At 42.5% G+C, this 72089-nt stretch overlaps 1 protein-coding gene across 1 annotated transcript; it reads right to left on the bottom strand.

Annotated features, from left to right (window-relative positions):
- Positions 1–42670: 42670 nt before the first annotated feature.
- On the bottom strand, positions 42671–71650 carry snx2 (sorting nexin 2). Its single transcript, XM_084177338.1, has 15 exons — positions 71458–71650; positions 69344–69464; positions 61097–61251; positions 60750–60816; positions 57566–57609; positions 53418–53559; positions 53123–53201; positions 51960–52035; positions 51345–51458; positions 50743–50836; positions 49603–49808; positions 49062–49205; positions 45447–45527; positions 44811–44882; positions 42671–43126 (listed from the first exon to the last, which is right to left on the bottom strand). Exons 1-15 carry the CDS (start codon positions 71563–71565, stop codon positions 43076–43078), a joined length of 1554 nt encoding a protein of 517 aa, XP_084033464.1. The 5' UTR covers positions 71566–71650; the 3' UTR covers positions 42671–43075.
- Between the last annotated feature and the right edge of the window lie 439 nt (positions 71651–72089).

Below are 72089 nucleotides of genomic sequence, written 5' to 3'. Positions count from 1 at the left end.
GTACACTATCTAGAACCTAAAAGGGTTAATCGGCTGTCCCCATAGGAAAACCCTCTGAAGAACCCTTTTTGGTTTCAGGTAGAACCTTTTTTGGTTCCAGGTAGAACCCTTTTGGGTTCCATGTGGAGGGTTCTACATGGAACCCAAAGGGGTTCTACCTGGAACCAAAAAAGGTTCTACCTGAAACTAAGGTTCTACCTAACCCTTTTGGAGTCCTTTTTTCTAAGCGTGTACTAGACAAAAATATCCAGGGCACCATGACAGATCGTTCTAAGAACGTCCTATAAACATCCTTGGGGACGTCCCCGGAAACAAACTGGGACCAAGACAAAAACCTTCACGCGACCATGACACAACGTCCGGAGAACATCCTAAAATCGTCCTTGGGGATGTCCCGGGAACTAGACAAAACATCCACAGAACAATGACACAACGTCCTGACGACTTTAGGCGACTATTTTCGGGATGTTCTGGGGACGTCCTAATGACTAATTTCTGTTTGCATGGAATTCATCTATGTTATCAGAAACAGTCCATCCTATCATATCATATCATTCGTTATTTGCAATGCAATAATAGTAAAGGAAAGTACCAGCAAGGGTATTTCCTATAATAAAATGTTATTGTTAGAATTTATGTATTTGTACGGGTTGTTATTTTGTTCATATGGACCTCAGTCTCAAGTGGTGTTAGTATTTGTTCTAGTGTTTGTTTGCATTGGTATTTTTCCAAACTCAAGCTAATTACTGGTGAGCTTACTAGTTCATCAATTAATACAATAGGAATGAGTCTTTCTGCCTTGTAGAAATACTGCAGTATATCAATGAGTCGCTAGGGAAAAAAATCCATTCATGGGCTAAATATGGTATGAATTAATAACTTCTGGGGGGCCAGTAGAACACGCAGACATTTGAAATGAATGGTCAAGTGCAAGTGTTGGGGCTGACAGGTGATTTGCGTAAGTTGACAGCACTGTGAACTAATGAGAACACAGTGTGATTTGTTTTCTTCACTCCCATGTCTCCACACTGCCAGGGCTAGAGGAAGAAAACAGCCATGGACACAAAGGTCAGAGCAAGAGGATAAATCTCATGAGAACACCATGGAACACACAGACACACAACACACACACACACACACACGCACACACAGACACACACACACAGACACACACACTAAAAACACACACACAGAAAGTCTATATTCTCCATCTCCCTCCATCTTTCCACTCCAGCTGAAATGAAAAGCTACCTTCCCTGATCGCATGGTAGCTTCATATACAATTACTTATACTGTATACAATGGCCTCATCAAAACAGTGCATCTCCATCGAAACCTGTTCTAATGTATTTTTCTGTACTTCATTCCAGGTAGTCATATACATGATGTGTGCAGTGTATCTGTAGTCATTCTGAACCATATCTCAGTGGTTGGGCATGTAATGAGAGGTCTGACCATGCAGCGTGTCCACAAGAGTGGAAAATAGTCCAATTCGGTAACTGGGTAAGAGCAGTCCAGAGCTGGTTAGGAATATATGAGAGGATCAATGGGAGATGGGCTAAAAGTTGGCTCTCTGTCCATTGCAGGGCTGGGAGAGGCTGTGAAGGGATGACAGGCTTCATTAGCAACAACACTGGGCAGCATGCAGGGCTCCCACAGGACCCTCAGTGCAGGATGATGGGACAGTATGCTAGAAAGGTCAAGAACAGACAAATCAGCATCGCAGAACAAAAGCCTGATAGAACCACAGAACCATACAGACCAGTGCAACTTTCTGCCCGCAAATAAATGGCCTATCAATTATACAGATCTACTTGGTATCTTTTAATCAAGATAGTTAGAAATACAATTCTCGCATGACTCAAACGATGCACCCCCCTGCTCTAATAAAACCAAATAGTGATATCTGATTATATTGTTAAGTTATGTGTGGATGTCACATACCACAGAATTAAAGAGGCAACTGGTTTTGTAGGCCATACTGTAAAGCAGAGGAATTTACAGTATGAATGTGTCTGAAATAAAATTATGCAGGGTCCATATAATCACTATTATATTCCACAGTCGTCATCCTCGTAAAGCTTATACAAGGCAATACAACAATACTCGTATGCTATACACATTAGTTTTCACTAACATGTCCGTTCTGTATAACAGTGACATAGAGTTCCTGTAAAAGGCCCTTTTGGCTAGGCTTCATTTCACTGCGTTGTCAAGCATTGAATAAACTCATTGAGAGTGGGCTATTGAAAAGCTCTTTTTATGTCCCTCTACTGATTTCTGACAGTGAAATCATTTACAGATCTCTTCTCAGTGTCGGCCATATTGACAGTGTCTCACTCTGTTATACACTGACAATTATCACCAACCGCTCCTAGTCCACCAGGCTACAATTATACTCTGTATTATCATATTGACACTTCTGACAGCCTTTCGACAGCACTATCAGATAGTATGAAGAGTTACTGTGTGCAGAGATATTAGCATCAGTACACTTTGAGCAATTTCTGGTGATTCCAGAGCTATCATTTTGTCCACTTTTATATCCACTTAAAACATGCTATTGAGAGCATGGTAACAAGGGGCTCTACCACTCCCATTGTTTTGCAATGCTAAGTAAACAAACCTAAATAATGGGTCACTAACTCTCCTGGTCCATACATGGACTACTTTCTATATATTTATAAGATGATCCAAATTTGTTGAATAACAGATATTGATTTGAAAACATACTTTGTGGTTAAAAAGTGTTTAGAACCCTGTGAGTATAAGCATTTCTGATTAAAACCCTTTTTTAGCCCCGCTTCCATTAGCTTTCAGTTCACCCTGAGAATGTGGCCGAACATACACATACAATCATTAAGTTTCCATCTCTTGAAATTGTGACTAGGACACCAGGTGGATGGCATTGACAGCCTCTCAGGCTCTTTCAGCACCTTACCACCATGTTCACCAATTGTCTGGATTTTTCTCTTTCCACAGTTAAAATTTGGTCACAAATTTACAAAAGGGACTTGTTCTCTCTTGACCCAAGCGAGGTACCATCACTCGGTGGAAAACATTGTGAAAATATCAAAGGGAAGCGGCCTCGACAGGAGAGAGGTATAAACAGCTTAATGATTTCCCCTGAGTTTCCGCCAAGGAGCAGTGTCACAGAAAGTAGCATAAATGGTGACATATCCTCACTTAGGATCCCGGGGAAATCGAACACTGACACTCCCTTTTCAACTTGGGCTTCCTCATCAGCCAATTACCGCAGTAACGGAAGAGCGCACTCACATCTTGGGACGAGAGAGCCACTAACCTTCTGAGATTATGACTGTGTACAATGCCAAACAGGCCACACTGCACAGACTTCAGGGCCACCATGCCCTGAGGAGCTATTTAGAAATGAATAGAGGATTCTTCACAGCAGCTTCAGATCACACCTCCATGTAATAGGGCTTTTTTTGCCAGCTGCCAGACAGAACAAATACCCACAGCCTTTTTCCCCCACTCTCCAATGGATGGGAATACATGAACAAACAAAAATATGTATTTGAAAAATTCTTCCTGAACTAAAAACTTAAAAATCTCTTGGCAAAAACGGAGTTTATAGAGGAAGATGGATGAAAAAAGTTAGGTGGACGATCACTTCAATGTTTAATCATTAAGACGAAAGGTTGGCGCGGGAGCCATTGTGTTAAATTTATGCATCGCGCCACATTTATCATAAGCTGGATTCAAGGCTCAGAACGCAGAAAAGAAAAGCTGCTTAATAAATCAGGAGATACTGAGCTGTAAGTGCTTTCCACCTGAAAGCATTGAGAGAGGAGAGGTTCTCTTCTTCACAACACCACTTCACTGATAACCTGTGGGTACAGTGCATGTGTAAACTATCTCAGTGCATAACAGATCACTGATAACCGTGCACAAATAAAACAACAGCAAAGCATTCACAACCTCTGACGTTGTCACACCCTGGCTCTGGGACTCTATATGTTGAGCCAGGGTGTGTTCATTCGATGTGTTCTGTTTCTTTGTTTGGGTGTTCTAGGTTGTCTGTTTCTATGTTTGCCTGTGTGACTCCCAATCAGAGGCAACGAGTGTCAGCTGTCGGCTGGTTGTCTCTGATTGGGAGCCATATTTAAACTGTATGTTTTCCCTTGGGTGTTGTGGGTTTTTGTTCCTTGTCGGTCTTTGTCACCGTGGACTTCACGAGTCGTTTATTGTTTTTGTTTAGTGTGCTTATTATCACTGACGGTAATAAAGTCAATCATGTTCGCTCAACACGCTGCGTCTTGGTCTACTTCTCGTCAAGACGATCGTGACAGAAAAACCCACCATACCAGGACCAAGCAGCGTGTCCAGGAACACACGCAGGAGGTGACTCTTGTGGATGTCCTCCTCGGTTGGGGGCAGATTACTGAGGAGGAGGCCGTCCGGTACCGGAAGGCGATAAAGGGGGAGACCCAGGCAGGAGAGGAGCAGCGGCGCCAAACGGGTCAACGTCGGACAGGCGAGAGGCAACCCCAATAAATGTTTAGGGGGGGGCACACGGCATGGGCGACTGGGCAGCAGGAGGCTGCCACAGGGCGAAATGGGAGACGAGGAGAGAAGGCCACCGGGTTACGGGAGCCATTGGCGAGAGGAGGGAAGGAAGTTGTAGAGGCACGGCGAGAGGTACTGAGGTGTATTGCCAGTCCGGTCCGGCCCGTTCCTGATCCCCGTTTAAGGCCAGTGGTGTGTGTTCCCAGTACGGTCCGGCCTGTTCCTGCTCCACGCACCAAGCCTACGGTGTGCGTCGCCAGCCCAGCCCGGCCTGTCCCTGCTCCACGCACCAAGCCTACGGTGTGCGTCGACAGCCCAGCCCGGCCTGTCCCTGCTCCACGCACCAAACCTACGGTGTGCGTCAACAGCCCAGCCCGGCCTGTCCCTGCTCCACGCACCAAACCTACGGTGTGCGTCGCCAGCCTAGCCCGGCCTGTTCCTGCTCCACGCACCAAGCCTACGGTGTGCGTCGCCAGCCCTGCCCGGCCTGTTCCTGCTCCACGCACCAAGCCTACGGTGTGCGTCGCCAGCCCTGCCCGGCCTGTTCCTGCTCCACGCACCAAGCCTACGGTGTGCGTCGACAGCCCAGCCCGGCCTGTTCCTGCTCCACGCACCAAGCCTACGGTGTGCGTCGCCAGCCCTGCCCGGCCTGTTCCTGCTCCACGCACCAAACCTACGGTGTGCGTCGCCAGCCCAGCCCGGCCTGTTCCTGCTCCACGCACCAAGCCTACGGTGTGCGTCGCCAGCCCTGCCCGGCCTGTCCCTGCTCCATGCACCAAGCCTACGGTGTGCGTCGCCAGCCCTGTCCGGCCTGTCCCTGCTCCACGCACCAAGCCTACGGTGTGCGTCGTCAGCCCAGCCCGGCCTGTCCCTGCTCCACGCACCAAGCCTACGGGGTGCGTCGCCAGCCCGGCCCGGCCTGTCCCTGCTCCACGCACCAAGTCTACGGTGCGCGTCGCCAGCCCGGTCCGGCCTGTTCCTGCCACTCGCACCAAGTCTACGGTGCGCGTCGCCAGCCCGGCCCGGCTCGTTCCTGCCACTCGCACCAAGCCAGGGGTGCGAGTCGTCAGTCCGGCACAACCCGTGCCTGGGTCATCGGTGCCAGATCAGGTACCGCTTTATTGCTCCCCAACGGAGCTGAAGCTAGCCGCTCCTGCTACGTCCAGGTCAGCTCCAGCCAGCGGAGCCAGACTGGACCAGGGGCGCTATGGGGGGTTCATTGGAGGGTGGTGGTCAAGGCCGGAGGCAGAACCGCCGCCGAGGAGGTATGCCCGCCCAGCCCTCCCCTGTTTTTTGCTTTAGTTGAGGCGCGGTCGCAGTCCGCGCCTTTAGGGGGGGGGTACTGTCACACCCTGGCTCTGGGACTCTATATGTTGAGCCAGGGTGTGTTCATTCGATGTGTTCTGTTTCTTTGTTTGGGTGTTCTAGGTTGTCTGTTTCTATGTTTGCCTGTGTGACTCCCAATCAGAGGCAACGAGTGTCAGCTGTCGGCTGGTTGTCTCTGATTGGGAGCCATATTTAAACTGTATGTTTTCCCTTGGGTGTTGTGGGTTTTTGTTCCTTGTCGGTCTTTGTCACCGTGGACTTCACGAGTCGTTTATTGTTTTTGTTTAGTGTGCTTATTATCACTGACGGTAATAAAGTCAATCATGTTCGCTCAACACGCTGCGTATTTGTCTACTTCTCGTCAAGACGATCGTGACAGACGTATCCACAACAATTATATTATTAAAGGTAAATCAATTATGAACAGCTTCTGCATAATCTCATATGGAGCACATAGGGCATTTTTTTTCTGACCAAATTAACTCCTGCTATATTTTATTTTGGTCCTAACCAGAGATGTATCAGGTTCTAAAAAGGTTTTACTACAACAACATTCGTTGAGCATACTGAAACAACCAGTTTATAACAGCCAACTACTAGAACTGAGAATATTCCCTGACCAGAATGGTGCTGCTGCAGTTTTCCGGCAGTATTTGTCTCACTAATGTTTCTGCTCTGCAGTCGAACACTGTGTGGCCTGGGATTGGAGTAAGGAGCCCTCCACTCCCTCTGAAACTAATTAACTGGGAAGGCAAGGAGGGGAGTGGAGGGAGAAGCGAAGGGCCGGGAGAGGAGTGACGATGAGACACAGAGGGCTGCGGGTGAGCTCTCTCTCAGCCCTGGAAGCCCACTCAGCCAAGAGACAATGGATACTCCACTGCATCCAACTTATCTGAGCATCAAGGCCTCATTACAGCTACATCATTAGAGGATGATTTCCATTCACTCACTGCTTTTGCCCCCAGATTGCCAATGGAAGCTGGTCAATATTCAGATTTCATTGAAACAATACAAACTGTATGTTTATAGTTCAGTATATATTTGATATTACATGAGTGAAGGAGATTAAAGGGTAATATAGTCATTTCTTTTCTCTGCTTTAAATCACTTTGGAATATGTCCATATTTCATCGACTGGATTAAAATACTATACAGCTATCATAAAAATCTGTAATAACTCATGGATTACATATGCAAATTATTCTTGCCGCAAGGAGGAAGTAGACAAAGATGTTCATTATCTCTGCTGTTATTTGCTCTTTAAAAAACATGAGCTTAAATTACACAAGAGTGGTTAGTTCCAGCACAAACTCCAGTGGATTATGCGCTGTCCAGGCATTATTAGAATGATGAATGGTGAAGTTACAGGATGGCTTATCATTTTATTTGCAACCGTCCACTAGGGGCAACGCTAGTGCCTGTTACCATCTAGTAGGCTCGTGACGAGCTAGGGCGTTGGGGATGGGGGTGAGGATGGGCTAAAACTGTGAAGGTTCAGGCTAAGGTTTGGGTTAGGGTTAAAACAAAAAATAAAGTGCTCAGCTCCGGGATTGAACCTGCAATGTTCGGAGCCGTAACTCGCATAGCCCCTAACCTAGGGATGGGCTAAACCTGGGGAGGGGCTCACGTAGCCCCTAACCATAAACTGTGAGTTATGGCTCTGAACATCGTGGGTTCAACCACTCTGAATTAATGCCTAAACGTGTCCCTAGTGCCTAAACTTAACCCAAACCTTAACAATTACTCTGAATTAATGTTACAGGAGTGGGTCGCAGTTCCGGAGCGACCCACTAGGTGTCATCCTCCGACAACCTTAGGCACCTCCTCACTCACAGTCAGGACTAATCATCTTCCTATTGGTGTCACCTGTGTCTATCTGATTCACCTGTGTATTTATGCCCTCACTTCCCTGTGTTCCCTTGCTCAGTTTTCTCTGCTAGTTTCACTATGCCAAGCAGTACTAATCAGTGTCTGATCGCGGGACGTATGGACAGGTAGGTGAGAAGTGTTCTCCCTGTTTATTTATTATTTCAGTCACAGTTAGTATTTCGTATTTTTGGCTGTCTGCCTGTTTTTTGGAGTCTTATTTGCTCCACCTTTCTTTTTCGTGTAAAGTCCGTTATTTTGTATCCTGGCTTCGGGACCATCAGTAAAGTTCCTTGTTTCACCATCTCTGCCTACTGCCTACTGTCTAACCTGCACCACACCTGGGTCACACCTCACACCAACCCTTAAGGAAAACTGAGCCACTATGGAACCAGCAGAGGCAGCACAGTATCATAGCGCATTGGCAACGCAGGGAGCCATGCTGAACCTGCACGACCGCAGCCTGCAGCAGATCACCGAGAATCTCCACCAGCTGACGATCGCCGTGCAGAGCCGGGTGGACACCCGACCAGCACCGGCAGCTGGCGGAGCGGAAGCCGCGGCAGCGGCGTCTCCAGTCTCGCCTGCGACATCGCGGGAACCCCGCCTACCACCTCCGGAGAGGAACGACAGACATCCAGAGGGCTGCAGGGAATTCCTCACCCAGTGTTCCTTGATATTCAGCCTACAACCCTCCTCCTTCCCAACGGAGCAGGACCGGGTGGCATACATTATCACTCTGTTGACGGGTCGGGCCCTTTCCTGGGCTTTCATTGTGGACTCTCTGGAGTGTCCCCTCGTCCTCGGGCACCCCTGGCTGGTCGCCCACAAACCCCGGATAGACTGGAACACGGGGCGACACATCCTGGAGGGACGGGCTTCTTCTTTGTGGAGAAAAAGGATGGTGGGCAGCGGCCGTGCATTGATTACCGGGCACTCAATGATATCGCGGTTAAGAACCGCTACCCACTACCCCTGATGACGACGGCATTCGAGTCATTGCAGGGAGACCGGGTCTTCACCAAGCTGGACCTACGTAATGCCTACCACCTAGTGGGCATTACGAGTACCAAGTCATGCCGTTTGGTCTAGCCAACGCGCCTGCGGTGTTCCAGGCGTTGGTCAATGACGTGCTCCGGGACCTCCTCGAGTACAGTGTCTTCGTGTATTTGGATGGTATCCTCATATTTTCGATGGACATGAGTGAACACCAGCAGTATGTTCGGCAGGTCCTCCAACGCCTTCTCCATCAACAGCTCTACGTCAAGGCGGAGAAGTGTGTGTTCCACACTGAGACAGTCTCCTTCCTGGGGTTCATCGTCACCCAGGGGAACCTACAGATGTACCCAGCCAAGGTCAGCGCGGTACTGGATTGGCCTCAGCCCTCTTCCCTCAAGCAACTACAACGGTTTTTAGGGTTCGCTAATTTTTATAGCCGATTCATTCGAAATTTTAGCTCCCTAGCCGCTCCCCTGACAGCCCTCACCCAGCCAAGCGCATGCTCCTTCACCTGGACCCCGGAAGCGGGGAACGCATTTGATGCGCTGAAGCAGCGCTTTACATCGGCCCCGGTCCTCGGGCATCCTGATCCGTCCCTGCCATTCATTGTGGAGGTGGATGCTTCAGACGTTGCGGTGGGAGCAATCCTGTCCCAGCGGTTCCTCACGGACGGTAAGACTCACCCCTGCACGTTTTTCTCCCGTCAGCTGTCCCCGGCGGAGCGGAATTACGACGTGGGGAACCATGAGCTGGTAGCGGTCAAGCTCGCCCTGGGGGAGTGGAGACATTGGCTAGAGGTGTCCCCCCCATCCATTTGTCGTATGGACTGACCACAAGAACTTAACCTACATTCAGGGGGCCAAGAGGCTCAACTTGCGCCAGGCCAGGTGGGCGTTGTTCTTCACCAGGTTCCAGTTCCCCATCTCATACCATGGACGTGGTGGAGAGGGATGGCCCCATTGTCCCCAACGCCCTGATTGCTGCCCCAGTTTCGTGGGGAATCGATAGGCTGGTCAGAGCAGCGCTACGGCGGGAGCCCGATCCGGGTGGATGTCCATCGGGGAGGACATTCGTACCCAAGGCTGCGCGCTCGCGACTGCTTCAGTGGGTGCACGCGTCCAACCTCACCAGCCATCCGGGGGTGCCAGGACATTGGAGTTCCTGCATAGGAGGTTCTGGTGGCCATCTGCTGAGGGGGATATGCGCACCTTCGTGGCTGCTTGCCCGGTGTGCGCGCGCATGAAGAGCTCACGTCCCCAAGCGCCCAAGCGCCCCTGGTCCCACATCTCGCTGGATTTAATTTCCACCCTACCCCCCTCTGATGGAAACACAGTCATCCTGGTCATGTGGACCGGTTCTCGAAGGCTGCCCAGTTCATTCCCTTTCCCAAACTGCCACCGGCCCGGGAGACAGCTAAGTTGGTGGTGCAGCACGTTTTCGGGGTCCATGGCCTTCCCCAATATGTGGTGTCAGATCGGGGCCCTCAGTTCGCCTCCAGGTTCTGGAAGGCGTTCGCCACCTGCCTTGGCGCCTCCGTCAGCTTGTCTTCCGGCTTACATCCCCAGTCGAACGGGCAGACGGAGCACATCAACCAGGACCTGGAGGGGGCGCTGAGGTGCTACACCTCCAGCAACCCAGCTACGTGGAGTCAGCGACTGGCGTGGGCGGAGTATGCCCACAACACCCTTCTCTGCTCATCCACCGGCCTGTCCCCCTTCCAGTGCCAATACAGGTACCAACCCCCCCTATTCCCCGAGCAAGAGGAGGAGGCGGTGGTCCCGTCAGTCCCACATCAGTCGCTGTCGCCGCACCTGGAGGCAGGTACTGACGGCGCTTAAGCGGGCCTCGGTCAGGTCTCAACATCAGGCCAACTGCAGGCGTTGCCCTGCCCCGGTCTTTCACCCGGGACAGAGGGTGTGGCTCGCCATGCGGGATCTTCCTCTTCGCGTGGAGTCCAGGAAGCTGTCACCCTGTTCGTCGGGCCATTCAGAGTGGTCCGGCGAGTCAACCCAGAGGCCTACCACCTGCAACGTCCCCCCACCATGCGGGTGCATCCCACGTTGCATGTGTCCCTCCTCAAGCGCGTCGCCACCTATCCCCTGGCTCCCACTCCTCATCCTGTTCCCCCGCTGCACCTCGTCGGAGGGCAGCCGGCTTTTAGTGTGGACCGGATCCTGGACTGCCGGCGGGTGGGGAGGGGTCTCCAATTTCTGGTGGACTGGGAGGGTTATGGGCCGGAGGAGCGGTCCTTGGTGCCCAGGAGGGACATTCTGGACCCAGGGCTGATAACAACATTCCGTCGCCTCCCCCTGGGAGGCAGTTCCAGAGAGACCCACTAGGTGTCATCCTCCAACAGCCTTAGGCACCTCCTCACTCACAGTCGGGACTAATCATCTTCCTATTGGTGTCATTTACATTTTACATTTACGTCATTTAGCAGACGATCTTATCCACAGCGACTTACAAATTGGTGCATTCACCTTATAGCCAGTGGGATAACCACTTTACAATGTTTTTTTTTTTTTTTGGGGGGGGGGGGGGGTGGGGTGGGGTAAGGGGGGGGGGGGTAGAAGGATTACTTTATCCTATCCCAGGTATTCCTTAAAGAGGTGGGGTGTCAAGTGTCTCTGGAAGGTGGTGAGTGACTCCGCTGTCCTGGCGTCGTGAGGGAGCTTGTTCCACCATTGGGGTGCCAGAGCAACGAACAGTTTTGACTGGGCTGAGCGGGAACTGTGCTTCCGCAGAGGTAGGGGGGCCAGCAGGCCAGAGGTGGATGAACGCAAAGACCTCGTTTGGGTGTAGGGACTGATCAGAGCCTGAAGGTACGGAGGTGCCGTTCCCCTCACAGCTCCGTAGGCAAGCACCATGGTCTTGTAGCAGATGCGAGCTTCAACTGGAAGCCAGTGGAGTGTGCGGAGGAGCGGGGTGACGTGAGAGAACTTGGGAAGGTTGAACACCAGACGGGCTGCGGCATTCTGGATGAGTTGTAGGGGTTTAATGGCACAGGCAGGGAGCCCAGCCAACAGCGAGTTGCAGTAATCCAGACGGGAGATGACAAGTGCCTGGATTAGGACCTGTGCCGCTTCCTGTGTAAGGCAGGGTCGTACTCTCCGAATGTTGTAGAGCATGAACCTACAGGATCGGGTCACCGCCTTGATGTTAGCGGAGGACGACAGGGTGTTGTCCAGGGTCACATTAACATTTACATTTACGTCATTTAGCAGACGCTCTTATCCAGAGCGACTTACAAGTTGGTGCATTCACCCTATAGCCAGTGGGATAACCACTTTACAATTTTTTTGTTTTGTTTTGTTTTTCTTTATTATTTTTTTAGGGGGCGGGGGGGTAGAAGGATTACTTTATCATATCCCAGGTATTCCTTAAAGAGGTGGGGTTTCAAATGTCTCCGGAAGGTGGTGAGTGACTCCGCTGTCCTGGCATCGTGAGGGAGCTTGTTCCACCATTGGGGTGCCAGAGCAGCGAACAGTTTTGACTGGGCTGAGCGGGAACTATGCTTCCGCAGAGGAAGGGGAGCCAGCAGGCCAGAGGTGGATGAACGCAATGCCCTCGTTTGGGTGTAGGGACTGATCAGAGCCTGAAGGTACAGAGGTGCCGTTCCCCTCACAGCTCCATAGGCAAGCACCATGGTCTTGTAACAGATGCGAGCTTCAACTGGAAGCCAGTGGAGTGTGCGGAGGACCGGGGTGACGTGAGAGAACTTGGGAAGGTTGAACACCAGACGAGCTGCGGCATTCTGGATGAGTTGTAGGGGTTTAATGGCACAGGCAGTGAGCCCAGCCAACAGCGAGTTGCAGTAATCCAGACGGGAGATGACAAGTGCCTGGATTAGGACCTGTGCCGCTTCCTGTGTAAGGCAGGGTCGTACTCTCCGAATGTTGTAGAGCATGAACCTGCAGGATCGGGTCACCGCCTTGATGTTAGCGGAGAATGACAGGGTGTTGTCCAGGGTCACGCCAAGGCTCTTCGCACTCTGGGAGGAGGACACAACGGAGTTGTCAACCGTGATGGCGAGATCATGGAACGGGCAGTCCTTCCCCGGGAGGAAGAGCAGCTCCGTCTTGCCAAGGTTCAGCTTGAGGTGGTGATCCGTCATCCATTCTGATATGTCTGCCAGACATTCAGAGATGCGATTCGCCACCTGGTTATCAGAAGGGGGAAAGGAGAAGATTAGTTGTGTGTCGTCTGCGTAGCAATGATAGGAGAGGCCATGTGAGGATATGACAGAGCCAAGTGACTTGGTGTATAGCGAGAATAGGAGAGGGCCTAGAACTGAGCCCTGGGGGACACCAGTGGTGAGAGCACGTGGTGCGGAGACAGCTTCTCACCACGCCACTTGGTAGGAGCGACCGGTCAGGTAGGACCCAATCCAAGAGTGAGCCGCGCGGGAGATGCCCAGCTCGGAGAGGGTGGAGAGGAGCATCTGATGGTTCACAGTATCAAAGGCAGCAGACAGGTCTAGAAGGACAAGAGCAGAGGAGAGAGAGAGTTAGCTTTAGCAGTGCGGCGAGCCTCCGTGACACAGAGAAGAGCAGTCTCAGTTGAATGACCAGTCTTGAAACCTGACTGTATTGGATCAAGAAGGTCATTCTGAGAGTTGGCTAAAGATGGCACGCTCAAGAGTTTTGGAGAGAAAAGAAAGAAGGGATACTGGTCTGTAGTTGTTGACATCAGAGGGATCGAGTGTTGGTTTTTTGAGAAGGGGTGCAACTCTCGCTCTCTTGAAGACGGAAGGGACATAGCCAGCGGTCAAGGATGAGTTGATGAGCGAGGTGAGGTAAGGGAGAAGGTCACCGGAGATGGTCTGGAGAAGAGAGGAGGGGATAGGGTCAAGCGGGCAGGTTGTTGGGCGGCCGGCCGTCACAAGTCGCAAGATTTTATCTGGAGAGAGAGGGGAGAAAGAAGTCAAAGCATAGGGTAGGGCAGGTGTCACCTGTGTCTATCTGATTCACCTGTGTATTTATGCCCTCACTTCCCTGTGTTCCCTTGCTCAGTTTTCTCTGCTAGTTTCACTATGCCAAGCAGTACTAATTAGTGTCTGATGGCGGGACGTATGGACAGGTACGTGAGAAGTGTTCTCCCTGTTTATTTATTATTTCAGTCATAGTTAGTATTTTGTATTTTTGGCTGTCTGCCTGTTTTTTGGAGTCTTATTTTCTCCACCTTTCTTTTTCGTGTAAAGTCCGTTATTTTGTATCCTGATTTCGGGACCATCAGTACAGTTCCTTGTTTTACCATCTCTGCCTACTGCCTACTGTCTAACCTGCACCGCACCTGGGTCACACCTCACACCAACCCTTACAATGAATGCCTAAACTTAACCGTCAAGGTTAGTAAACAGACCGCAACAAACTCTGTAATGAAAACGGCAACACACTCTGTAATCTCTGTTGCCTGCAGTTATGACAACTCTCTCTGTTTGCCTTAGAGGTTGCGTTGCGTAGTTCCATGGGGATATTATCGTGGTAATGTTTGAATTTCCGCTGTGGGTTGTGTGTGATGGCCCTCTGGTGCCCAATGTCAATGGTGAAGGCGGAAGGCAGGCCAAAGTAATAGTGATTTCACACACCTGTCTCTTCCTGGCCATGTATATCATTTTTCTAATGAAAACCTAGTGAGAAATAGTGAACTTCCCCCTGTTGTTTCCCTTTGTTTAGCTGGCTGTAGCCTATGGGAGGAGATCAGTGGGGATGGAGGGGCCAAGTATTGGTGCCCGCCTGGCCCGGCCTGTCCCCCACTCGCCTGCAGGCCTCAGATCAATAACAGCTGAATGCCATCTGCTTGGGGCAGCAGAATGCCACCAGAGGTCCACTCCATGCATCTTCCCCTATTGAAAGGTTATTTTTATGCGAGTAAACAATTCATCCCCTGGCCGCATGCTTGATGCTCGTTTACCACGCCCGATCAATACATTATGCAAAACCGGGGGGAAAAAATTTAATCCTAAGAGCAAACCTGATGCCCAGGTGATGGCAAATCGATTCCCCCGACCACTAAACTCTGACATACGGTCAGGGTGTTTTATAGCCGGAGATGCAAATGATGCTCAACTCTCCTCCAAGTGTTGAAAATGTTTTGTCATTCCGAACATGCCTTAAACCTGCAAACAATGTAGACCAACGCAGAGAAGATGAAGATGTATTGCATTTCATAGAGATACGCTACAGACAAAGAGCAGAGTGGTTAATGTATAAGTATTACAAAAACAAAAATGGTCCTCTTTGGAATTAACTTCTCTATATCGCCTTTGCTTTAGCAGTTGCATGGGCCAGTGGCACTAGCCATTCTGCTGTCTGTCAAGCTGTGCTTTAATCCCTGCAGGGTTACAGGGGAGGGGGTTTAGTAAAGAAACAAGCGAGTGAGCGGCATGACGAGATGATGCGTGTGTTTGGGGGCATCATCGCTGTGATCTTGCCTGTCTGACACACAACACGGGCGTCGGGGGAGACAGATATTTCCAGCACACGCTCTGCTGGCCACACTGAACCTGTTACAGCTCCACAGGGGATTGTTCGCCTCTTATTAGATTTTCTACAGCACAGCCATTAGTGATAAATGTACTGGTGTATTCACTGTCAAGTTAATCAATGCTGCCAAAGTTTTGTTGACCTAACAGCAATCTATAAAGCAAGCCGGCTCTTTTTTCTCCCCCACTATGACAACTCTGTCCACCATGGGGTCTAAACAAGGCTGATTCCCCTTCAAAGGGGGTAGTGCAGTTTGAAGTACTGTCTACAAATTGAAATACTGTCTTTAAAAGTACCCAATTGCTGTGACGCCTCGCCTGTCCAAAAAATTGTTTAAAAACCAGAGTCACTCAAATAGATCCAGTTTGATGGTTAAAACACTGGCAAATCGATAACTTCACAGATGATAGAACGTTGTCAAGTAAGAGAAAAAAAAACATGCAATTGTCTTGACAACCAACTCCTTATTTCCAGCGGCGATAGCTGGTAAAAAGGAAAGGCGTTAGGTCAGGGGGTAGGCAGAATGGAGTATAGAGTAGAAATAAGACCAGTCTCCATTGTAACCCACTGGGCACAAACTGGTTGACTCAATGTTGTTTCAACGTAATTTATCAACGTATTGTGACGTGGAATTTACATGAAAAATACATTGGATTTGTAGACTGTTGTTTTGAGGGTGAAATTTAAACCACAGGATTATGTCATCATGGTAACCTAATTTCAACATAGACAAACCTTGTATAAAATATGTTGAATTTGTACCTTTAAAACAACGTCAGATTTTCAACTGTATATCAGAAGACAAAAAATAATAATTGGCTGGGCAGCACCTCTTACTGAAGAATTGATCTATCTAGAGCTACCCTTTGGTTTCCCATCCAAGGTTTTAACCAAGCTCAGCCATGGTATTTGTCTCTGACTATTACCAATGTTCTATCGTGAGAATGATTGTTGAAAGATCTCTACTTGAAAACTAAATAGATTAACTGTTTCTATAGAAGTCATTCCAAAGGGTAGGGTTAACAGAGCAAATTAAATGTGACTATACTTTATTAAACATCAATGATGCTATTAAGGCCTATATACCAACTGGGCAAAAACTGGTTAAATCAATGTTGTTTCCACGTCATTTCAACAAAACAAATCAATCTGATGACGTTGAATCAACATGGAAAACTGATTGGATTTGAAGAAAGTCATCAAAGTAAGGGAATTTCGTCTTTTTTTCACCTGACTTTTAACGTAAATCCAATGATATGGTGACATTTCTGTTGATTTCAGATTGAATTCACGTTAGTTGACAACTCAACCAAATGTGAATCAAAACTAGACATTGAACTGACGTCTGTGCTCAGTGGGTAGCATTTGCTAAGTAATCAACAGCAATTGTTTGAATTCCACCCAGAATTCAACTAAAAATAGACAATACAATAGGCCTAGGGTTTCCAGCTCTGATTGATTTCAAATTGAATGATATTTAGTGATATTGAAATGTGTTTGTTTGTCAAAGCAACCAAATATCAACATTTGAAGGAGATTAATCTTCTGCTTGGATAGTTCATGTATGCCACTGACTTAGCATGGCTTTAATTCCAGTTTGTCTACAAATTAATAATTGATATGTTGGATTCAGGTCTCCGTCTCAAACAAAAATATAAGTTAAAGAATAGGAATAAATCAAATCAAACTTTATTTAAAGTGCATTTAAAGTTTGATTTGATTTAGTCCTATTCTTTAACTGACATATATAATATACAGTACCAGTCAAAAGTTTGGACACACCTACTCCTTCAAGGGTTTTTCTTTATTTGTACTATTTTCTACATTGTAGAATAATAGTGAAGACATCAGAACTATGAAATAACACATATGGAATCATGTAGTAACCAAAAAAGTGTTCAACAAATCAAAATATATTTTATATTTGAGATTCTTCAAATAGCCACCCTTTGCCTTAATGACAGCTTTGCACACTCTTGGCATTCTCTCAACCAGCTTCATGAGGTAGTCACCTGGAATGCATTTCAATTAACAGGTGTGCCTTGTTAAAAGTTAATTTGTGGAATATCTTTCCTTCTTAATGCGTTTGAGCCAATCAGTTGTGTTGTGACAAGGTATACAGAACATAGCCCTATTTGGTAAAAGACCAAGTCAATATTATGGCAAGAACAGCTCAAATAAGCAAAGAGAAGCAACAGTCCATCATTACTTTAAGACATGAAGGTCAGTCAATACGGACAATTCCAAGAACTTTGAAAGTTTCTTCAAGGGCAGTCACAAAAACCATTAAGCGCTATGATGAAACTGGCTCTCATGAGGACCACCACAGGAAAGGAAGACCCAGAGTTACCTCTGCTGCAGAGGATAAGTTCATTCGAGTTACCAGCCTCAGAAATTGCAGCCCAAATAAATGCTTCACAGAGTTCAAGTAACAGACACATCTCAACATCAGCTGTTCAGAGGAGACTGCGTGAATCAGGCCTTCATGGTCGAATTGCTGCAAAGAAACCACTACTAAAGGACACAAATAATAAGAAGAGACTTGCTTGGGCCAAGAAACACGAGCAATGGACATTAGACCGGTGGAAATCTGTCCTCTTTTTTGGTTCCAACCGCTGTGTCTTTGTGAGACACAGAGTAGGTGAACGGATGATCTCTGCATGTGTGGTTCCCACAATGAAGCATGGAGGAGGAGGTGTGATGGTGTGGGGGTGCTTTGCTGGTGACACTGTCTGTGATTTATTTAGAATTCAAGGCACACTTAACCAGCTTGGCTACACACAGCATTTTGCCGCGATACGCCATCCCATCTGGTTTGCACTTAGTGGGACTGTAATTTGTTTTTCAACAGGACAATGACCCAACACACCTCCAGGCTGTTTGACCAAGAAGGAGAGTGATGGAGTGCAGCATCAGATGACCTGGCCTACACAATCACCCGACCTCAACCCAATTGAGATGGTTTAGGATGAGTTGGACCACAGAGTGAAGGAAAAGTAGCCAACAAATGCTCAGAATATTTGGGAACTCCTTCAAGACTGAGGGAAAAGTGTTCCAGGTGAAGCTGTTTGAGAAAATGCCAAGAGTGTGCAAAGCTGTCATCAACGCAAATGGTGGCTAATTTTAAGAATCTAAAATAAAAGACCAAGTCCATATTATGACAAGAAATAGCTCAAGTAAGCAAAGAGAAATGACAGTCCATCATTACTTTAGGACATGAAGGTCAGTCAATACAGAAAATGTCAAGAACTTTGAACGTTTCTTTAAGTGCAGTTGCAAAAACCGTCAAGCGCTATGATGAAACTGAATCTCATGAGAACCACCACAGGAATGGAAGACCCAGAGTTACAGTGAGGGAAAAAAGTATTTGATCCCCTGCTGATTTTGTACGTTTGTCCACTGACAAAGAAATGATCAGTCTATAATTTTAATGGTAGGTTTATTTTAACAGTGAGAGACAGAATAACAACAAAAAAATCCAGAAAAACGCATGTCAAAAATTTTATAAATTGATTTGCATTTTAATGAGGGAAATAAGTATTTGACCCCCTCTCAATCAGAAAGATTTCTGGCTCCCAGGTGTCTTTTATAGAGGTAACGAGCTGAGATTAGGAGCACACTCTTAAAGGGAGTGCTCCTAATCTCAGTTTGTTACCTGTATAAAAGACACCTGTCCACAGAAGCAATCAATCAATCATATTCCAAACTCTCCACCATGGCCAAGACCAAAGAGCTCTCCAAGGATGTCAGGGACAAGATTGTAGACCTACACAAGGCTGGAATGGGCTACAAGACCATCGCCAAGCAGCTTGGTGAGAAGGTGACAACAGTTGGTGCGATTATTCGCAAATGGAAGAAACACAAAATAACTGTCAATCCCCCTCGGCCTGGGGCTCCATGCAAGATCTCACCTCGTGGAGTTGCAATGATCATGAGAACGGTGAGGAATCAGCCCAGAACAACACGGGAGGATCTTGTCAATGATCTCAAGGCAGCTGGGACCATAGTCACCAAGAAAACAATTGGTAACACACTACGCCGTGAAGGACTGAAATCTTGCAGCGCCCGCAAGGTCCCCCTGCTCAAGAAAGCACATATACAGGGCCGCTCTTTGGAGGAGGAGGAATGCTGCCTATGACCCCAAGAACACCATCCCCACCGTCAAACATAGAGGTGGAAACATTATGCTTTGGGGACAGGACAACTTCACCGCATCAAAAGGACAATGGACGGGGCCATGTACTGTCAAATCTTGGGTGAGAACCTCCTTCCCTCAGCCAGGGCATTGAAAATGGGTCGTGGATGGGTATTCCAGCATGACAATGACCCAAAACACACAGTCAAGGCAACAAAGGAGTGGCTCAAGAAGAAGCACATTAAGGTCCTGGAGTGGCCTAGCCAGTCTCCAGACCTTAATCCCATAGAAAATCTGTGGAGGGAGCTGAAGGTTCGAGTTGCCAAACGTCAGCCTCGAAACCTTAATGACTTGGAGAAGATCTGCAAAGAGGAGTGGAACAAAATCCCTCCTGAGATGTGTGCAAACCTGGTGGCCAACTACAAGAAACGTCTGACCTCTGTGATTGCCAACAAGGGTTTTGCCACCAAGTACTAAGTAATGTTTTGCAGAGGGGTCAAATACTTATTTCCCTCATTAAAATGCAAATCAATTGATAACATTTTTGACATGTGTTTTGGGGGATTTTTGTTGTTGTTATTCTGTCTCTCACTGTTCAAATAAACCATTATAATTATAGACTGATCATTTCTTTGTCAGTGGGCAAACGTACAAAATCAGCAGGGGATCAAATACTTTTTCCCTCACTGTACCTCTGCTGCAGAAGATAAGTTCATTAGAGTTACCAGCCTCAGAAATTGCAGCCCAAATAAATGCTTCACAGAGTTCAAGTAACAGTCACATCTCAACATCAACTGTTCAGGGGAGACTGTGTGAATCAGGCCCTCATGGTCAAATTGCTGCAAAGAAACCACTACTAAAGGACACCAATAAGAAGAAGAGACTTGCTTGGTCCAAGAAACATGAGCAGTGGACATTAGACCGGTGGAAATGTGTCCTTTGGTCTGGAGTCCAAATGTGAGATTTTTGGTTCCAACCGCTGTGTCTTTGTGAGACGCGGTGTGGGTGAACGGATGATCTCCGCATGTGTATTTCCCACCGTAAATCATGGAGGAGGAGGTGTTATGGTGTGGGGGTGCTTTGCTGGTGACACTGTCTGTGATTTATTAAGAATTCAAAGCACACTTAACCAGCATGGCTACCACAGCATTCTGCAGCGATACGCCATCCCATCTGGATTGTTGGAAAAGCATTCCAGCTGAAGCTGGTTGAGAGAATGCCAAGAGTGTGCAAAGCTGTGGCTATTTGAAGAATCTGAAATATAACATATATTTTGATTTGTTTAACATTTTTTGGTTACTACATGATTCCGGATGTGTTATTTCATAGTTGTGATGTCTTCACTATTATTTTACAATGTAGAAAATAGTAAAAAATACAGAAAAACCCTGGAATGAGTAGGTGTTCTAAAACTTTTGACCGGTAGTGTATATTATAATTGTATGTAATCATATAAAGTTAGCATGTTCACGATAACAGGCAAAGGTCATGCCAGGTCTGTGGAGATCTTTACAATTGCTGTATTAATCTTGCAGAATCTCGAATGGCTTTTATCACTTGCACCATGTAGGCTGTTTTTAATGAAATCTCAACTTCGATCCAGGACATTTGGTTCTGCTATTAGATTAAGCACAGTGATATCACATTAATCTGTTGTATAAATAAACAAATGGTCTGACATTGTATTCCCATTTGAATCTGCTGTGCTTTTAATGGTTGAAAGCGCAATGATAAACATTTGTGTGACAACTAAAAATCAGACATTGTTTTTCCAAAGGAATTTAGTAGTGCTTTTATTTAATTTTTTTAAAAAAAAATTACCCATTTTTCCTCCCAATTTGGTAGTTACAGTCTTGTTCCATCGCTGCAACTCCCCTACGGACTCGGGAGAGGCGAAGGTCAAGAGCCATGCATCCTCCGAAACATGACCCTGCCAAGCCGCGCTGCTTCTTGACACACTGTTCGCTTAACCCGGAAGCCAGTCGCACCAATGTGTCAGAGGAAACACTGTACAACTGGCGACCGAAGTCAGCTTGCAGGCGCCCGGCCCGCCACAAGGAGTCGCTAGAGCGCGATAGGACAAGGAAATCCCGGCCATCCAAACCCTCCCCTAACCCGGATGACGCTGGGCCAATTGTGCGCCACTTCATGAGACACCCGGTCACGGCCGGCTGTGACACAGCCTGGGATCGATCCCGGGGCTGTAGGGATGCCTCAAGCACTGCGATGCAGTGCCTTAGACCGCTGCGCCACTCGGGGGGCTTTGTTGTGCTTTTAGATGGTTGAATGTACAGTGATAACACATTGGAAATTCAACTAACTTTTGGCTGTCTTTTTGAGTGTTATATTACCCAATTATTGACGCTGAAATGGCGTAGTGTGCCCGGTGGAAAGGTCAGCCAGGTCACCTGTGATCTAAGTCAGTATTCGACGTCCATCCATGTCTGAGGACGTCAGGAGATGACGTGGAAACCGGCCACTAGGGGCAACAGTGAGCGCTGTTAGCTTCAAGTAGGTTTCGGTTTTGCTAGGGCATTGTGGACGGGGATGGGCATCTGCCTCTGATTCTAAAGGTTGCAAGTTCAAATCCAGCGATAGAAAGTTATTTTTGTTTTAAGCCTATCCCTAACCTTTACCTTAAAAAATTTAAGTTAATGCCTAACCTTAAGAATTTGAGTTAAGGCCTGAACTTAACCCTAACCTTAAACATTCTGAGTTAATGCCTAAACTTAACCTTAAACACTTTGAAATATGACGTTGGGAACAACTTCAAAATGTGAAGTTTTAGAAACATGGATGAGCGTCTGACATGAGATTGTGAGTGCTGGTAGGGAAAGGCAGTGCCATCAAGAAACTGCAGTGCAGTCCTCACAAACAAATTACCACCACACACATTCCAAAGCAATTATGGCCTTTGAATGAATGCCTAAATTAATTAATGCCTGAATTCCAACAGATTTTTTTTCTCTCATGGTCATTCTGTTACTTGTATAAAAATTAAAATAACCTCTCTGTATAAATTGTGAGGGAGAGCTGACAATATTAGTGATTTGTGTTCTGTATTTTTGCCCTTAGTGAGAAATATAATCTCTGTGCAATCACAGATAATTATTTATGGCTGGTCTGTAGTGAGGCCTTGCTCCGCTTTCCTTGCTGGTGAGGCCCGGGTTGATAGGGGGCGCAGAGAGGCACAATTACTCTGGAGAAAAGAGAGACCACTATAACCTGGCTGGAGAATACTGATTAACCTTTTTCACGCCGTTGACAAATGAATTGGATCAACGGTGTAAGACTGCATTTATCACGGACCTATCTGCACTTAGGTCCCCATTCAGCAGAGGAAAAATAAAAACGCTCTGCTAATAAACCCAACTAGCATGCCACAACGCATTACACTGTCATAGACCTCCCAGTGTCGCATCGATCTTCTTTGATCGCCCACAGAAAACCAGCAGACTGCTGTATTGACCAAACACATTACAGAATGTTGAATTATTACTGCATTTGTTACCAATATAGCTAGATATTGAACATTCAATACAGTACATATACCATACTGTGTATCATTTAAAATGTCCTGTATCTATACTGTACTATATAGTAGGCCTATAGCTTGTGTGAAACATGACTGTTTTCGGTGGTTTCTAAGATAGCACTTGCTCTACATTCTACGGGGCTGTAACTTTATTGTACATTATGCATAAGAAAGAAGTTAGATGTTTTCTATATTACAATATGGTCAGCAGGACTAGCTATGATCTGTTTATTTCTCTGTATTATGTACTCTTGGTAAACGTCTAAACATTAGTTGTAACTATCATTCCAAAGCTACTGAATGAGCCTGAGAATCTGTCCTTCTTTCCTGCACAAAGGTGGCCTTATGTGACAGGTCACAGTGCCATTTGCATTTAAGTGTACACTCTATTGACCTTCAGTTGCAGTGTCCTGACTGCATGCCATTAATGTGTTTCAGGCTGTGATGTGTTCACTCAGCAGATGTAGCACAGAGGGTCAATTAACCACGCTTGCTAATTGCACATCCATTCAGCACCCTTTGCCATTCTGCTTGCTTTACAAATTAAGAACAATTGGGAGGGTGGTGTTAATTTGGTCTCTCTAATGAGTCATCTAGAGGAAATACGCTCTGCAAATGATGATACAACTCTCACCGAACAATGTCCTGCAACCCTCATCCATTTCCACCTTTATTAACTAGATTTGTTTTCAGGGTATCTGGCCGGTTTGAAAGTAACAGCCCACCCGGTAACGAGAACAAAGCTTTCCCTCCTCCTTGTCTGCACTCTGGAATAATTTCAGAATAGCAGGCGAATCAAGAAGAAGAAGGAATTCTTTTTCTTTATTAAGTGACCCGGGTCCCTTGGGGGACAAAACAAAGCAAACAATTAATCTTTTCCTATTGGTTCTGTGTTGGGGCGGCTGTGGCGCTTGGATCAAGGCGGCCCGTACCTCTGGCAGGCCAGGCAGAGTAATTAGACTTGGTCTGGGAATAAATGGACTCGACTGAGCGGCCATGCTCTGCAGAGATTTTACGTCCAACAGCGAGCTTACCCTTCTAATAACATCACCCTAGCAACCATCAGTGAAAATGACCAATCAACAAGTGCATAATCAAGCAGGGCTGGCCATATTAGATGCGGGAAACTGTGGACAATTTTTTCAGGAAAACATTACATTAATTGCTACAAGTAACAAAGTGTTTAATAAGATTAATGCAAGCCCCACTGTTCACAGTTGGCTTAGCAGCAAAAACCTCCTCTGGTTCAGAACAAAGACTACTGTGGTTCAGTGACCCAAAAGATCAATACAAGTGTTGGGCAATACTAGTCAAATGGACTGGTGGTTTGCATATATGTCCCAAAATGTTTTTTTGTGGGGATTTTCTTTGTTGATAAACTAAAGTAAAATAACAATCTAGTTTTTCATTCTTTCTTTTTATTCAAGAATTTTCCATGATCTGTTTTGGGTCCGTGGCGAGTTAAGTTGCCAACAAATAGTGGGATACCTGTATGATTGTACAAGGAGAGGATTCAAATGATAAAACTGGACAGGTACATTGGAATTTATACTGAACAAAAATATAAAGCGGTTTGCTGATGTCAATGTTGTGAACAGCGTGCCCCATGGTTGCGGTGGGGTTATGGTATTGGCAGGCATAAGCTACGAACAATGAACACAATTGCATTTTATCGATGGCAATTTGAATGCACAGAGATACCGTGATGAGATCCTGAGGCCCATTGTCGTGCCATTCATCTGCCGCCATCACCTCATGTTTCACAAAGATAATGCACGGCCCCATGTCGCAAGGATCTGTACACAATTCCTGGAAGCTACCATGGCTTGCATACTCACCAGACATGCCACCCATTGAGCATGTTTGGGATGCTCTGGATTGACGTGTATGACACCGCGTTACAGTTCCCGCCAATATCCAGCCACTTCGCACAGCCATTGAAGAGGAGTGGGACAACATTCCACAGGCCACAATCAACAGCCTGATCATCTCTATGCAAAAGAGATGTGTCGCGCTGCATGAGGCAAATGGTGGTCACACCAGATACTGACTGGTTTTCTGATCCATGCCCGTACCTTTTATTTAAAGGTACAGTGGGGAGAACAAGTATTTGATACACTGCCGATTTTGCAGGTTTTCCTACTTACAAAGCATGTAGAGGTCTGTAATTTTTATCATAGGTACACTTCAACTGTGAGAGACGGAATCTAAAACAAAAATCCAGAAAATAACATTGTATGATTTTTAAGTAATTCATTTGCATTTTATTGCATGACATAAGTATTTGATACATCAGAAAAGCAGAACTTAATATTTGGTACAGAAACCTTTGTTTGCAATTACAGAGATCATACGTTTCCTGTAGGTCTTGACCAGGTTTGCACACACTGCAGCAGGGATTTTGGGCCACTCCTCCATACAGACCTTCTTCAGATCCTTCAGGTTTCGGGGCTGTCGCTGGGCAATACGGACTTTCAGCTCCCTACAAATATTTTCTCTTGGGTTCAGGTCTGGAGACTGGCTAGGCCACTCCAGGACCTTGAGATGCTTCTTACGGAGCCACTCCTTAGTTGCCCTGGCTGTGTGTTTCGAGTCGTTGTCATGCTGGAAGACCCAGCCACGACCCATCTTCAATGCTCTTACTGAGGGAAGGAGGTTGTTGGCCAAGATCTCGCGATACATGGCCCCATCCATCCTCCCCTCAATACGGTGCAGTCGTCCTGTCCCCTTTGCAGAAAAGCATCCCCAAAGAATGATGTTTCCAGCTCCATGCTTCACGGTTGGGATGGTGTTCTTGGGGTTGTACTCATCCTTCTTCTTCCTCCAAACACGGCGAGTGGAGTTAAGACCAAAAAGCTCTATTTTTGTCTCATCAGACCACATGACCTTCTCCCATTCCTCCTCTGGATCATCCAGATGGTCATTGGCAAACTTCAGACGGGCCTGGAAATGCGGTGGCTTGAGCAGGGGGACCTTGCGTGCGCTGCAGGATTTTAATCCATGACAGCGTAGTGAGTTACTAATGGTTTTCTTTGAGACTGTGGTCCCAGCTCTCTTCAGGTCAATGACCAGGTCCTGCCGTGTAGTTCTGGACTGATCCCTCACCTTCCTCATGATCATTTATGCCCCACGAGGTGAGATCTTGCATGGAGCCCCAGACCGAGGGTGATTGACCGTCATCTTGAACTTCTTCCATTTTCTAATAATTGCGCCAACAGTTGTTGCCTTCTCACCAAGCTGCTTGCCTATTGTCCTGTAGCCCATCCCAGCCTTGTGCAGGTCTACAATTGTATCCCCGATGTCCTTACACAGCTCTCTGGTCTTGGCCATTGTGGAGAGGTTGGAGTCTGTTTGATTGAGTGTGTGGACAGGTGTCTTTTATACAGGTAATGAGTTCAAACAGGTGCAGTTAATACAGGTAATGAGTGGAGAACAGGAGGGCTTCTTAAAGAAAAACTAACAGGTCTATGAGAGCCGGAATTCTTACTGGTTGGTAGGTGATCAAATACTTATGTCATGCAATAAAATGCAAATTAATTACTTAAAAATCATACAATGTGATTTTCTGGATTTCTTTCTGGAATTACAGACCTCTACATGCTTTGTAAGTAGGAAAACCTGCAAAATTGGCAGTGTATCAAATACTTGTTCTCCCCACTGTATCTGATGCATATCTCTATTCCCAGTCATGTGAAATCAGTAGATTAGGGCCTAATGCATTTATTTCAATTGACTGATTTCCTTATATGAACTGTAACTCAGTAAAATCTTTGAAATTGTTGCATGTTCCATTTATATTTTTGTTCAGTATAATTTCAAACACAGTATATAGGGCCATGGCAACTATAGTTTCACAACCCATTAACAAATAATAGTCCAGTCTGTGTTGTCCTACATTCCTGGGCCTGCCCGCTCTCCAAAACCTGTGGACTCGGGAGAGGGAGAGAGCCTGGGCCTGATAGAAACAGTGATGGATTTCAGTTATTAGCAGATCAAAAAGATGGATGGTGCTCTGCTTCTTCCAATCAACATCATCATCTAGATCTATTTAAAGATAGTGGGTGTGCTAATCAACTTATTTAAGCCAGTGATAATATCAGGCAGAATAATCTTCTGTACTGTGCTGCATTCCCCAGTGATCGATAAAATCACTTGAGCCGGTACAAACGGAGGTAAGTAATGACTATCCCGGTCATTAATATTATTTAACACTCTTCTCACAGAGCCTAATGAAGAAGAAAAACTGTGTGTTCCTCTCAGCTCACTGTGCTTCTGTTCCAAATGGCACCCTATTCCCTGTGTAGTGCACTACTTTTGACTAGGGCCCATAGAGGTAGTGCACTACGTAGGGAATAGGGTGCCATTTGGGACGTAAACGTGTGTAATCTTAACGCTGCCTCCTCCAGACCCATCCACACATCCTCTCAAGTTCAAATACAGAACTGTTGTATAATATCTCATGGAACTTTTAATGGGGGGAAACTAACATTATAGTTAAAAATATATAATGGTCCATCATTGGGACAAACAATGCTTCTATAAGAAAGGTAAAAGTTTGTAGGACATACAGAATATGTTGACTACATTTAATAAAATGACAAAAGTTTACACAAGATTGATCACATAAAAAGGAAATTCATAGTACACACCAAACTAACAGATCAAAATTAGTGACATGCATAATAGATAGTGCTGGTACAGTATATTTAATCATTTGAAAGCAGAAAACTATATTGAAAATTGAAGTTTGAAGAAAACCCCAACCAATTTTTGGTTGTGAAATCCTTAGACATGAGATAATAACATGTCTAGCCGGATATCTAAAAGGTTGCATCTTGCTACAGATCTATAAAGATGGGTACCCTACGACTGGACTAGGGTACTATATGACAAAGACTTGATGTTCTCTTGTCAGTGATAGGGATCAGCTCTCTCCCATCATTCTGTGAAAATGTTTGTCACATGTTCTGTCAGCTTCCCCCGCTTCACCAAATGACGGGGTCAACTTCTCAGAAGACCTCCGATTAATGCACCTTTCAAACCATGACAGCTGAAAAACCCAAGTTTGATTCTAAGAATGTCTATATCTACATAAGGTCAGACACACCAGGAGCTGAGCCTTGGAGAATAATGTATCCTCATCCTCTCAATTGATCACTATATGGAGTGCCCTGGTCTAAATAGCAGGTTGCAAAAATCCCAATAAAGAACAGGCACATAGAGCCAGTTTCCGGGACACAGATTAAGCCTAGTCCTGGACTGAAAAGCATGTTCAATGGAAATTCTCCATTGAAATAGGTTTTTAGTGTAGGACTATGCTTAATCTGTGTCTGAGAGACCGCCCCATAATGTTGCATGGTTATGGCTTTCCCACCTTAGGTTGTATAGGTTGTATCTTTTACATTGTCAGCCTTGTTAATTTTCCGTATTTTCCACCCACTTTGGCTACCCTGAGGTATCTGGACAGGTAGTGTGGCCGGTGACAGTCATTAACAATGGCTGGTGCTGAATGAAGACAAACGGGAGACAAGGCCAGTTTCCAGTAGGGCTAAGCTGCTTACAAGATAAATACTCACAGGGTGACCCTTCAGTCCATGATGAACAACCTCTTGTGCTCTGCACAGCCTCCGCCCACCACCTCCTACAGCCAGACCAGATACTGGGGGAAGGGGCCACTATGAACTCGCCATCTTTAGCCCTAGATGGAATGCACCATAGTAGCTCATTAGTATACCTTCAGGTGAAAGAAATGGTGGCAAAAAACAGACAAAAAACAATGACGACAACAACAATATCATGGACTGGCGAGATTCTGTCCCCAAGAACGACTCAAGGTATTGAGCGACTTCAATTCCATCAACTCTCCAATTCTGTCATAAAGCAAGGACGAAAATTGATGTAAAGTAGCAGATAAAAGCTCCCTTTTCACTTGTGATTTAATTGTTTGGGCACTCTGGATACCTACACACGACAAACCCCAATATTTTCAATATTTACATAATTACATTTCAAATATTGTATTACATTATTGTACTACAACATCATAACACATGGTTAGAGGGATGTTCCTGCCTGTTTAAAAAAAATACTCATCAACTAAATGTTATATAAAGTTGGGCAAATGCTAGGTTTAAAAGCTGTTTTTGAAAAGAGAAACACAATGCACCCCCTGCTTCTCCATGTAGTTACATCCAGAGGAACAAGGGCACTATTTTGGATGGTCTTCGATACCCTTGCCAATTAAATCTCAAAGAGGGATTCTCTGCACCCAATTGGTTCCAGCTGTAGTTTGTGTGGTTCCTGGCTGTTCGGGGACCAAGGTCAAGATAGGAAACCCTAGGCCACCCTAATTATGACCCAAAGCCATGCCACTCAAGAGCCACTGGGGTTGTAGGGTCAGAGGTCAAAATCAGAGTGGGGGTGCCTAGAAAGGGATGCAGTCCGCACCTATTGTCCATTGGTGTCTAGTGCATACCTCTCTGAAATACAAGACTTTGGTATACAGCGTTTATCATTAAATGTAAGACACTGATAAAGTGATGCTGATATCTGGTGCAGATATTCATGAAGCGATGTCACCCACACAGTCAGTGTATTCAATGACTCCATAACTTGATTAGTTTAGATATCGGATTATCTTCTGTTCCATTGAACAGTGCTTATAAGGCCTATATTCTGAGTACTTACTGTACTTTATCTAATATTAAATTGTGTTCAAATCAATGTCACCATATATCATGAGGTTAAGGATCGACAATGTTTAAAGAGGGAGGCAAGTCGTATTTTTTAGGTTTCAAAAATTCTATTGGTTTCATGAAGACATTTCTACTGTATTGTCTGATCTCCGGTTGCTAGCTATGTTACCATTAAGAGCTTTTTCACAGGATTTTGCGTTCCCCGTACAGCATCTGTCTTAACACCTCTTTACTCCTGCATATGTTGTATATCACTTGTCATGATTGAGAAAAAGAAAACCCTTGTATCATTTCTGCAAATGATCAGCTTCACTTCTTCCACAGTAAGAAAACTATTTTTCTTTGGCCTCTCTCCTACTGTAGAATCTAAAAATAAGTCAATAGTAAAGGCTCCCTGCTTTCCGCCAGCTTCCAGCCCCCCAGCCCTTAACCTTTCCCAAAGTTGCAGATGAAATGTCAGAGGCAGACCCTCAGGTATAAGTTAGAGGCCTAACCGGACAGCACCATGGTATGAATCACTGTCATTCTAAATGTGGAATCAGCAATTCCAGACCCATCCTATCTGGACATTTAAAAGGGAAAAAAGGGCTGCTCCAGGAGCTTTGGTATTGATTTTTTCCCTGAACAAAGAGACTTTCTCTAATACATGATACATCATAATCACTTAATTTGTAACCTTGCCGCAACAGATGTACAGGAGTTTCAAAACAGACGTTTACCTGTAAGGGTACGAACCGACTCTTGTGTCTAACAATGTCACACTGAGAACAAAAAGTCTGTAGGCCCTACTGTATAGGGTTCTACAGTATATCCTCTATTGAAATTGTTTACACAATGAAAATATTGTTCTTTATTTGGTCTTTTCATGTCCATTTTCCTTTTCTCAATGAATTTGACATGATTGTAAGTCACAATATACTGTCTATCTGCGTTTTGTCTTCAGTATGTTACTGGTAGAAAAAAATATACATCTGAAAATGATGGATGGTTTCCAAACAAAAACACTGTTTGAAGAAAGAGGAACAGCGACATATACATAACTCAAAATCGTAGTGTTTGTTTTTGTTACAGCATACTATAATAATGTATTTATTATTTTCTGTCCTATTTCCAACATTCTGAATTAGAAAATGACTTTAATTTATTCCTGTCGATTGTATACTTTTAAAATGTTTGATACATTTTTTGCTGATATTTATTGTAAAGATGTGGGAATTTACGCTTAAGCCAGGGTTCCCCAACTGGCAGCCTGCAGGCCAAATATAATTTTATTTGGCCCCCAAGTTTTGTGAGCAGAAAAATATAATATATTTTTAATTTGGTGGCCATAAAAGACTGTAAAAACACAGGCGAATCAGCTTCAAGTGATTTTAATTTGGGAAATCTGTTCCAAAGTATTCCCACGCAAAATAAAGAGATGATCGTATACAAATGTAAGCAAGGTTTGAAATTACATTTACATTTACGTCATTTAGCAGACGCTCTTATCCAAAGCGACTTACAAATTGGGAAATTATTATGTTTTAGTCAAATATTATATCTGATTGGGCTTTTTGCGGTCAATTTGCAGTCAACAAATAATTTTTAATTACGTTCCGGCCCACTGACCATCCGCTCAAGAAAAGATCAGCCCGCGGCTGAATCTAGTTGATGATCCCTGACATAAGCTATCATTTGCCAAGAACTTAGATAATTATCAATAGCCAGAGAAAAGCACTTTCTCAACAACCAATTTTCAATTTTCATTTAGATTTCCTACAGGAGAATCATCAAACAAAAGGTTAAACCCCCCACCCCCACCCCCCACCCCCACCCCACCCACCCTCTGAACACTTTGCAATCTGGGCCGAGATGAGGATGGCGGCCCTTGAAGTGGCTCGGTGAACGATGTGAGACACACACTGATGCCTCCTCTGTCTGATCTGCACTGAATCTCCTCTCCTCCTCTCCCGGGCGGCGAGCCTCGCAGCAGATGCCACACTGCATCAGAACCAGTTTGCCTTCCTCTCTTGGACAGTCTAAAACACTTTTCCTGATCTCTTTCATCTTGATGGATTGTCAATATATGGATTGTCTTGCTCTCTAATTCAGTGAAAAAATCTAGTTTTCCATTAGTCTCTGCCTCTCTAATTTTCACTACAGCTTTTCTAAGTGTAATTATTAAAGGCAGATTCAAGAAAGCAATTACTGAACTAGTGTTCGTATCTTTGAAATCTTAATAAGCAGACAGAACGGGGTGTGGAGAACACAATACGATGGTACAATTCCCTGCTAGCCTTGTTATCACCTGGCATTATCAATTTATGTTACTCAAACTTAGCATTTAAGGGTATTTACAAAAAATAATGAAATTCAATACTAACCCAACAGATGATGTGAAAGTAACAGCTATATTACATTGCATGACGCAGACATTCATTGGTCAAACGTTTACAACTAAATGTTACTGTACGAAAGGATTAAACTCAGACTGGCCTCTACCGATTACTGCAGTATTGAACTGCAAGAGATGCAAATTCCTCTTTCATTTATGAAATTAGAACAACATGTAAAATTATTGCAAACAATCAGGGATGGACTGAGACCAGAAATTGGCCCTTCTGTTTTTAAATATGTTTTATTACAAAGCATTGTCATCCAAGTATACAACTGTATGTACAATGCGATTTATGCGCTAAGACAACAGAACATACAACATTTCCAAACCAAAAACAGCATGAAAGAAAAGGAAATAAAAAATCATGAGACAAACAAACAAATATTTAAAAAATGTGTTACCCCTGAACCCCCTCAAGTTCCTCTGCTGGTCAGGTCCAATCTCCTGATGAGTTGAGGTGGTCTGGGCCTGGGTCTTCCTCTGACCCAGTGGGCAAAACTGGTTGGAATGCAGTCATTACAAACAGATTACAACCAAACTGCTTGTAATGACGACATTTCAGTGGGTCTTAAAAATTTGAGTTGAGGCAGTATTGTTTTAGTCAATACAGTGGGGATGATACGAAGAAGCTATATACACTACAGTAAACTCAAGCTATTGTACCACGTTCAAAATAGATGCTTGGTACTGCCCTGGTCCTCCCTGCAAAAATGTACACATCTTCTCTCTAGACCACAGGTCTCATCTATGAAGAATGGTAGGCACTTTAAGTTGACTACAGCTCAGCTTTTCATTTACGATATTGTCTCCCAATATACATCATTTATAACATCACATCATTCATGTTCTGATACTGAGGTAGACATTTTCATACACTTTATGTGCAAGGTGTTGATTTTTCATGTCATGCACTTCTAAGAACTTTGCTGCCATCTCCAGAGACTACCCACTGGCACACCACGTAAATTCAACGTGGATAATTGGGTTATATTTGGTTGAGGCATTGATCAACAACCTATATTCACCCACTCAAAAGGAGAGCCAAAATGTAGTTGAATTTCCAATGTGTTATCACTATGTCTTCAACCATCTAAAAGCACAACCAAAATCCAATGGAAAAACAATGTCTGATTTTTGGTTTAGTTGTCACCCAAATGTCTATCACTGCGCTTTCAACCATTTTAAAAACACAGCAAAGTTCATTTTTTTTACATTTTAGTCATTTAGCAGACGCTCTTATCCAGAGCGACTTACAGTTAGTGAATACATATTTTTTTTATACTGGCCCCCCGTGGGAATCGAACCCACAACCCTGGCGTTGCAAACGCCATGCTCTATCAACTGAGCTACATCCCTGCCGGCCATTCCCTCCCCTACCCTGGACGACGCTGGGCCAATTGTGCGCCGCCCATGAGTCTCCCGGTCGCGGCCGGCTGCGACAGAGCCTGGATTCGAACCAGGATCTAGTGGCACAGTTAGCACTGCGATGCAGTGCCTTAGACCACTGCGCCACTCAAGTTCAAATGGGAATACAATGTCAGATATTTTGTTTATTTATACAACAGATTCATGTGTTATCACTGTGCTTCATCTAATAGCAGAACCAAATGACCTGGATTGCAGTAAAAGTACATGGTCCGAGTGATCAATGCCATTTGAGATTCTGCACAGATTATTACAGCAATCATGAAGATCTCCACAGACCTGCGATGACCTATGGATGCTATCTTGAACATGCTTTATATGATTACATAAGAAGAAATGTATAGTTGCAGTAACCTCAAAATTTAGCCATGGATGTATTACTCATTTTAAGGTTGAATGTTACATTCATTTGTAAAATAGCTTTAACTTTGGCTATTTATTGTATTTCAAAAGTGATATTGTGTTTGGTTGTCAGCCAAAAATAAACATTTGAAGGATATTTATCTTCTGCTTGTAAAGTTCCATCTGTGCCACTGACTTAGTCTGGCTTTAATTGCAGTTTGTCTACAAATTAATAATTGATGTGTTAGATTCACGTCTCCATCTCAACCAAAAATCTAAGTCAAAGAATAGGACTAATTCAAATCAAACTTTGAGATGGAGACATATAAATTATTAATTTGGAGACAAACTGGATTTGTCTACATCTAATTCAAATGTTGATATTAGGTTGCGTTGACAACCAAACACAATTCAATATCACTAAATCTCATACAATTTGAAATCAACCAGAGCTGAAAACCCTAGCCTATTGTATTGTCTATTGTTAGTTGAATTCTGGGTGGAATTGAAACAATAACTGTTGATGACTTTGCAAATGCTATACAGTGCCTTCAGAAAGTATTCATACCCCTTGACTTATTCCACATTTTGTTGTGTTACAGCCTGAATTCAAAATTGATTCAATTGCTTTTTTCTCTCTCGACCATGTACACACAATACCCCATAATGACAAAGTGAAAACATTATTTTAGAACTTTTAGCAAATTCATTGAAAATAAAATACAGAAACATCTCATTAAGTATAGTAAGTATTCACACCCCTTAGTCAATACTTTGTAGAAGCACCTTTGGCAGCGATTACAGCTGTGAGTCTTTCTGAGTAAGTCTCTAAGAGCTTTCCACACCTGGATTGTGCAACATTTGCCCATTATTCTTTTCAAAATTCTTCAAGGTCTGTCAAATTGGTTGTTGATCATTGCTAGACAACCATTTTTAAGTCTTGCCATATATTTTCAAGTAGATTTAAGTCAAAACTGTAACTTGGCCACTCAGAAACATTCACTGTCTTGTTGGTAAGCAACTCCAGTGTAGATTTGGCCTTGTGTTTTAGGTTATTGTCCTGCTGAAAGGTGAATTAATCTCCCAGTGTCTGGTGGAAAGCAGACTGAATCAGGTTTTCCTCTAGGATTTTGCCTGTGCTTAGCTCCATTCAGTTTATTTTTATCCTGAAAAACTCCCCAGTCCTTAATGATGACAAGCATACCCATAACATGATGCAGCCACCACTATGCTTGAAAATATGGAGAGTGGTACTCAGTAACGTGATGTATTGGATTTGCCACAAACATAACACTTTAATTGCTTTGCCAATTTCCTTTGCAGTATTACTTTCGTGCCTTGTTGCAAACAGGATGCATGTTTTAGAATATTTGTATTCTGTACCGGCTTCCTTCTTTTCACTCTGTCAATTAGGTTAGTATTGTGGAGTAACTACAATGTTGTTAATCCATCCTCAGTTTTCTCCCATCACAGCCATTTAACTCTGTAACTGTTTTATAGTCACTATTGGCCTCATGGTGAAATCCCTCTGCGGTTTCCATCCTCTCCAGCAACTGAGTTAGGAAGGGACGCCTGTACCTTTATTGATACACCATCCAAAGTGTAATTAATAACTTCACCATCCTCAAAGGGAAATTCAATGTCTGCTTAAAAAATATATATATTACCCATCTACCAACAGGTGCCCTTCTTTGCGAGGCATTGGAAAACCTCCCTGGTCTTTGTGGTTGAATCTGTGTTTGAAAGTCACTGCTTGACTGAGGAACCTTACAGATAATTGTATGTGTGGGGTACAGAGATGAGGTAGTCATTCCAAAATAATGTTAAACACTATTATTGCACACAGAGAGAGTCCATACAACTTCTTATGTGACTTGTTAAGCAACATTTGACTCCTGAACTTATTTAGGCTTGCCACAACAAAGGGTGGCAAAAAAAAAAAAAAGGAAAAACATAATTTCACTTTGACATTATGGGGTATTGTGTGTGACAAATAATCTCAATTTAACCCATTTTACATTCAGGCTGTAAGACAACAAAATGTAGAAAAAGTCAAGGGGTGTGAATACTTTCTGAGGGAACTATAGGCCTAAATAGCATAATTGATGATATATGAGGGATAAAGTATGGTCACATTTCATTTCTCTATTAAACCTATACCCTTTGGAATGACTTCGATAGCAACAGTGAACCTATTTAGTTTTTAACAGTCATTCTCATGATAGCACATTGGTAATAGCCTGTGACAAATATAATATCTAAGCAGGGCCTGGTTAAAACCCTGGATAGGAGACCAAAGGGTAGCTGTAGATAGATACATTCTACAGTAGGAGGTGCTGCCCAGCCTATTGTTGTTTATTTTGTCATAGTGGATATCACAGGAGGTTGGTGGCACCTTAATTGGCTCGTGGTAATGGCTGGAGCGGATGTGTGAAATGGTATCAAACACATGGTTTATATGTGTTTGATGCTATTCCATTCGCTCCTTGCCAGCCATTATTATGAGCCGTCCTCCCCTCAAATTTCACCTTCAAAACAACAGATTACTTTTTTCAAATCCAATGTATTTTCTACGAAGATTCCACATCACAATACGTTGACAAATTAAGTTGAAACAACGTTGATTCAACCAGTTTGTGCCCAGTGGGAAGGAACTTTGTGTTTGAAAACGACCTCCGCTGTAGCCGTCACCGTTTGAGTAATTTCCAAAGTAGCAAAAGGAAAACTGTCAAGCTAGTTTCTGACATAAATTTCCATCCCTCAATGTCAAGTGACACCAGTGAAAGGCCAGGGGAAACTGTTTATTGATCAGTGTAAAACTATTCAAGGGAGCAGATGAGGTTATATCTGAGATAGGCACTTACCAACCAAGACATTATGCTGCCCAACAGAGTGCTTTAAAGAACACAACTTCATTACATCACGCCACTTGTATTTATATCATTTTAAAGACCCTGCTGATTGGTTTGTATAGGTGTTGATGGGAGCGGCCTCCTAGCACATCAGAGCTATTAACTGCTAATCGTGCCCATTCATAATCTCTTGCATACTAAATGCTTGGGTGTCACAGTGCATTTACAGGGCGAGGAATTGGAACGTGGCCAGTTAATGAAATGGGAAGAACTCCAGCCAAAGCCATTTGACACTGCCAGCTGCACCCTCTCACAATTAAATTAATTCCCTTTGCAATTCTGACCTTTCCCCGAAGCGAACAAAGACAACAGGCAGCAGGAGCCTCGATTTTGGACCACTCACAATGAGGTAAATTATATTTTCTCAACGCATTCATAATGGCTTTGATTGTTAGTGACGTTAATAAAAGCACTTGATCAATATCTTAAATCAGATGCTAAAATAAATTCTGTTAAAATAAAATAACAAACAGAATGTAATAATATCTGCACAGTTAACTGCTCGTATTGCCATGAGTAGACAGTGAGGGAAAACTGTCAGAGTCCATAAAAGGCCCATCACAAATGATAATGTGCTGTGCAGGAGTCAGCACCACAGCTCTCAGGATGCGGAAATATTGGCAAGTGTCAGATAGCCAATAGATTTATGTATGCAAATGCACAGGATCAATATGTCTGCCATCGCTGAAATTCACAATGGCATTTGTGGTGCTCAGGAATATTTTCTGTCAAATAAAATCAAGTCGCAGAAAAAACTGAATATGAAAGGAAAACAGTCCTAACCAGAAGGAAGAGCAGAGATATTGTGAAAAGGCCCCTGTCAATATTCCACAAGGACTTCCAGCATTATTAAATCAACAATGAATGTCACCAAAAGGACAAGGGAGTATAGCTACATCACTAAAGCTCTTACATTGTGATATTGAAATTCACTTTGTGTCCTTCAAAAACATTTATTACATTAAATGAATCTCTCCTCATCCACGCGTCCTACAAAATGGTGCACCCAACTACTTTACAAATAAATAACTGAATAGATAATATGAACGAGAAATAAAAAACAAACTAAGCACAAGAGGACAGACATGCTTGGAACAAGACAGTGGCATTGGTACCCATGGGAACTCAAGTCAAACGTAAAGGTTGTGGTATCTGCATAATCATTACCACTTGGACAGAAAGTCATTCTGTGAAGACGATCAATCTTTTTTTAAGGAATCTTAAAAACAAGGGAGAGTGCTTTAACGAAGATCTAGTGGTCATGTAAATGGCCATGTTGACAATATTGCTATAAGCAATTGAGAAGTAATCTGAATTCACATACATATTCTAGTTTGTTAGCAAACAGAAGACTATTATATTATTCGGATTGGCTGCACGACCTTTGTTCGACCCATCCCCAAGGCCGCTTTTTCCCGTTTTTTAAACCTCCTTTTAATGTATATTATTCACCCCATAGGATAATAAGTTCCTAATGTATGGCAGTCTCTAACTTTGACTAAAGTGATAGCACTCTGGGTTCAAATGCTCTTAAACAAAACACTTAAACTCCTTTAAATGCTGTGGCAACGCTTGCAGACAGTGACCCTCATTTGGAAGTGCAGATTGAGCCCAGTTTAATAGTCACCCATGGATAATATCACATCTTCTGCATTTAACCAGAACAGAAAGACTTGCTCATCGGAGCACTTTGCTAGTTATCAGGCCTCATCTCCTCTGACTCCAATGACCCGGAGTCCCTGACGCCAGAGGGCCACATGCTCAGTGTTGAGCTGTGGAATTAAGGTTTGGTGGTAAGACACAGAAACTAATATGAGCTCAACGGGGAGTCATTTCTCTTCCAGCCACAAAATGAGCAGGCAAAGGATAATCCGAGACCACAGGAGCCACACTATCAACAGATAAGAGAAAGAAATGAATACGATTGGGCACTGAACTTCATCCCCCCCCCCCCCCCCCCTTATCCTTTAGTACATGAACTCGAGACAGATTTAATAGACATTTTCGAATGCAATCTATCAGTGAGTTAGCTGCTTCACACTAAAAGTCAGAAAAAAAGACATATTAAAATCAAATCAAATTTGATTTGTCACATGATTCGTAAACAACAGGTGTAGACTAACAGTGAAATGCTTACTTACAGGCCCTTCCCAACAATGCAGAGAGAGAGAGAGAGAGAAAATAAATAAATAATAGAAAAGTAATAACACGTAATAATAAAAGTAATAATAAATACACAATGAGTAACATTGTTTATAAAACGTATGTTGTTCACGTCATTTCAGCGTGAATGTCATGTAAGCTACTGAGCAAACACTCTGCAATGAATGGTCACCCTGTACAACTTTGACTAAAATATGTAAAGAAAAACCAAAGGCATAACCAGGCAGATTACACAAAGACCACCAAAAATAATCACTATGGGAAACAATTAGTTTTACGTCATGTCCACAATCCTGCATAATTACAAAATAGTACAAAACAGATGCATTGAAATATTTCCTTCTTTATTATCTCTTTATCAGCACAACTGTGTAGAAAAATACAAAGCCCAGAGAGTAATCATTGCTCACTGATAGTGACAGTGGAAAGACAAATGTCTAACCACTGAGACGACTGCTAGAGATCTGGGAGAAAGGGGGCTCACATTTGCAAGCAAATTATATTTCAGGAGAGCTGGCAGCAGTGTGCATGACAAACTGGTGCAATTTCAGCCATGTCGCAGGAGCAGGGCGATATTTGTCTCATGTTGGCAAGGGTTAGTTCCTGCTGTACGTAGTGCTCTCAGATTTGAATCGCTAGGGGTCCAGGGGCCTTCTCTTGACAGGGCACAAATAATTACAGTACACTCTTTTCAGTGTACTCTATTATATTGCTCTTCTTATCTGTGGGCTGAGGGTGTACTTGATCAAGTAAGGTCACTGTATTTTGACCATAACACACCATTACATTGCTATTTGGAGATATGATAAATAAAGCCAATGCTAGACAACATTTTTATCTGTTCTGTAGCTTTTTGTTCATTCGGCTCTTTTTTACCTCAGTGTACATATACTGAGGAATGTTAAAACTACAAAGGGAAAATAGAGAGACATTCAGAGTGTTTTTGTGTAATTGATGAGGTAAAATAAATGTACCTACATTATTTTAAACCTGCTCTGAATGCCAACGATGTGAGGATAAGGTTTGGCCTATAGGATGCAGAATAGGCTTATCTAGAATATGCTTATCCATGCGATCACTTAGTGTCTCCTTTACAGTGCCACTCAAACAGCACCAATTTCTGAACAATTAAATACATTTACATACATTTGTAAATGCATTTACCTAAAAGCAATTTACACATTAAATACAAATGTACAAGATATAATATTCCAGAGTACTGAATACAGCGGGATAGAAATAGGTTTTTCCCCCCAAAAAATAATTACATATAAAAATATGTTTTGAGTAGCTCAACCCTGTCAAAATTTCTTTTTCATTATTTTTGATAATAAGAAGAGGCTATTGATGCATTTTCTACATGGAACACAGGATGTGTCAGTAAGTGAGAGACAATACTACAAAACAGTACAACAAAATCTTATAGTGAGATAACGGTCATGCAAAATCAAATAAATGTGTATTTGTCACATGCTTACTTACAGGTCCTTTTCCAACAATGCGTACAATGAGTTAAAGATAAAGATACACATTTTAATAAAACATTGAAATAGTGACACAGGGAATAAATACACAGTGGATAACAATAATGAGTAAGAATTGCTATATACCAGTACTGAGTCAATGTGCAGGGGTAAGAGGTGAGTGTGTAAGTGTGTGTGTGTGCGGCATCAGTGTGTATGTGTGTACACGTTATGTGTGTGTGGGCATATGTAGTGTCAGTGTAAGTATGTGGGAGTGTGTCGGTAGCGTTCAGTATGTGTGAGTGTGTGGGTAGAGTCCAGTATGTGTGAGTGTGTGGGTAGAGTCCAGTGTGTGTGCACACAGTAGGTCTCGTTCCTCTTGACAAGAGTCAGAAATTAATCTGAAATTACAATTCCATTTTCAATGCTTCTCTATGAGTACAAATTTGGAATAGGAATTTCAGTTTACTTCCTGAATTTAAATGGAATTTACCCCCAACCCTGGCCCTGACTTTTGTCTCACCAACAAACAATATCCTAACTAACTGGTTTAACTCACAATTGGTTGAATCAACCAAACGTTCAATGAGGTGGCATTACATGTTCCACTGAAACTAACTATGGGTGGATATCTTTCATTCAAGATGTAGTATAGTAGTACAGTACGTGACAACTTGTAATCATTAGTCCAAACTAATGAGTTTCTATTGGACAAATTCAGGTGGGTCCCTCCCGGTTTTGTTCCGTTTAAGAACATTTTGCAACAGAATCGGCATAATGAATACACCCGATACGATTTTGGAGTGTTTCCTGTTTCAACAGCTTAGTCTCCTGCATTGTATCAAATCACCATAAAAGGGTAGGCATGTGTGTGCTAGTGAAAGCACCTGTGAGTTTCTAGTGAAACTGGGCTTTGTGGTTCCCTGCAAGAGCACTAAATTGAGTGGTGTCAATAGTGACATGGTCCCATACACACAGGCCCTTAAGGAGAGGACTCACTTCGTGTCTCTCATAACAGGCTGCCTCACATATGAATATCCTCTTTTACAGATACCTAAAGCAATGCATTAATATGACAGCTTGTCAATACGACAGCGACAATGCAAAGTCATGTGCACTGGACTTTTTGACAGCGCATTGAAGATGTATTATGCAGTTCTAAACACTTGACAGGACATGTCGGGATGATTGTGTTCTGTATAAAGTTGTTGGGCTACAAGAGACGTAATACTGGCCAGTATAAATGCAGTTGTAATATTGGCCACTGCTTATAACAACTGGTAGTTCAATCAATGAGTGTACAAAACATTAGAAACACCTTCCTAATATTGAGTTGCACCCCCTTTTGCCCTCAGAACAGCCTCAATTCATAGACTACACAAGGTGTCAAAAGCATTCCACAGAGATGCGGGCCCATGTTGACTCCAATCCTTCCCAGTTATGTCATGTTGGCTGGATGTCCTTTGGGTGGAGGACCATTCTTGACACACACGAAACTGTTCAGTGTGAAAAACCCAGCAGCGTTGCAGTTCTTGACACACTCCAGTGTGCCTGGCACCTACTACCATACCCCATTCAAATGCACTTAAATATTTTGTCTTGCCCATTCACCCTCTGAATGGCACGCACACAATCCATGTCTCAATTGTCTCTAGGCTTAAATCCTTCTTTAACCCATCTCCTCCAATTCATCGACACGGATTTAAGTGGATTTAACAGGTGACATCAATAAGGGATCACAGTTTTCACCTGGATTCACCTGGTCAGTCTGTCATGGAAAGAGCATGTGTTCCTAATGTTTTGTACACTCAGTGTTTGTCTCAATGACATGTACAGTGTTAGTATTTTAAAGTATATTTTAATGAGAATGAGTGGAACTTTTAAAAAAATAAACAAGCTCTCCTCAGAAAATATTACATTTACATTTACATTTTAGTCATTTAGCAGACGCTCTTATCCAGAGCGACTTACAGGAGCAATTAGGGTTAAGTGCCTTGCTCAAGGGCACATTTACGTCATTTAGCAGACGCTCTTATCCAGAGCGACTCACAAATTGGTGCATTCACCCTATAGCCAGTGGGATAACCACTTTACCAATTTTTTTTTGGGGGGGGGGGGGGGGTAGAAGGATTACTTTATCCTATCCCAGGTATTCCTTAAAGAGGTGGGGTTTATCACGTGGTCCGCATAGAATACGTATGAAGCACCGTAGTAACTGAAAACTCCTTTTGTACTGTACACAAAGACAAGGCCTGTCAGCCAAGTGATATGCACAACAAATATACCATTTCAAAACATCACATCCAACACTGAGATACATTCCTTTATTAGAATTAAAGTACTCAAACATTTGCAGCACAGGAATGTAAAGTGAAAAGAAAAGATCACAGTTTTTTTTTTTATTGGGGGGGGGGGGGGGGGGGGGGAACAAGGCCTTCAAATGAAACAATACAACAAAAAATTATATTAAAGAAATCGTCAACCATTGCACATTAGGTGGCAAATATCAAACCCACAAATCATTCTGGTAGTAAATAAGACAGAGTAGTAGTAGTGTTTGATCAAACAGGGAGTGCGAAGTCCCTGGCTTATCACAGTCCTCATGGGGTTAATCTCTCAACAGAAATAGGACAGGTGCTTCTTTCAGGTGAAATCATAGGGTAACTGCGGAGGGTGAGCAATTCGCATGTCAAAAAGTGTATTTTGTTTCTCTGTGCATCCTCTTGAAGGCGTGATCTGGACGTAAACATAAGAAAATGTGTGATCATCAGACAGGGGTGCTGTGGTTGGCAAAAATGCAGGCAAGGCGGGCCATCCAGTTATTATGCGATAGCTTTGGCTTCAGGTAAGAACGCCTCCCAATACTTTATCAGCTGTGGAGCAGAAGGGAAACTACAGTGAGGATCCATTAGCTACATGACCATGCTTCAGACTTTTAAGGTAATCCTTATGAAAATGAAGTTCATTATCATGTCTATTGTCAGTTTTAAAAAAAATCTAACTAAACAGCAAAACATTTAGTTGTATTAGGCCCATATGTTTATTTCCCTTTCAAATAGTATATTTAGGAAGTATATTATTTCAAAGTATGTTTTCAGACATACACTACCGTTCAAAAGTTTGGGGTCACTTAGAAACGTCCTTGTTATCGAAAGAAAAGAAAAAAACATAACATCAAATTGATCAAAAATTCAGTGTAGACATTGTTCATGTTGTAAATGGCTATTGTAGCTGGAAACGGCTGATTTGTTATGGAATATCTACATAGGCTTACAGAGGCCCATTATCAGCAACCATCAGTCCTGTGTTCCAATGGCATGTTGTGTTTGCTAATCCAAGTTTATCATTTTAAAAGGCTAATTGATCATTAGAAAACCCTTTTGCAATTATGTTAGCACAGCTGAAAACTGTTGTGCTGATTAAAGAAGCAATAAAACGGGCCTTCTTGAGACAAGTTGAGTATCTGGAGCATCAGCAATTGTGGGTTTGATTACAGCCTCAAACTGGCCAGAAACAAATAACTTTCTTCTGAAACTCGTCAGTCTATTCTTGTTCTGAGAAATGAAGGCTATTCCACGCGAGAAATTGCCAAGAAACTGAAGATCTCGTACAACGTTGTGTACTACTCCCTTCACAGAACAGCGCAAACCGGCTCTAACCAGAATAGAAAGAGGAGTGGGAGGCCCCGGTGCACAACTGAGCAAGAGGACAAATATATTAGTGTCTAGTTTGAGAAACAGACGCCTCACAGGTCCTCAACTGGCAGCTTCATTAAATAGTACCCGCAAAACACCAGTCTCAACGTCAACAGTGAAGAGGCGACTCCGGGATGCTGACTTAGGCAGAATTGCAAAGAAAAAGTCCAGTGTCTGTTCTTTTGCCCATCTTCATCTTTTCTTTTTATTGGCCAGTCTGAGATATGGCTTTTTCTTTGCAACTCTGCCTAGAAGGTCAGCATCCCGGAGTCGCCCCTTCACTGTTGACGTTGAGACTGGTCTTTTGCGGGTATTATTTCTAATGATCAATTAGCCTTTTAAAATGATAAACTTGGATTAGCAAACAAAACGTGCCATTGGAACACAGGACTGATGGTTGCTGATAATGGGCCTCTGTACGCCTATGTAGATATTCCATTTAAAAAAAATCTGCAGTTTCCAGCTACAATAGCCATTTACAACATTAACAATGTCTACACTGTATTTCTGATTAATTTGATGTTATTTTAAATGGACAAAATAATTGCTTTTCTTTAGAAAACAAGGACATTTCTAAGTGACCCCAAACTTTTGAATGGTAGTGTATGTATAGTATACTGTCACACAATGCACTTTTCTGATGCTAATACTTCACTTTCAAAAAGTAAACTTGCCGCAGTTATTATGCTAATTAGATAGTATGTAGAATTCTGGGAAAACACTAAATTGTCAACATATTTTAATACATTCCTTAATGAAATATAAATTATGACATTTGTTACAAGTTGGTGCAAGTGGTGTATGTGCATGTGTAGTCTCCCACTACACTACCAATAGGAATCCAAACCCAGATATGCTGTACCTGCTGTTGTGTTTGCACAAGCGACTCCAGGTATTGAATAATGACAACTTTGAAGTCCTTCACCCTATCCTTCTGTAACGGGAGAGACATGGTCACAGGTCAGACAAAATAACATCATTGTTGGTTAAGGGCTGTAAGTAAGCATTTCACGGTAATGTCTACACCTGTTGTATTCGGCGCATGTGGCAAATAACATTTGATTTGATTTGATTTGACATACGGTTCGGTGTAATAAATCACTATCAAAAGTATCCTCATAATACTGCAGTAAAAAAATATATATATATTTTAGTAAGGGCTATCTTGATATCACAAATCAACTATTCAGTGGTTATGGAAACATCAAACTAGCAATAAGGGTAAACATTTGTATTTGTCCCATTTCTAAACTCTAGTTTATCAGGCCCCTCCCATCCACATGATGCCCATATTCTGGGGCGAAACCAAATACATAAAAGGTGGGGCCCTGTGTAGCTCAGTTGGTAGAGCATGGCGCTTGCAACGCCAGGGTTGTGGGTTCGTTTCCCACGGGGGGCCAGTATGAAAAAATGTATGCACTCACTAAACTGTAAGTCGCTCTGGATAAGAGCGTCTGCTAAATGACTAAGATGTCAAATGTTATCGTGTTCATCATACCTCGAATCGGCTCACTTCTTTTCGAATGGTTTTGGAAATCAGCTCAAAGTCTTTTTCACCTTGCTGGACCTTCCCCTCCAACTGCAAAGACAAAATGACAAGTTCTCTCCACTAAGAAAGTACTCGGTCCAAAACAAGTACACTAATGTATACATGTATTCTATACTGGTGTACTGTATTTATACACTTGTAACCTGTTGCAGAATTAACTGTTACTGGTCAGTTACTACTGTATATATTATCCATTAGTCAGTTGCATTTGAAAAAATGAAAAAGCTATTAAGTAATTACTAGTAATGAGGATAGACAAATTCTCAGGAGTTATGGGGTAAAGTAAACACACTATTTACTGGAGATGATTGACAATACCAAGTTAATGGTGAAGCAATGAATATTAAGTTGGAGTAAAAAAAAAAAAAAATTTGAAGACAAGCCCATTTTTACACTTACAAATACGAAACAGTCCTGTTCGTATAGATACTGTAAGACAGTCACATTAAGCAGTTTGCACAATGCTGTGCCAATTTGCACAGTCCATTTATATATTCTGTTTATTAGGTTTGCAACCCTCACTTTGTCAAATCCTCATCCCCTAGTCCAGCGTTTCCCAAACTCGGTCCTTGGGACCACAAGGGGTGCACGTTTTGGTTTTTGCCCTTATACTACACAGCCGATTCAAATCAAAAAGCTTGTTGATTATTTGAATCAACTGTGTAGCGCTAGGACAAAAAACCAAAACGTGCACCCCTTGGGGTCCCGAGGACAGAGTTTGGGAAACCCTGCCCTAGTCCCAAAGTGATCCAAAGTAATCCAAAGTGATCACATGTCTATTGATATCATTATGGGTTTCAAATGACGAATCAGCCAAACTTAGTCTTTTGACAAAGATGATCAATGTGACACTAGATAGGCACTTCAATTGGTGCAGTTTAGTGATGAAATGGAGGGAACTGTAAGTGATGAAGAAAAGTAAATTAAAAAAGCCAAGCCCAGGGTCCTACCTCCTCAATCTCCTTGGTGGAGGCATGGCAGGGAAAATGCAGAAATTAAAGAGCTTGAAAATGTTTTGTTCTTAAAATAATTCAAACATGAACCCACTGTTGCCAAACACAGGTGAACTACAGAGGAATGGCATTCCACTGATCAAAGCAGACGGTAAGCAGGTTAATAGCCATTACAACAGTCACCCTGGTTAGCATGTAATGCCCAAGACTGAAAGGGGAGATATTCAACTTAAAAAACAACCCCTCTGTGAATATCCCCAGTAGCATGCGTTGTTATGACAAAAACGTCTGGATTAATCTACCGCCACCCATTATTATTGTCCTTAGTGTAATACTTATTACTGACCAGAGGGGGCAGTATGGTTCAAGATTAAATTAGTAAGTACATGATTAATACAAAAATATATGTTTTATTGTCACATACACAGGATAGGTGCAGTGAAATGTGTTGTTTTACAGGATCAGCCATAGTAGTATGGCACCACTGGAGCAAATTATGGTTAAGTGTCTTGCTCAAGGGGACAGACCGATTTTTCACCTTGTCTGTTACAAACATCCTAAACAAAGTATTTCTTAGGTTTCTCATATTTAATGCAAACATTTACTTATGTTTAAATGAAAGTGGAAAGCATGTGACTACAATTCAGAAGCGTTTCTAACAATTGAATCGACGGCAATGCACATAGGGAGAGGTAGTAGGGTAGCAGGAAAGGAAAAGGCGAGATAGAATTGTGTTCTCATAAAGCTAAGGACTGTTAAGTTGAGTAGCGGAACATGTAATGATGGCCTAATTGTAAGTAATGTCAAATATGATCATACTCGAATTAGCAATATTAGTCTACGCTAATAATTTGTGATCCTTTAACCAGTTTTCCCAAGCTGATGCCCAAATAATGGATCTAGAGATGAATGCCGAAATTAACCCAAGTAATTGTTTTAGCAAAACAACCGACACACTACTAAGGTTGGCTTGCTATTCCAAATCAAGGAGAGCAACTGGGGTTAACATGCTTCATTCAAATAAAGCTTTAGTGGTTCAAGATGAATTTAATTAAACTTATATTTTGGGTTTTAAATGTTGTCAATGTGAAAACTAACTTCTTGAATAAATGTTTTGTAACCAACTACACTGAACAAAAATATAAACGCAACATGCAACAACGTCAAAGATTTTACTGAGTTACAGTAATATATGGACTTCACATGACTGGGAATACAGATATGCATCTGTTGGTCACAGATACCTTTAAAAAAAAGTAGGGGCGTGGATCAGAAAACCAGTCAGTATCTGGTGTGACCACCATTTGCCTCATGTAGCGCGATACATCTCTTTCGCATAGACTTGATCAGCCTGTTGATTGTGGCCTGTGGAATGTTGTCCCACTCCTCTTCAATGGCTGCGCGAAGTTGCTGGATATTGGGGGGAACTGGAAAACGCTGTCGTACGCGTCGATCCAGAGCATCCCAAACATGTTTAATGGGTGATATATGTCTGGTGAGTATGCAGGCCATGGAAGAACTGGGACATTTTCAGCTTCCAGGAATTGTGTACAGATCCTTGCGACATGAGGCCGAGCATTATCATGCTGAAACATGAGGTGATGACGGCAGATGAATGGCACGACAATGGGCCTCTCTGTGCATTCAAACTGCCATCGATAAAATGCAATTGTGTTCATTGTCCGTAGCTTATGCCTGCCCATACCATAACCCCACCACCACCATGGGGCACTCTGTTCACAACATTGACATTAGCAAACCGCTGCCCACACGACGCCGGTACAGTTGAAACTGGGATTCATCTGTGAAGAGCACACTTCTCCAGCGTGCCAGTGGCCATTGAAGGTGAGCATTTGCCCAATGAAGTCGGCAACGACGCCGAACTGCAGTCAGGTCAAGACCCTGGTGAAGACAAAGAGCACCAAATTCTTTGGTTTTGCAATCCCACAGTGTCATCAGCTGTCCGGGTGGCTAGTCTCAGACGATCCCGCAGGTGAAGAAGCCAGATGTGGAGGTCCTGGGCTGGCGTGGTTAGCAGTTGTGAGGCCGGTTGGAAGTACTGCCAAATTCTCTAAAAAGATGTTGACGGCGGCTTATGGTAGAGAAATCAACATTCAATTAACTGGCAACAGCTCTAGTGGACATTCCTGCAGTCAGCATGTCAATTGCACGCTCCCTCAAAACTTGAGACATCTGTGGCATTGTGTTGAGTGACAAAACTGTCCATTTTAGAGTGGCCTTTTATTATCCCCAGCACAAGGTGCACCTGTGCAATGATCATGCTGTTTAATCAGCTTCTTGATATGCCACACCTGTCAGGTAGATGATTATATTGGCAATTGCTCACTAACAGGGATGTAAACACATTTGTGCACAACATTTGAGAGAAATAAGCTTTTTGTGCATATGGAACATTTCTGGGATCTTTTATTTCAACTCATGAAACATCGGACCAACACTTTACATGTTGCGTTTACGTTTTTGTTCTGGGTGTCCTGCCACTATATAGCTTCCCTCCCTTGCTATGTTTTGTCATTCTATCTAGCCTATTTGAGCACACATATCATTAAAACGTCTGGTTGCCTGTTAGTGAGGTGCCCGTTTCTCTTACCTCTTTGATTTCGTCCTTAGCCTGCTGTAGCTTGTCAGGCTTGTTTGCGAACTGGAGTTTGGCCTCAGCCTCACGCTTCTTTTGCAGCAAGAGCTGGGTGTCCTGCCACTTGGACCAAGTCTTCATCCTGTGGTCAAATACACCCTACGGAAAGAGACAAAGCATATGTTTAGGTTCACTGCTAACCTCACATGTTAAAAGGAATCGAAATGGGAATATGCCTTTATTACAACAGCCGAGACAAAATCTTGAAAAGCAGAATTAGGGCAAAGGTTTGTAGTAATAGAGGGCTGGTGCGTAAGTTATTTTACTCTAAGTGAAATTGAAAATGTATTGCAGATAATGAAGGTAAGCGTATACATTCATAGGACTGTGCTAGGTGTCCAGTGATCAAAAAAGAAGGTGATATGCACATCCTAAACAAGAGAATATCGGTGTGGGCTAAAGAATTATACAGATAAAGAAATGTGAGGCCCACACGGAATAAGGCTGCTCCCCAGTGTTTTATTCCAGCACAGTGGTACAGGTCTCCAGTGAATACCTTGACTGCAGTGATGAGGCGTACATAGTCCCCCAGCAGCTCGGAGAACAGGTAGAAATCAGCATAAGCCTGGTCCTGGTGCAGCTGATCGATCTTCTCCTCCACCTCGGCCAACTGCGACAGGGCCCGCGACAGAGCTGTGTGGTCCTCTGAGTTCCCCAGCATGGCTGCCGACTTGGCGAAGGATGCCGTGTTTACCGACAGCTCTGAAGAGGAGGAGAGAAGGAAAGAGAAAGGAAGAGAAAGGGATCATGACATTGTTTAGAAAGAGAGCAGGTTCATAGGTGAAGCATTGAACCCTAATTTAAGCTAGTACAAAGTGGTCCAATTTAAATGGTTCACCAAACATTTACAAGATGATTAAAAGGTCCAATGCAGTCATTTTTATCTCAATATCAAATAATTTCTGGCTAACAATTAAGTACCTTACTGTGATTGTTTTCAATTAAAATGGTCAAAAATAAACAAAAACTGCTTCTTAGCAAAGAGCAATTTCTCAAGCAAGAATTTCGGTAAGATTGTCTGGGAGTGGTCGGAGTGGGGAGGAGAAAACGGAAAACTAGCTGTTATTGGCAGAGAGGTTTGGAACTCGCTTTCTTATTGGTCTATTACCTAATTTACCGCCTGGTAACTCCACCAGGCAGGCCAAAACTCCATCCCACCAAAACAGAAATTTAAGGCGGTCTTTTCAAACAGTTCTTACACTAAAAGGGCATTATCATAATTTTCAATTTTACAGTATCATTCCAACCTCATAGTGTGGAATTATACAGTATATAAAAACACAGGAAAATCACATTTTTGACTGCACTGGGCCTTTAACAAAATAACAACATTGTTCAATTGAGAATTGTATTATACATCGCAATTTTTTGATAATTGTAACACCAGACATTGCCCAGTAATGGACAGCACATGATATAGTATATTAATATACATTATGGGAAGCGTTTTACTTTCAGTTTGTGAAAATGCGCTACATGCGGTGCAATCAAGTTTGAGTAATTGCAGAGTTGCTGATATTAGTTGAAGATCCTTTACGCACTGCTTGTGCATTTAAAAGAGCCGAATGTTGCCTTATGAGTCTAGAGTATGTCACTGTAAACTGAGGCTCAAGGTCAGGACTCAGGGTAGGTTTACCTTTCCGGTGGCAGACCAGAGACTCCACACTAGCATGCAGTTTTCTGAGTTGCAAGTCAAGGTTCTCAAACTGCTGGTGCTTCTCCTCAAACCACTGTTGACATTCACAACACATCAGAGCAATAAAGTCAAGCTGAAACATAATACAGTTTCTCCACAAAATTAAATAATAATAGTATGAATAAGTAATGATAGTAACTAGCAACTATGTAGTTTTCAAAACATTTGCAATTATTGATTAATTAATTAATTAACACATTCAAATGGAAATTCTTCTTACATCCTGAGTGACCGTGTGCGAGATGCTAGGTTTACGTTCAACACATTGACGGTGTAAGACAGGCCCCATATACTCAAGCTTTCCATTGCCGAAAATGCTTTTGCAGGTTACATTTGAACGACAAGTATATAAAAATAAACAAAGTTAATAAATTGCAATGGAGTGGAAAATAAAAACGATATAGCTTTTCCCAGTAAGGAAGGAAAGGGCCACCCCCCCCGAGCAGCACCTGCCTTCTTCTTTTCACTCGCCCAATCTTAGAATTCAAGTGGAGAGCCTCATTAATTCGTCTCATTATTCAAGTCCAAAAATCAGCCCTTACCGCATCCGATTCATTCATCTTGATTGTCATTTTGTTGACAGCGTCGGCAGCTTTGTTTACCATCCTTAATATTCCGGCCCCACTCAGCGCCTGGGTGCTAACCGCTCTCGGCAGCTGGGATAAAATGACAAATAAGTGCAAACAAACCGGTTAACAGGCTAGGGCTCCGACCTAATCCCAGAGGGAGCCCCGCGCCAGGAGCTGTGTGGGGTTTTCTCCACTCCCATACATTTCAATGTTGTTAGAATCTAATTTAATCCATTTACTGGGAAAACTCTCAGAGGAACAATGGGCAAAAATAGCTTTCAATTGCTTTCAGCCATTTATCCTTCTTTTCTACAGTGGCATTTCATTACGACTGGATTAATACAGTTATTTCATGGGAACATATAGGTCGGTTTTCTGTTACACTGGCCATTTTCAAAACAAAAGGTCACGTATGTTCTTGAGCTTATCCCAAACTATTTTCAGAAGTTGGCTTTATTAAAGGATACTGAAATGGGGGAAAAATATTACCACACAAGAACAACAAAAAAGTAATGCGCTTTTTTCATTAATTCTCAAATTGGGTGTTGTTCAATTTTGTGTCGTACACAGATTGAGATGAAACGCTACCTCTGAACTCTCCAGGAACATCATGACATCCGGATCCTTCAGCAGGATGGGATGTTTCACTGTTCTCATCAGATACCTATTGAGCACAAAATAAAAGGTTACATTGTGTGAATAAATCATTACCATGTTCAGTGCAGAGGTAACAATTTATGAAAAAATATGGCTAGGAATTGGCAGGGACCTCACAATAATAGATCACGATAATTCGTTCTGTGTGGCTCAGTTGGTAGAGCATGGTGCTTGCAATACCAGGGTTGTGGGTTCGATTCCCACGGGGGACCAGTATGAAAAAGTACAAAAATGTATGCACTCACTACTGTAAATCGCTCTGGATAAGAGTGTCTGCTAAATTACATAAATGTAAATGTACTTAGGTGCCAATACGATATGTACTGTGATTCTCAAAGTTCTATATGTATTGCAATTTGTTTTTCCAAACAATTAATTTAAAGTAAGTTATTTTAATGCATATATATTAAAATAACTTATTTTAAAATGAATTATTTTGGCCATCAGGATTCAGTTCTTTAACAGTGAGGTGTATAAAGCTGACACCCTGCCCACTTGTAAACGCTGACCTTCATGTCAGTCAATGGGCAGATGATGAAAAGGGCAGAGAAATGTCAGGGCCTCACTTAACGTACATTTTTATTCGATTCATCAGAATTGGCTAAAACCAGGGATGGGGCAGCAGTAGTCATCCTCGGGCTGAACACCGAACGCGTCGGACAGCTCTGTCCAGAGAATACGATACGGTATGAAGCTCTGGAGGAAAGCACCATCTTCTCCCTCAGCATTCACCCCTCCCCACCCCGTTCGTGTGTTGACAGCCCCGAAGCCCTGGAGCTCTGTGATAATTATTTACCTAATATTTCTAGGTTAACCTTTCAGGCCACAAAAGACCAGAACAAGAATGCTCTTTAGACTGAAGGGGCTTTTCACGAAAAAGTTTTGTGTAAGACATGAGAGCTGTCTCGTCTGACAAGTAGGGCATTAAACGAGCTGCGTGGCGAGGATCATTCTCTGTTGGAGGACAGGCATGGATGCATGTCGTAACAATTGGCAAAACAAATGAAACAGCAGAATAATACATGTTTGCAGTCGGTCTGAAGTACTGAAAATCTACTGATTTTGAGAAGGGTTTTTGGTATTTTCATAGATACCTTTCTAAGGCTGATCTTCTCTTCTCGACAAATTCTGCAGAAGACAAATCCTCCTTCCCCACTTTGACCTTAGTCATTCCTGTAGATGAACACATACACAAATGTTTACACACAGTCATTCCTGTAGATGAATAAAGTTGCCCAGGCAAAATGACTGCCCTCTTTACACCCTACTGTAGGAAATATCAGCTCTGCTGTTTTGGTACCACAAGACATGACTAAATTAGCTCTGACGCAACAACAATAATACCGTCTTCAATTCAACTCAATACACATCCAAGCAGATTTCACTCACCCACAATGCTTTTCTCTGGAGCGGGAGGGACTATGTATCCTATATGCAGGTACTTGGAGGCTAGTTTGCTGTGCAAGCCCAGAAAGTCACTAAACCTCCTCCTTACAGTTGTTTCATTCTTGCTGAAAATTGTCATAGAGGTCTAGAAGAAGGAAGGAGGAAGAAGAAAATGCAAGAGTGGAAAATGTCATTTTTATTGTTAACACAAATAATACAACTTATTATATCCAGTGCATTCTGAAAGTATTCAGACCCCTTCACTTTTTCCACATTTTGTTATCTTACAGCCTTATTCTAATTATTTTTTTTCAGCATCAATCTACACACAATACTCTATAATGACAAAGCAAAAAAGGGCTTTCAGAAATGTTTGCTAATTTATTTATTTTTTAAAACAGAAATACCTCATTCAGACCCTTTGCTATGATATTCGAAATTGAGCTGAGGTGCATCCTGTTTCCATTGATCATCCTTGAAATGTTTCCACAACTTGACTGGAGTCCACCTGTGGTAAATTCAATTGTTTGGACATGATTTGGAAAGGCACACATCTGTCTATATAAGGTACCACAGTTGACAGTGCATGTCTGAGCAAAAACCAAGCCATGAGGTCGAAGGAATTGTCCGTAGAGCTCCGAGACAGGATTGTGTCGAGGCACAGATCTGGGGAAGGGTACCAAAAACAACACAGTGGCCTCCATCATTCTTAAATGGAAGAAGTTTGGAACCACCAAGATTCTTCTTACAGCTGGCCACCCGGCCAAACTGAGCAATCAGGGGAGAAGGGCCTTTGTCAGGGAGGTGACCAAGAACACAATGGTCACTCTGACAGAGCTCTAGAGTTCCTCTGTGGAGATGGGAGAACCTTCCAGAAGGACAACCATCTTTGCAGCACACCACCAATCAGGTCTTTATGGTAGAGTGGCCAGACGGAAGCCACTCCTCAGTAAAAGGCACATGACAGCCCGCTTGGAGTTTGCTAAAAGGCAACTAAAGGACTCTCAGACCATGAGAAACAAGATTCTCTGGTCTGATGAAACCAAGATTGAACTCTTTGGCCTGAATGTCAAGCGTCACGTCTGGAGGAAACCTGGCACCAACCCTACAGTGAAGCACGGTGGTGGCAGCATCATGCTGTGGGGATGTTTTTCAGTGGCAGGGACTGGGAGACTAGGTAGGATCGAGGGAAAGATGAACGGAGCAAAGTACAGAGAGATCTTTGATGAAAACCTGCTCCAGAGCACTCAGGAGCTCAGACTGGGGCGAAGGTTTACCTTCCAACAGGACAACGACCTTAAGCAGACAGCCAAGACAATGCAGGAGTGGCTTCGGGACACGTCTCTGAATGTCCTTGAGTGGCCCAGCCAGAATCCAGACTTGAACCCTATCGAACATCTCTGGAGACCTGAAATAGCTGTGCAGCGACACTTCCCATCCAACCTGACAGAGCTTGAGAGGATCTGCAGAGAAGAATTGGAGAAACTCCACAAATACAAGTGTGCCAAGCTTGTAGCATCATACCCAACAAGACTCGAGGCTGTAATCTATGCCAAAGGTGCTTCAACAATGTACTGAGTAAAGGGTTTGAATACTTATGTAAATGTGATATTTCCATTTTTTATTTTTAATACATTTGCAAATACTTCTAAAAAAACACTTTTTGCTTTGTCATTATGGTGTATTGTGTGTAGATTGATGAGGGGGAAAAAAACGATTTAATCAATTTTAGAATAAGGCTGTAACGTAACAAAATGTGGAAAAAGTCAAGGGGTCGGAATACTTCCCAAATGCACTGTATATAACATTCTATTGGTTGCAAGAATTGTGTATAATAATTTAAATCAATTAATATATTACTTTAACCATAATATTTGTTGTAATATTAGTTCTGTATTTTCTGGTGGATTAAACTGAAATTGCAACCATTTTCTATGGCATGTTTTAAAAATTGCGATATTTTGGAGATGATTTTGTTTTAATAAAACAGAAAGTAAGAGGTTGGAATCTGAATAAAGGCAAAAAGGACATTCTTGAACATGGGGTGAGATATTCTTACTAATCTGCTAGAGAATCAGTTCGAATTGAAGTATAACTTTTGTATGACCGAAGGCTTTAGTGAGAGGTCTAATGCTTTTATATTTATTCATTTCTGCCCTTCGAATTCATATTAATTATATAAATAGGCCCGTTTAATTTTGTCTGGTTTGCCGAATAATTTAAAAAACAAGTCGCTAGGTGTAGGCAAGGCCATAAGCAAATAGGTCAACTTGGATATGACTAAAGTGTTAAATCAGGGTGATTTTTCCAGAAATTGACAGGTAATTTCCTTTCCATGGTAGCAAGATCTTATCTATTTTTGCTAACTTTCTATTCAAATGTATCGTAGTGAGATCATTTCTTTCTTTCGGGATATGAATACTGAGTATGTCCACTTCACTGTCAGACCATTTTATTGGTAAAGCTACACAGTAATGTAAAAGTCTTCATTTTTTTGATCCAATACTTAATATAGTACACTTATCATAATTTGGTTGTAATCCAGAGGTTAGAAAAAGTATCTAGATCCTCTATGAGGCTGTGGAGGGATCCAAATTGTGGATTTAAAATAAAACAGCATACAATGACACCTTTGTTTTTAAGCCTTGGATTTCTAGCCCCTTGATATTATTGTTATGATATGATTTTAATAGTTAACATTTCGATGGCCATAATAAATAGATATGCCGATAGTGGACAACCTTGTTTTACTCCTTTTGACAGTTTAATACTTTCTGAGAAGTAGCCATTATTTACTATTTTACACCTAGGGTTACTATACAGAACTTTAACCCATCGTACTAGAGATCCTCCAAAATGTAAACGTTCCAGGCATTTACATATACATTCCAGTTGTACTTGATCAAAAGCCTTTTCAAAATACCAGGCCTGGTTTCCCAGATTTTTCATAGTTTTCTATTGTTTCCAGTACTTGTCTTATATTATTTCCAATGTATAGTCCATGTAAAAAACCTGTCTGATTTGAATGAATAATATCAGACAATACCTTTTTAATTCAATGCCCTATGCATTTTGCTAGAATTTTTGCATCACAACACTGAAGTGTAAGGGGCCTCCAATTTATTAAATGGACTGGATCTTTATATTTACCACTTGGGTCCTGTTTCAGTAATAATGAAATCAGACCTTCTTGTTGAGTATCTGATAATCTACCATTTTTATAGGAGTGGTTAAAACATGCTAATAACTGTCCTCTGAGTACATCAAAAAAGGTTTGGTATACCTCAACTGGTATGCCATCCATCCCTGGAGGTTTCCCGGACTTAAAGGCTTTAATTGCATCAAGAAGTTCCTCCTCTGTAATTTCACCTTCACGTGAGTCTTTCTGTACAGCTGTTAATTTTACATTTTTAATAGAAAGAATATACAATAAGGGGATCTGCTGTACCTATATTAGGTCGGAAAAAGTCAGTTATAAATTATTCTGTGCTGGTTAAAAACAAGTCGTCATTCAATAGGTTTTGATTACATTTCTAATAGTCTCGCCCACGTGGAAATTCTGTAAGAGTAATGTATATGCCAATTATTTGATGGTCCGACCGCATTCTGTCTCCTATCAACACTTTTTAAACTTCTGGTGCCAGCGAGAATGACATAAGAACGTGGTCAAGACGACTAGATTGGTTGAGCCTCCGTCATGTACAGTACCAGTCAAAAGTTTGGACTCATCTACTCATTCAAGGGTTTTCCTTTATTTTTTACTATTTTCTACATTGTAGAATAATAGTGAAGACATCAAAACTATGAAATAACACATATGGAATCATGTAGTAACCCAAAAAGTGTTAAACAAATCAAAATATATTTTATATTTGAGATTCTTCAAATATCCACCCTTTGCCTTGATGACAGCTTTGCACTCTTTGCATTCTCTCAACCAGTCCTCCTGAGAGCCAGTTTCATCATAGCGCTTGATGGTTTTTGCGACTGCACTTGAAGAAACTTTCAAAGTTCTTGACATTTTTTGACTGTCCTTCATGTCTTAAAGTAATGATGGACTGTCATTTCTCTTTGCTTATTTGAGCTGTTCTTGCCATAATATGGACTTGGTATTTTACCAAATAGGGCTAGCTTCTGTATATTTTCCTTACCTTTGTTGTTACTTTGTATCCCATGTAAGCGTTCATTCCATCCCCTTAAAGAAGAAACATAAATATTAGTGTAAACCAAAGTCACAACATTGTTTTAACTATTCCCTCCTCTATACAACAGCATTGTCGCTCATTTTCTATTTGAGAGGATTATACAGTGCATATCATAAATATTCACCCCCCCTTGGATTTTTTCTAATTTTGTTGCGTTACAAAGTGGGATTGAAATGGATTTAATTGTGATTTATTGTATCACTGACCTACACAAAATGCTGCATTAATGTCATATATATATATATATATATATATATATATATATATATATATATATATATATATATATATATATATATATATATATATATATATATATATATATATATATATATACACATACACACACACATTTATATATTATAATTATATAAATTTTTACAAATTAATAAAAAATGTATAACTAAAATATCTTGGTTATAAACTCAGCAAAAAAAAGAAACGTCCTCTCACTGTCAACTGCGTTTATTTTCAGCAAACTTAACATGTGTAAATATTTGTATGAACAGAACAAGATTCAACAACTGAGACATAAACTGAACAAGTTCCACAGACATGTGACTAACAGAAATGGAATAATGTGTCCCTGAACAAAGGGGGGGTCAAAATCATAAGTAACAGTCAGTATCTGGTGTGGCCACCAGCTGCATTAAGTACTGCAGTGCATCTCCTCTTCATGGACTGCAACATATTTGCCAGTTCTTGCTGTGAGATGTTACCCCACTCTTCCACCAAGGCACCTGCAAGTTCCCAGACATTTCTGGGGGGAATGGCCCTAGCCCTCACCCTCCGATCCAACAGGTCCCAGACGTGCTCAATGGGATTGAGATCGGTGCATTTTGCTGGCCATGGCAGAACACTGACATTTCTGTCTTGCAAGAAATCACGCACAGAATGAGCAGTATGGCTGGTGGCATTGTCATGCTGGAGGGTCATGTCAGGATGAGCCTGCAGGAAGGGTACCACATGAGGGAGGAGGATGTCTTCCCTGTAACGCACAGCGTTGAGATTGCCTGCAATGACAACAAGCTCAGTCCGATGATGCTGTGACAAACCGCCCCAGACCATGACGGACCCTCCACCTCCAAATTGATCCCGCTCCAGAGTACAGGCCTCGGCGTAACGCTCACTCCTTCGACGATAAACGCGAATCTGACCATCACCCCTGTTGAGACAAAACCGCGACTCATCAGTGAAGAGCACTATTTGCCAGTCCTGTCTGGTCCAGCGACGGTGGGTTTGTGCCCATAGGCGATGTTGTTGCCGGTGATGTCTGGTGAGGACCTGCCTTACAACAGGCCTACAAGCCCTCAGTCCAGCCTCTCTCAGCCTATTGTGGACAGTCAGCACTGATGGAGGGATTGTGCGTTCCTGGTGTAACTCTGGCAGTTGTTGTTGCCATCCTGTACCTGTCCCGCAGGTGTAATGTTCGGATGTACCGATCCTGTGCAGGTGTTGTTACATCGGTCTGCCACTGCGAGGACGATCAGCTGTCCGTCCTGTCTCCCTGTAGCACTGTCTTAGGCTTCTCACAGTACGGACATTGCAGTTTATTGCCCTGGCCACATCTGCAGTCCCCATGCCTCCTTGCAGCATGCCTAAGGCACGTTCACGCAGATGGGAAGGGACCCTGGGCATATTTTTTTGGTGTTTTTCAGAGTCAGTAGAAAGGCCTCTTTAGTGTCCTAAGTTTTCATAACTGTGACCTTAATTGCCTACTGTCTGTCAGCTGTTAGTGTCTTAACGACCGTTCCACAGGTGCATGTTCATTAATAGTTTATGGTTCATTGTACAAGCATGGGAAACAGTGTTCAAATCCTTTACAATTAAGATTTGTGAAGTTACTTGGATTTTTACAAATTATCTTTGAAAGACAGGGTCCTGAAAAAGGGACGTTTCTTTTTTTGCTGAGTTTATAAGTATTCACCCCCTTTGTTATGGCAAGCCTAAATAAGTACAGGAGTCAGAATTTTCTTAACAAGTCACATAATAAGTTGCATGGACTCACTCGGTGTGCAATAATAGGGGTTAACATGATTTATTTATGACTACCGCCTCTCTGTACCCCACACATACAATTATCTGTAAGATACCTCAATTGAGTAGTGTATTTCAAGAACAGAGTCAACCACAAAGACCAGTGAGCTTTTCCAATGCCCCACAAAGAAGGGCACCAATTGGCAGAAGGGTAAACATTGAAAAAGCAGACAAGGAATATCCCTTTGAGCATGGTACATTTATTAATTAGGCTTTATATGGTGTATCAATACACCCAGTCACTACAAAGATACAGGTGTCCTGCCTAACAGAGTTGCTGCTGAGGAAGGAAACAGCTCAGGGAGGCCAATGGTGATTTTAAAACAGTTACAGAGTTGAATGGCTGTGATGAGAGAAAACTGAGGATGGATCAACAACATCGTAGTTACTTCACAATACTAACCTAAATGACAGAGTGAAAAGAAGGAAGCCTGTACAGAATAAAAATATTCCAAAACAAGCACTCTGTTCGCAACAAGACACTAAAGAAATACTACAAAGAATGTGGCAAAGGAATGCACTTTTTGGGAGACAAAATTCACCTTTCAGCAGGACAATAATCTAAAATCTATACTGCAGATGCTTACCAAGAAGACAGTGAATGTTTCTGAGTGGCGCTAGTTACAGTTTTGACTTAAATGTGCTTGGAAATATTTGGCAAGACTTGAAAATGAATGTTTAGGAATGATCATCAACCAACTTCACAGAGCTTAGAAAATAATAAAATGGGCAAATATTGCACAATCCAGGTGTGCAAAGCTCTCAGAAACGTACCAAAAAAGATTAACAGCTGTAGTCGCTGCCAAAAGTGTTTCTAACATGTATTGACTCAGGGGGGTGAGTAATTATCTACTGAAGTTAGTGTTTAATTTTTCATTAATAACAGATTAGAATTTTTCTTCCAGTCATTGCGCTAACGCTAGTTAGCATTGGCTCACAAAACCACCTCTTACTTCCTTCATACTGGACACAGAGACATAAAAATGGTATCCATGAGTTCAACTGACTCTTGGGAAGTATATAAAAGTCCTCATTGCCAAAATCCAAAAGTATCCCTTTAATATATGAATACATTAACACGGTATTAACTTACCAACTTTCTCTGGATCGGACACTGCTATATGCATGTCAAAGATGTCACCACTATCGTCCTCTTCAATCTACAAGGAAACAAAGTCAGAAAAATAAAATGAAAGTCGCACTCTCAACCTCTCCCTGCAGTGAACCTTTTATGCTACCAATGTTTTGGAGGCTAACATTGGTGGTATTAAAAGTCCACCTTGACCTTTGTGTTATGAGAACGCTCCACGGTGAAGTTTCCCCTAGGTATAGATCTAGGATCAGGATCTCCTCCCTCAATACTAATCTTAACCATTATTTTGGAAAATCCAAAACTGGCCCAAGATCAGTGTCTAGGGCCAACTTAACCCTACTACTTACCTCATCCAAGGATCTCTCAAACATCTCAGCGGTGCCCAGGCCCATCCTGGGGGTGAGCATAGCTGTGGGGGTGATTGGGGTGATGGCCGGAGATGGACCGTCCGACAGGATGGGCTCCCTCTCTGGGCTGTCCAGAGAAACCTCCTCTGTTGCTTCTGAAATACAAAGAATCGAGAACAATACAAACAACAAAACACTCCACTGAGAAACACAATACAAGTGATGACTCCAAATGGAAAGGGAAACACTTGGGGAATTATGGTATTCATGTACTGCTACTGTTTTACCTTCGAAGAGCGTAATACACAATCTTCAGAGTTAATGGTTTCTTTTTAAAGGGATAGTTCACCCAAATTATACATTTATTATTAGCATTTCTCGTTTCATGTCCAAATCATCTTACAATAACTTTATTGAGCTACACAATGAATTTTAGACACTTTGGGATGACTTGGACATGAAATGTGAAAATTGTGGATATTCCATTTGATAATCAATCACTTTTTGACCGCACACATTTTATTTGAACAAAACTTACCATACCTATTTGCCCATGGTAGAAAGTGAATTTTTGGACCTGAATGCCAAAACATTTAGGAGATAGAGGAGCTCAAGGTTTACCCATTTTGCATAACCTACCATGACCATCCATGTCTTCATCACTGGAAATGATAAACGGTTGAGGTTGAGTTATCAAACAATTTGATCATTCCTTTAAAAAAAAGTGTTTTTATATAAAAATATCATTTAACGTCAATTATCTAAAAACGCATAAACCAAAAAAAATAAGATTTTTCGCATATGTTGTAGCGTCGACCCTATTTTACATAATCTGAGGTGTTGTGCCCGCCATCAGTTGAGACACAGCATACTCTTGAATACAGGGTGGGTGTCATTTGATATTATGAAAGGTGTCCCACAGGGGTCGATTTTAGGTCCTGTACTTTTTACTGTTTATATAAACAATATTGGTCTCTCTGCAGAAATGTTTTACATACACATATAAACAAATGACACTGTTGTGTATGCTATTGCCCCCACCCATTTGACAAGGCTCTTTCAGATGTTCTATCAGCCTTTATTGCCATGCAGAAAGCCTTTCCTGAACTGAAATTGGTACTAAATGCAGGTAAAACCAAGTATATGTTATCTGATTATTTATGCATAAACATTGGATGGTGCCCTCATTGATCATATCCCGCTTATCTATCTGGGCATATGGATTGATGTTTATCTTTCAAAAAGCATGTTGATGAGTTAGTTAAGAAATTAAGAATTAAAATGGGCTTATTTTATAGGAATAGGTCATGCCTTTCATTAAACAGCAGAAAACAAATCATTCAGTCGAAATTCATTCTGGCATTTGACTATGGCGATATCGTCTATATGAATGCAGCTGCCACTGTATTGAAGCCATTGGACAGTTTATCATAGCACACTACACTTTATTACTGGCGATAGGTTCAGTACACATCAATGCATTCTGTATCAGAGAGTAGGCTGGCCCTCTCTTAAGTCTTATAGATCAATGCACTGCTCTCTTTCTGTTTATAAAGCCCTCTTGTGCAAACTTCCACCGTACCCAACTTAATTGTTAAACAAGGCAAAAGTAAACATGTCGTCCCATACGAATGATGCAGCTCCCCCCCTTGGGCCAATTAGTGACAATTATTCAAATAGAATGAGAGAGAGAAAAAAACTATTAAATCTGCAATTCCGGGGGCCAAGCAGGCCATAGTCAAACTTAAGCCACCATGTGGTCAATCGTAGTAACCTTGGGATTGACTTTCCATCATTGTGCAAAGTTTCATGACAAAAGACCAGGCGGTTATGTAGTGTCATCAAATCATATCAGAAGGAAGAGAAACAGCATTTTATCAAATAAATCTAGCCCCTCCCCCATCGTGGGGGACAAAAAAATAGAATGTGCGGAAAATCTAATGGGCAGAGATTGTAGGTCCTTATGGGAAACGTGTTGCTCATGAGGGGCTGCATAGACTACATGACCAAAGGTATGTGGACACCTGCTCGTCGAATATCTCATTCCAAAATCATGGGCGTTAATATGGAGGTGGTCCCCCCTTTGCTGCTATAACATGCTTCACTCTTCTGGGAAGGCTTTACACTAGATGTTGGAACATTGCTGCGGGGACTTGCTTCAGCCACAAGAGCATTAGTGAGGATGGGCACTGATGTTGGGTGATTAGGCCTGGCTCGCAGTCGGCGTTGCAATTCATCCCAAAGGTGTTCGATGGGGTTGAGGTCAGGGCTCTGTGCAGGCCAGTCAAGTTCTTCCACACCGATCTCGACAACCAATTTTGTATGGACCTCGCTTTGTGCACGGGGGCATTGTCATGCTGAAACAGGAAAGGGCCTTCCCCAAACTGCATTTATTTGTATTTATTAGGGTTCCCCATTAACTGCTGCCAAGGCAGCAGCTACTCTTCCTGGGGTCCAAACACATTAAGGCACTGACATTATATATAAAACAAAAGATAAAACAGTAAATTATATAACATTGTTACACCACTACATATCTACAACACAAAATGTATGATACCACCATACAACAATATTACAATGTACAGTGGGGAAAAAAAGTATTTAGTCAGCCACCAATTGTGCAAGTTCTCCCACTTAAAAAGATGAGGCCTGTAATTTTCATCATAGGTACACGTCAACTATGACAGACAAAATGAGAAGAAAATTCCAGAAAATCACATTGTAGGATTTTTTATGAATTTATTTGCAAATTATGGTGGAAAATAAGTATTTGGTCAATAACAAAAGTTTCTCAATACTTTGTTATATACCCTTTGTTGGCAATGACACAGGTCAAACGTTTTCTGTAAGTCTTCACAAGGTTTTCACACACTGTTGCTGGTATTTTGGCCCATTCCTCCATGCAGACCTCCTCTAGAGCAGTGATGTTTTGGGGCTGTCGCTGGGCAACACAGACTTTCAACTCCCTCCAAAGATTTTCTATGGGGTTGAGATCTGGAGACTGGCTAGGCCACTCCAGGACCTTGAAATGCTTCGTTGCCCGGGCAGTGTGTTTGGGATCATTGTCATGCTGAAAGACCCAGCCATGTTTCATCTTCAATGCCCTTGCTGATGGAAGGAGGTTTTCACTCAAAATCTCACGATACATGGCCACATTCATTCTTTCCTTTAAAACGGATCAGTCGTCCTGGTCCCTTTGCAGAAAAACAGCCCCAAAGCATGATGTTTCCACCCCCATGCTTCACAGTAGGTATGGTGTTCTTTGGATGCAACTCAGCATTCTTTGTCCTCCAAACACGACGAGTTGAGTTTTTACCAAAAAGTTATATTTTGGTTTCATCTGACCATATGACATTCTCCCAATCCTCTTCTGGATCATCCAAATGCACTCTAGCAAACTTCAGACGGGCCTGGACATGTACTGGCTTAAGCAGTGGGACACGTCTGGCACTGCAGGATTTGAGTCCCTGGCGGCGTAGTGTGTACTGTGGTCCTCTGTAGCTCAGCTGGTAGAGCACGGCGCTTGTAACGCCAAGGTAGTGGGTTCGATCCCCGGGACCACCCATACACAAAAAATGTATGCACACATGACTGTAAGTCGCTTTGGATAAAAGCGTCTGCTAAATGGCATATTATTATTATTATTATTATTTACTGATGGTAGGCTTTGTTACTTTGGTCCCAGCTCTCTGCAGGTCATTCATTAGGTCACCCCGTGTGGTTCTGGGATCTTGTGATCATTTTGACCCCACGGGGTGAGATCTTGCGTGGAGCCCCAGATAGAGGTAGATTATCAGTGGTCTTGTATGTCTTTCATTTCCTAATAATTGCTCCCACAGTTGATTTCTTCAAACCAAGCTGCTTACCTATTGCAGATTCAGTCTTCCCAGCCTGGTGCAGGTCTACAATTTTGTTTCTGGTGTCCTTTGACAGCTCTTTGGTCTTGGCCATAGTGGAATTTGGAGTGTGACTGTTTGAGGTTGTGGACAGGTGTCTTTTATACTGATAACAAGTTCAAACAGGTGCCATTAATACAGGTAACAAGTGGAGGACAGAGGTGCCTCTTACAGAAGAAGTTACAGGTCTGTGAGAGCCAGAAATCTAGCTTGTTTGTAGGTGACCAAATACTTATTTTCCACCATAATTTGCAAATAAATTCATAAAAAATCCTACAATGTGATTTGGATTGGTCTGTCATAGGTAAAGTGTACCTATGATGAAAATTACAGGCCTCTCTCATCTTTTTAAGTGGGAAAACTTGTACAATTGGTGGCTGACTAAATACTTTTTTCCCCCACTGTACGTGTGTGTAGAGCGCATGTGCTAGCACCCATGTGCGTATGTGTGTCTGTACCTGTGTGTGTCTCTTCACAGTCCTCATTGTTCCATAAGGTGTATTTTCTTCTGTTTTTAAAATCTGATTCTACTGCTTGCATCAGTTACCGGATGTGGAATAGAGTTCCATGTAGTCATGGCTCTATGTCTCTATGGCATGTCTTGTGGGGTATGCATGGGTGTCCGAGCTGTGTGCTAGTAGTTTAAAAACAGACAGCTCGGTGCATTCAGCTTGTCAACACTTCTTACAAAAACATGTAGTGATGAAGTAAATGTCTCCTCCATTTTGAGCCATGAGAGATTGACAAGCATATCATTAATGTTAGCTCTCTGTGTACATTTAAGGGCCAGCCGTGCTGCCCTGTTCTGAGCCAATTTTAATTTTCCTAAGTCCCTCTTTGTGGCACCTGACCACACGACTGAACAGTAGTCCAGGAGTGACAAAACTAGGGCCTGTAGGATGCTTTATTATGGACAGACTTCTCCCCATGTTAGCTATTGTTGTATCAACATGCTTTGACCATGACAGTTTACAATCCAGGGTTACTTCAAGCAGTTTAGTCACCTCAACTTGCTCAATTTCCACATTATTTATTACAAGATTGAGTTGAGGTTTAGAGTTTAGTGAATGATTTATCCCAAATACAATGCTTTTAGTTTTTGAAATATTTAGGACTAACTTATTCCTTGCCACCCATTCTGAAACTAACTGCAGCTCTTTGTTAAGTGTTGCAGTCATTTCAGTCGCTGTAGTAGCTGACGTGTATAGTGTAGAGTCATCCGCATTCACATACGTTTTTCCAGCAGCAGACTATGATTAATAATGTAAAAAGCTGCACTGAAGTCTAACAAAACAGCCCCCACATTGTTTTTATCATCAATTTCTCTCAGCCAATCAGTCATTTGTGTAAGTGCGGTGCTTGTTGAATGTCCTTCCCTATAAGAGTGCTGAAAGTCTGTTGTCAATTGTTTACGGTAACATACCATTGTATCTGGTCAAAAAAAAAATCCCAAAAGTTTACTTAGGGTTGGTAACAGGCTGATTGGTCGGCAATTTGAGCCAGTAAAGGGGGCTTAACTATTCTTAGGTAGCGGAATGACTTTTGCTTCCCTCTAGGCCTGAGGGAACACACTTTCTAGAAGGCTTAAATTGAAGTTATGGCAAAAAGCAGTGGCAACATCGTCCGCTATTCACCTCAGTAACTTTCCATCCAAGTTGTCAGACCCCTGTGGCATGTCATTGTTGATAGACCATTTTTCACCTCTTCCACACTCACTTTACAGAATTCAAAATTACAATGCTTGTCTTTCATCATTTTATCAGTTATACATGGATGTGTAGTGTCAGCGTTTGTTGCTGGCATGTCATGCCTAAATATGCTAATCTTGCCAATGAAAAAATCATTAAAGTAATTGCCAATTTCAGCGGGTTTTGTGATGAACAAGCCATCTGATTCAATGGATGGTACTCCAGAGCTTTTTACTATCATTCTTTATATAATTTATTTGTTTCATAGTATAGTTTCTTCTTCTTTTTATTCAGTTTAGTCACATGATTTCTCAATTTGCAGTACGTTTGCCAATCAGTTGTGCAGCCAGACTGTTGCCACAAAGTTGGAAGCACAGAATCATCTAGAATGTCATTGTATGCTGTAGCGTTAAGATTTCCCTTCACTGGAACTATGGGGGGGGGCTAGCCCGAACCACGGAAAACAGACCCAGACCATTATACCTCCTCCACCAAACTTTACAGTTGGCACTATGCATTGGGGCAGGTAGCGTTTTCCTGGCATCCGCCAAACCCGAATTCGTCTGTCGGACTGCCAGATAGTGACGTGTGATTCATCACTCCAGGGAACGCGTTTCCACTGCTCCAGAGTCCAATGGCGGCGAGCTTTACACCACTCCAGCCGACGCTTGGCATTGTGCATGGTGATCTTAGGCTTGTGTGTGGCTGCTCGGCCATGGAAAGCAATTTCATGAAGCTCCCGACGAACAGTTATTGTGCTGACTTGCTTCCAGAGGCAGTTTGGAACTTGGTAGTGAGTGTTGCAACCGAGGACAGACGATTTTTACGCGCTACACGCTTCAGCGGTCCCATTCTGTGAGCTTGTGTGGTCTACCACTTTGTGGCTGTGCCGTTGTTGCTCCTAGACGTTTCCACTTCACAATAACAGCACTTACAGTTGACCGGGGCAGCGCTAGCTGACTTGTTGGAAAGGTGGCATCCTGTGACTGTGCCACGTTGAAGTGTTTCAGCCACACCCGTTGCTGCCACCTGTCAGCAACGGGTGTGGCTGAAATAGCCGAATCCACTAATTTGAAGGGGTGTCCGCATACTTTTGTATATATAGTGTATGTACGAAATTACATGACTGTAGCTCAAACGGGGCAGGAGAAATGCTTGTTCAAAGTTTGGTGGGAGACAGTCTAATTTGCTGAAATTCTAACGGGCGGAACTTATAGGTCCTTATAGGACACGATGCTCATAAGGGGCTGCATATACATACAACATATCCTGACTGTAGCTCAAACAGGACAGGAGATATGCTTGTTCAAAGTTCAGTTGATTACTATAGCACCCCCTTGGGCCAATCAGAGTAATTTTGTAAATGCTGGATCTCTATGGCAAGACGCATCATTCACCCAAGTTTAGTCAAAATCAGGCCAGTGGTGTCTTAGATAGCTCTTGTGGGGGACAATTAGAGACATACTGTACGAGGGATGGCGCACAGCGCATATAAGCCTGGAATATCAACGTTTCAAAGTTGGCCTTAGTGGGAGTGACCATAGAATTCTATGGGAGTGACCTACTGAGTAAAGTATTTGTCACCATTTAATTTTAGCAAATCACACGACTGAGGCGTGAGGAGGGTTAGGGAGAAGGTGTTGTGGGAGATGATTGGTTGGTAGATTAAGGGCAATTCCATGGTACCGTAATTATGCTCAGACTCAGATTTTTTTACTTTAGAAATGTATGCCAACCAAAATCCATTGATATGAAAATGTAAAAACCATACAACTATGCACAAAGACTACTTTTAACAATTTACACAGAAAGTTTGATAAAAACACTTGAAGAACAGTACACATGCAAAGTTTGGTAACAGAATGACAGTTTGTGCTGTTGGCGCCGTCATTCTGTTAACAAACTGTGCAGATGCACTGTTGTTCAAGTAAATATGTTTTTGTAAACTTGTGTAAATTGTTAAAAGTAGTCCTTGTGCATAGCTTTTTTGCATTTGAATTTATAAAAAAAAAAAATGTTTGCAAGAAATTGTAAAATAGTTTAACAACCCTGTTTGTGAGCTTTAAAAAGAAACTCAACCGTTTATCTTTTACAGTGATGAAGACATGGATGTCTCATGGTAAGGTGGGGTATGCAGAATAGGTCAAATTTGAGCACCTCTATTCCCTAAATGTTTTGGCATTCAGTTACTTTCGGACCACTTCTACCATGGGCAAATATGTATAAAATGTTTCGTTCAAATCAAAAGGGCTGCAGTCAAAAAGTGATATCCACTTGGATTGGTTTTGCGCCATAAATGCAAAAAAGACAGTGACCAGGTAAACAAAACCAAAAAGCAAAGATTGGTGTCTTATCTTCCATAGACTGCTTACAGCAGGGGTAGGCAACCCTGGTCCTGGAGTGCCGCAGGCGCTTCATGTTTTTGAAGACCAGGTGTGTTGAATTTAGGCAATCACTGAACTGATCAATTAGCTCAGTTGGTCAGGTGTGGTGCCTAGTTGGAACAAAATCCCGCAGTACCTGCAGCACTCCAGGAACAGGGTTGCCTATCCCCGGCATAAAGGGTAAGGAAACCAATAGGACATTTTGTAATTTGGGTTAACTATCCCTTTAATAATTGAGTTAAGAGGATAATTGTTTAATCAGAGGTGATGGAATACCTGCAAACAGATCCTCTGGGTCATCATCTAATGAAATGTCTTCTTGCTTAGGTCCATTGGAGTTTGTACTGATGCCTTCTGCAGGCATGCTGGCTGGGTCTGGAGATGAGGGTTCTGGAGACTGCAGAAAAGCACAAACGTAATAAAAAGTCCAAAAAATCGTATCAGTTAAGACTAATTTTATTAGGTGCACATAGGCCTAGATAAAAGGATAAACCAATGCTAAATGTCAACTTAAAAACCAATGAATTTCAGTATAGGCCTATTATGGGACATGTGAAATGTTGGAAACAAACTAGCATACGGGCCTACTGGAACTAAGTAGAAAAAACTAACTGTTGCATGTCCTCAGATGACAACATTTTTATTTTATTGGAAAGTAACACAAAAACCATGTGTCAGCTTCCAATGAAATATATGAGCAGCCATACTGTAAAAAGGAGGAATCATAATGGGCAGTAAAATAAAACATTAACCTAAATAGGCCTACATGAATACATAACAAACCAATAACTAGTGTTTTAAACACACAGTTTCACTCCAGTCAAGATTAAGCTTATTACAATTTTCTATTGTTTTAAATGAATTTAAAGGCGCAATATGCAGAAAACACTCTGTAATTTCCTGGTTGCTAAAATTCTAGTAGTTTGCCTAATTTCAGTTTGTGACAAAACAAGCCATGTATAATGTAGAGAATCATTGTACCATCTAAACCGCAGTGAAATATATTTCCAATAACCAAAAATATTGTATTTTCAGTTTGTGTACAAAACCGAAAGTAAAAGATGCAAAAACGAAACTTAAGAACGAGAAGCATAGAAATAGCACACATCAGAAAGACACCTCGTCACAATTCAAGAACACTTTAGAGTGTACGTAAATAAAAGCTGAGCTAAGGAGAAAAGAGGAAGTGGGACTGATAATGGGACGTTTCCTCCACCTACTACTCAGCACAGGATAAGAGAAAAGCCAGGAAACTCTCCTTGGCATCAATGTATGTTTGCTGCTGAGTTCAAAATCAAAGTTCACCTCAGGCAAAAAAGAACAGCAGCAAAACCTTATGCCTCGATCACACTTAAAGCGTCATTGCGCAAAATGGTATGCAGCATGATCTGGATGTGTGCAGCAAAAGTTCGACATTCACGGAATTACGCTGTAGGTGTAACATGTTATTGAGGCAGTCTAACACCTCGATCACACCTACAGTGTCATTGCATTTTGGGGCAGGGGGAGGGGGCAGAGGTCAATAGAGACTCCACTTAACCTTAGTCCACTCCACTTAAAAGTGCAGAAAGAGGTCCACTTAGTTAATGTGTATGCTCATCATTGTTCATTTGTTTATTGGAAAATTTCAAGGACCATCTATGCAATAAATGCACACCTGACTTACACCTGTAAATTCACAGCTCACAAGGGAAATGTATGACTGACGCAACAGGAATGGAGAGATTATAGTCTACATTTCAGAGGGAGTCAACTTCTAGGATTGGGCTAGTGCACTCTCCCATAATTGGTGATACTCCAAAAAGATATTTGGTATAGTTTGTAGAATATTAGGCCTTTAGCATTTTGCAACTAAGAGCGTAAGACTCTGTTAAATAACTAAAATGTCAAATGTAAATTGCACAACAATGAATTCAGCTAAAGTCCAAGCTAATGTTTGTACAACTCCATGAGTGTCCCATTTGTTAGTTTATTCCATTTAAATAAATAAAATGAAATGAAAATTGACTCATTTAAAATGTGCCACACCTGTGATGATCACCTGATCTACAGAAAACCCGAAAACAGTTAACAGCGCAGACATTATGCGTTTTTCTGACGCAGGGCTGAATCTCAAGAACAAACCCACTCCCAGTATGCGTTTTTGGCCATCATCAGGATAGTGAGCTGGCTACAAATGATCATTCATGATTATAATAAACTGTAGTGGCTACTTTGTTGCATTATTTTCATTTAAAGAAAATAACGCCCGAAGCACAACCGTTTCATAAACCTAGCAATATCTAGCTCACAACAACTGAAGGTCGCCTGACTTACTTGTAGTCTAGTACTGTATCAATGAGCATCAAGCCCCTAGCTGCTTTTATACGTCGGCCTCGGATCACTCTTACCTCTAGCGTAGTGACAGTACTGACAAAAAGGCCTTCTCCATCTTCTATCTCCCTGAAGTCAGTCTGTCCTGCATCTCCCAGTGGTGGAGGTTCCATCTCCGCAGCCATCTTCCTTTAGCAATAATATCCGAGTAAGAAAACAATCGACAGAAAGGAGTCAGGAGGTTTGCGAGCTGTCATGTGACTCACAGGAACAGTTTAGTCAGAGAGGAAGAGGCGAAGCGAGAGCATTTACTCCGCCCAAAATCCGTCTGCGTGAGATAAGCCCTTTTTTGTATGGAGGTATATGAGAGAGTGTCGAATAACGTGAGGCTTATTTGATCGAATAGAAGTTTGTAACAGAAGACTGTTACAAATGTACTGATATAAGTGAATGTACGTGGCATTACGGCAACTCTGAGAAAAACGACCACCACAGTTGTGCCTGTTGTTCACACGTGTATCTGACCTCTCATTGGCTAGAATGGTCCCCCCTGTCTCGCCTGCCTTTAATTATTGAGGACATATGAACGTATGTTCATTGTTAGAGCGGTCACTCGGCTATCTTGTCAATATTATAGATCATCTTTGATTTAGTCTTGTGACAGTTGGCGCTTTCATGGAGATCATATTTCGCACAGGTCGCACTAACT

Source organism: Coregonus lavaretus (assembly GCF_964263955.1).
Source record: "Coregonus lavaretus genome assembly, chromosome: 14".
Classification (NCBI taxonomy): Eukaryota; Metazoa; Chordata; class Actinopteri; order Salmoniformes; family Salmonidae; genus Coregonus; species Coregonus lavaretus.
Note: the sequence above shows the minus strand (reverse complement) of the source record. Positions and strands in the feature narration are given on the sequence as shown.

What these genes read in the sequence shown, in the direction of transcription:
- snx2 (XM_084177338.1), bottom strand. Translation starts at nt 71,565, where the DNA reads ATGGCTGCGGAGATGGAACCTCCACCACTGGGAGATGCAGGACAGACT. An exon ending in GTACTGTCACTACGCTAGAG is followed by an intron (nt 69,465 to 71,457) that starts GTAAGAGTGATC and finishes GCTTTTCTGCAG; the next exon opens with TCTCCAGAACCCTCATCTCC. An exon ending in TCTGGTCTGCCACCGGAAAG is followed by an intron (nt 49,809 to 50,742) that starts GTAAACCTACCC and finishes CCTCCTCTTCAG; the next exon opens with AGCTGTCGGTAAACACGGCA.